The 71,699-nt window shown below is 38.4% G+C and overlaps 5 protein-coding genes across 7 annotated transcripts; 2 read left to right on the top strand and 3 right to left on the bottom strand.

Annotated features, from left to right (window-relative positions):
• Positions 1-2,974: 2,974 nt before the first annotated feature.
• Positions 2,975-7,087, top strand: LOC122986023 (interleukin-17C-like). Its single transcript, XM_044357093.1, has 3 exons — positions 2,975-3,530; positions 3,701-3,939; positions 5,845-7,087. The coding sequence occupies exons 1-3, from the start codon at positions 3,507-3,509 to the stop codon at positions 6,077-6,079; spliced, it is 498 nt and encodes a 165-aa protein (XP_044213028.1). The 5' UTR covers positions 2,975-3,506; the 3' UTR covers positions 6,080-7,087.
• A 7,291-nt stretch (positions 7,088-14,378) lies between these two features.
• LOC122988773 (beta-1,3-galactosyltransferase 1) lies at positions 14,379-16,635 on the bottom strand. Its single transcript, XM_044361384.1, has 2 exons — positions 15,995-16,635; positions 14,379-15,694 (listed from the first exon to the last, which is right to left on the bottom strand). Exons 1-2 carry the CDS (start codon positions 16,036-16,038, stop codon positions 14,422-14,424), a joined length of 1,317 nt encoding a protein of 438 aa, XP_044217319.1. The 5' UTR covers positions 16,039-16,635; the 3' UTR covers positions 14,379-14,421.
• An 11,862-nt stretch (positions 16,636-28,497) lies between these two features.
• LOC122986014 (uncharacterized protein KIAA0895-like) lies at positions 28,498-40,091 on the top strand. 2 transcript variants are annotated; one of them, XM_044357070.1, is made up of 7 exons: positions 28,498-28,701; positions 29,604-30,355; positions 30,446-30,589; positions 32,502-32,634; positions 34,855-35,160; positions 36,202-36,299; positions 37,765-40,091. In XM_044357070.1, the coding sequence occupies exons 2-7, from the start codon at positions 29,642-29,644 to the stop codon at positions 37,924-37,926; spliced, it is 1,557 nt and encodes a 518-aa protein (XP_044213005.1). In that variant the 5' UTR covers positions 28,498-28,701; positions 29,604-29,641; the 3' UTR covers positions 37,927-40,091. The 2 variants fall into 2 exon arrangements, with proteins under 2 accessions (XP_044213005.1, XP_044213016.1); XM_044357081.1 differs by lacking the exon at positions 28,498-28,701 and adding an exon at positions 28,907-29,089.
• Positions 40,092-42,583: 2,492 nt separating this feature from the next.
• LOC122985999 (casein kinase II subunit alpha'-like) lies at positions 42,584-57,733 on the bottom strand. 2 transcript variants are annotated; one of them, XM_044357055.1, is made up of 13 exons: positions 57,611-57,733; positions 55,495-55,874; positions 54,607-54,718; positions 52,459-52,560; positions 52,200-52,250; positions 51,961-52,020; positions 50,379-50,462; positions 49,069-49,179; positions 48,877-48,978; positions 47,771-47,871; positions 46,166-46,314; positions 45,253-45,340; positions 42,584-43,633 (listed from the first exon to the last, which is right to left on the bottom strand). In XM_044357055.1, the coding sequence occupies exons 2-12, from the start codon at positions 55,599-55,601 to the stop codon at positions 45,267-45,269; spliced, it is 1,053 nt and encodes a 350-aa protein (XP_044212990.1). In that variant the 5' UTR covers positions 55,602-55,874; positions 57,611-57,733; the 3' UTR covers positions 42,584-43,633; positions 45,253-45,266. The 2 variants fall into 2 exon arrangements, with proteins under 2 accessions (XP_044212990.1, XP_044212996.1); XM_044357061.1 differs by having other exon boundaries at positions 55,495-55,786; positions 57,611-57,693.
• Positions 57,734-64,491: 6,758 nt separating this feature from the next.
• Positions 64,492-69,495, bottom strand: LOC122985993 (zinc finger protein 319). Its single transcript, XM_044357040.1, has 2 exons — positions 69,125-69,495; positions 64,492-68,058 (listed from the first exon to the last, which is right to left on the bottom strand). The coding sequence occupies exon 2, from the start codon at positions 67,907-67,909 to the stop codon at positions 66,134-66,136; it is 1,776 nt and encodes a 591-aa protein (XP_044212975.1). The 5' UTR covers positions 67,910-68,058; positions 69,125-69,495; the 3' UTR covers positions 64,492-66,133.
• Between the last annotated feature and the right edge of the window lie 2,204 nt (positions 69,496-71,699).

Below are 71,699 nucleotides of genomic sequence, written 5' to 3'. Positions count from 1 at the left end.
GGGAAATTTTCTTTCTGGCAAGACCCAATTTATACATATAGTCACTGTGGTTCAGAGGCTACAGACTTTTTAAGTGCTCTGAAATAAGGGGTGGAGTGGAAGAGATTAAAGGCACCTTTAAACTGTGTACTCATTATTGTGCTGGAAACAGGCAAACATGCAAAAAGGTGATTGTTAAAATAAATTTTCAACAGACAGTTTTAAAAAATTCAAGGTGTCATGTTTGAGTTAACTTCTCCTTTTGATTTTATTGATGGTCACAAGGTTAATCGAACAGGAGGAAGTGAGAAAGCTAAATCTGTTAATGGCCAAGCCCATGTCTGTTACTAAAAACAGGCTGCACATGTTTATATCCACCAGGTTAAAAGGGGGAGGAGATCTATCCGATGTTGCATCATACCAGGAGTATGTCATCACACAGTGGCCACATAATGACATGGTTTCTCTTCTCTGCTGTTACCAAAGCAGCATGTGTATGTGTCATTATATGACAGTGCTACTGAATATTCTGTGTCAAGTGGGATGAGAAATGTTCAGGGGTTGCCTGTGGATGCCTCTCTGTGTATCATTGTATCATCCAATTTTTTATGACATAATTTGGTTATTTAGGGTGTAGCAGCAAACCTTGAGTCACATTACAAATGTCACTGATGGGACTTTTTTTGGCTTTAGAACATTGATTTAAGATATCTCTAGCAGTCCAACAGTCTAAAACTTACAGATGTTCAGTTTACTGCCAAAGATGACAAAAAAAAAAATACTTTCGCTTTAAAAATGACTTAATTGTTATTTCTTAGCTCTCTAGGGGGATTACACAGTAGGGGAGAATGGGGTAACATGAGCCACTTTTTACATTTGATGATTTTACTGAAAAATGAAAGTGTATTTGTTTCAAATAATAGTTACTATATATAGTAACTATTATAGTACCTCAGAGGTTGTTGTGTAACCATAGAAATTAAAACAAGTTATTTAATTATTAAGGTTTTAGAACAATGAGCCATTCACAAAGCACAAGGAGTCACTGAACGGTCTGATGAGTATGAAAATGATGTGAATCATACGCTATGACCTTCACCGTCACCAGATCTCAACCTAGCTGAACACTTATGAAGATTTTGGACTGACATGTTAGACAGCACTCTCCACCATTATCATCAAAACACCAGATGAGGAAATATCTTTTTGAAGAATGGTGTTCATCCCTCTAGAAGAGTTCAGAGACGTGTAGAATCAATGCCAAGGCACATTGAAGCTGTTCTGGTGGCCCATGGTGGTCCAACACCTTACTAAGACACTTTATGTTGGTTTTTCCTTTAATTTATCAGCAGTCTGTATGTACAGCAGGTTTGCGTGTGGCTTAAATCTAACGTTAGTCAACAATTAGGTATTAATTCATCAACATTGTAGCACTTGTAACAGGGATCAAACATGAACAGTGTCTCTAGTCTCTAGAGTGTCAGAAAATCATTTTGGGGGTAAATTGAACCATTGACTCAACTTGCCCCAACATCACTGGCACGTTTTACCCCAAAACCTCCATTTAGACAAAACTGTTTCACACAGTGGTTCAGATCCACAGTTTTGCTAAGTTTATGACCTGGTTTTGTAGCTTACACTGACTTAAATTAACATGTAATAATGTCCAAAACTGATCTTTTTAAATTAAGATTCAAGACTGATAACTTTAATAACATGATGAATTCACTTAGCATGACAAAAATCTTTTTTTTTGCTCTGTTTTGCTGACCACTCTCTCCATGTGACTGAGTCCAAGATGGATTGAGTAATCAACCTCAACTAAACATTTCTTGTAGTTGCAGATCAGACCTGCACAACGGTCAGGAGGAATTTTGGACCATTCATCTTTACAAAACTGTTTCAGTTCAGCAATATTCTTGGGATGTCTGGTGTGAATTGCTCTCTTGAGGTCATGCCACCGCATCTCAATCAGGTTGAGTCCAACATGGATTGAGTAATGTTGACTATTTCTTTCTGTTTGTGGTCACATGATTACTTTTGTTTGTGGTTACCTTGGTAAAGGTGGCTCATTTTACCCACTGGCTCTATTTACCCCGTTCTCCCCTATAGTGCAAGATACTCACATATCAGTGTTAGTTTATTTACTTTTAATTTTATTCATTTTTAATTCCTCACTTTGATTAGTCTGTTATGATAATCCTTTCAGTTGTGTTTTCAATGTTTCTATTTCTTGCGTCTTTCTTTGTTTTTTTCCTCATGTTTTGTGAAGCACCTTGTATTGCATATTTTTGTGACATAACAAACAAATAATTTAATTATCATTTCAAATAAACAGAATCACAGATATCTATAACTGTTCGATACAATGAATGCCAAACTTTAACCCACCCCTTATTTATGATTCATAAGCCGTATGTTAACATTTTGTAAGTAGATATAAGGTCTTTTTAAATGTTTACTGATATCATTTAACATCTTTAATTGTTCCTGTGAAACATCCGTAACAGGATTATGGTATTTAAACAGATAATGAATGAAAATATAATATAAAACTGTTGCAATAATATAAAATATGTATTCATAGGAGGTTATGTTGTTAAAAATACTGTAATAAACACTTAAAAATGTCCTTATAACCACATTTTAATGTAGCAAAGTGAATTATTTATTTCTTTTAATGTTTTGACTTGTCATAACAAGGTCTATTATATTATTATTGCAGTAGAAGCAGTTGTTCTGTTTTCCTCTTAACTTACAGAAATCAAAAATAGTACCAGCGGTGTAAAAAATGGTACCATAGACCAGCGGTTCTCAAAGTGGGGTTTGGGGACCCAGGGGTCCTTGAGGAGTTTCCAGCAAAAAGAGGAATCGTTTATTTTCACTATAATTCCATCCATAAGTAACACAATGACAGAATGTTTGACTACTCTGATCATCAGTTTCATACACTTTCTGTAATAAAACATTTTAAAGCAAAAATCTTATCAGATGGGGGTCCATTGTCTAATTTGTGTCAGTTTAGGGGTCCTTGACCTGAAAAAGTTTGAGAACTACTGCCATAGACAATGAAGACTGACTTATTAAAGTCCTGACAAAATCTAAAAAGTTAATAAATAGTGCACTACTCAGTGTATAAAGTACAAAATAATCACTTTAACATCAGTTCAATTAATATTCAAGGCAGTTTTACTGTGTAGATGTTTAGATTTAAACATACAGTCTACTATCATGAGGTGTTTTTAGTTAAATAAATGAGATATGAGATCAATTTTGGAGTTGTTATCATCCCTGTCAGACCTCAGCAATGCGCAAGTGAAACAAAACACCCACCAGGAGGCGGGATTAGATGGTGGTGGTGTTTTTCGCGCTCTGAAGCAGTGATTCGGTAGAAGGAAATACTCGTTTTAAGGATTTTCCCAAAACAAACGCCCGTGGCTGGGTGTGCAAGCCTTCATATAGATACAGTGTGTATATATAGGGTTCAATGGAGCAGTTGGTATCAGTCAAATCTGTTCGAGTGCAAGATGACGTGGGTCAGTCTGCAAATGGTAATTATGACTGTGCACCAGGCGGAGCACACTTTGTTTTACATACTTCACCTCACAGATTACAGCTTCCAGCTTTTACAGTTTCCTTCATGCGTGGATCTGGATGGAGCTTTGGACAGATTCTCCACAGTGGGACTTTTTAAAAATGTTTTGTTTTTATATGTTTATAGATCTCTCTCGGCTCGTTGCTGTTCCTCAACGACCAGATTTCTGCCAGCAGAGCGGACAAGGGCCCCAGACGCATCAGAGTAGAAAAGTTTGAAAATACTACCGGACTGTTTCTTGAATGGCACCAGAGAAAGCTGAGAGTCATTTCAACCCAGCAGCTGGACAGGGGGGAGTGCGTGAAGGCGGTCAACCAGATGCACGGCGATCCGAATAAGCGCTCCTTGTCCCCGTGGGAGTACAGGTGAGGCACAACATGTAGGTATGGAGGCCACAGAGGGACAAAAACAATCATTAACGTCACGACTCAGCAGGAATCTCTTATTATCACAACAGGTGGTAGGAGAAGTATTCAGATACTTTACTTAAGTAAAAGTACCAATACAAAAATGTAAAAATGCTCCATTACTAGTAAAAGTCCTGCATGAAAAATGTTATATATTGTTAAGTAGTTTTTTAAAAGAACACATCATCTTTTATGAGAAATTCATATATTTAGGATGTAAAATATTGATCTAGTATCTAGTAACTATAGTTGTACTCAGTTACTATTCCACAGCTTAAGCAAATAATGTACTGTATGATATTACTGGATTATTATTGCAGTTGCGTGAATGAGTATCAGTATTTTACTGTTGCAGCTCATAGAAAAGCTAATATTCACTGCTTTATATATTGCTAAGTAGTTTTTAAAATAAATATTCTATTCTACAAGAAAATCATGTTTTTATATAAGATCTTAATCTGCAAAGTAACTTGTAACTATAGCTGTCAAATGAATGTAGTGGTGTAAAAAGTACAATATTTGATCCTAAAATGTGGTGGAGCAGAAGCAAGATACAGAAGTTGTTATTAGTAGTATTATTGTTATTATTAGACAAAGTCTAAAACATGTTTAAATGATACACTACTGAGGAAAAAGTAAGTAAAGACCTAAGTAAAGTGCTAGAAGGACAGTACTTGAGTAAATGTACTCAGTTATTTTCCACCACTATCTTCCCTTAGGTAACAGTAGCAATATACAGAATGAGTATAAATATTCTTCATTATAAGTCAAATTACTGAAATTACTTCATTATAAGTTATTATTCAACATTTTACTTAAGTAAAAGTACATAGGTATTCACAACAAAACTATATATAAGTAAAATGATGCAGATTGGCTCATTTCACAGTGAATTTATACAGTATAGTACAGTGGTAGAAGTATTCAGATCCATTACTAATAGCCATAGTAGTCATATTACAATATGGTAAATGGACTGCATTTATATAGTGCTTACCTCAACGAACAAAGGGATTTTTACAACAACCGTGTAACAATATATAAACATATTTAAGTCCTGGAGTCAATTTTTACTTAAGTAAAAGTACAGAAGAATTAGCAACAAAATTAAGTGTAAGTAAGAATAAGTAAAGTACTCATTGTAATACTTTCCGATTAAGTTTTTGTTGATCGACTAGTCAATCAATCAACTAATTGTTGCAGCTCTACAATAAAGACCTATATTTCACATCCAGTATAGAGAGGAAGAATGATTACAGTGTTATGAGAGCTGTGTGTGAAGGTTACTAGACATCTGTAGCCTGCTCTTCATCTCTGGTGGAGGCTAGCAGCTCCAGGCTACACCAGCCACTTCTAGCGTAACACGCCCAAATCTCCAATACAACTGTCAGTGGTGGAGGTGCATTGTGGGTAATGTAGGCGCCAAGTTTTGACAAGGAAGAAAAATGTGTGGAATAAAAAAAGAGGACATCTGTGGTTCTGCTGCATCGATTTTAAAAACTGTTGAGTCCGACAACAGACTAGAAAAAATGTGGTCCTATCCTTTAAATGATACCTTTTTTTATATAACACTTTTCAAAACAAGTTACAAAGTGCTTTACATAAAATTAGAAAAAGACAATAAAAGCAAACGGTTAATAAAATATTATGATAAAATACAACAAAAGATAATAAAAATAAATGGAACTGATCCATCTTAAATCCTATTAGTTAGACCTTTAGTTATAATACTTACAAACTGAGAGAACAGAAAAGAAATGCTGGTGCAGCAGAAACTTAAGATGTCAAACTCATTGTGATTAGTTGCTGTATTGATCGCCTTGTGAGTTCTTAATGTCTGTTCTGTCGGATTGTCTCCTTCAGCACACACCGAGATGACAGCTGGCTCCCTAATGAGATTTCCGTTGCAAAGTGCCTTTGCAGGGGCTGCATCATCAACGAGGAGGAAAACCACAACTACAACTCTGTGCCTGTTTTTGCTCCATTGACAGTCCTGAAGAAGACTCGGCTTGATCCTGACTCAGACAAATATCGGCTCACATTTGAAGTTATCAAGATCCCTGTGGCCTGCACTTGTGTTGTGCCCCAAATTGATTGATCAAAGAAACTATTCTAATCATACATTGGCACCGATTTCTACTTTTTTCCTACTAATCTATTTCTATATGACCTATTATGGTATCATTAGTCAGTTAGCTGGCTAGTTAGTTAGTTATTAGTTTCATGTTTGTGGAAATTTTGGTCTTGAAGTGGGAACTTCTGTCAGCTGTTTAGGTGTTTTATGGTGGTTTCAAAGGTGCCACAGAGTTTCAACCAAAGTGAAAGCACAACTTTTAGATTCTGTTTAGGTGGTTTACTCCATTTGTGTAGACAGTGATGGTGGGTCCAAAGCTACGCTAGCAATTCTAAAGGCCTTTACACTCTGGGGGTGTTTTTTTGTGTGCGATTAATTCGCGTGTCAGTATGTTTTTTTCAGACTGTTTTTGTCATGAGTACTTTCACACAGTCAGCCTGGTGAAGGCAGTCAGACGGCTGCTTCTGTGGACAGAGATGCTGAATGCAGGTCGGTGATGATGTCAACATCATCCTGTGATGATGATCTTGTCCTTCTTCTACTCACTCAACAAAAGAAGAGGAGAGCGTTGTATATGTTCAATCCACACCGAGCTGCCGGTGTTAGTTAGTTTTGATGCAGATTATTCGCAGGCGATTATTTTGCATTTTCATGTTGCTTATTCATCACGCCCCTAGTGTGCAAAGGCCTTAAGGATGGTAATATCTGTTGGTCAGCTCACTTCTGTGGTCCAGACTGAAATATCTCAGTAACTAGAGACATTCATGGTCCCCAGAGAATACATCCTACTGACTGACTGACTGGGAAGGGTTCAGTGAGAGATTATATTGAACAGAAGCTAGTGGAACAGTGAACAGACAGGAAGTGGCGGCAGAACTTTGGTTCACCCTGAAACTATCACACATGAGCATTTCAGTGACGTACAGTATGTCAGGCATTCAGCCAAATGCTTCTGCACAAATACTGTAGAAAATTCTGTAAACACTCATCACAGTTTACAGCCTAAAGTCATGTTTCCAACAGCAACGGTCTGACCAACAGTGAAAAAACTACCAAAATATCCAATGGAAGCAAATGTTTTTTTTTTTACTTTCCATCCATTAGTTTTCAAATCAAGTAATCAGCTAATCATTTCAGCACTACCTAGAAAATTCAAGCTATGTAATTTTTTTCCTCACCTTGCCTGGAGTTGATACATCGCACAGTAACTAAGGTTGAAAGACCATCTGGTTTAACTCTGAAGCTCAAGTTGTAAAGAAAAGAGACGAGGAGATACATACACACAACAGCAACAAAATGCTCTTTACTACACAACACTAGTTACCTACATTTTTTAGTTTCGTTTTTAGTTTAGTTTTGCACTTTCTGATCAATGTCAAATGACATGACAAAAAAGCTAAGTATCATTACATGTTCATTTCATGCCGTAACGGCTAGCAGCTAGAAGTGAAAAATTAAAGGAAAAGATTGACATTTTGGGAAATATGCTTATTTGCTTTCTCCTGTGAATATGATGACTTCTTAAAACTAGGTCACCTGTGAAGTAGAAATGTGCAATTATTTTTTGATATTGGTGCCCCATGACTAGAGAAAACTGAGAAAAAGGCTGTAGTTTTCCCATATTGCTTTTAAGGGGGAATCCTACAACAAGCAGAATGCATTGCGTGAGTCTCATCCAGTGAGCTACCGGTTAGCAAAAACAAAGTGAGCAGCAATGTATATCTAAATCCTGAGCTCATTATGTTGAGCAAAACTAAAAACTGGAGTTATTAACTTGACAGGACAGAGGAAACTATCCAGAGGAAAGAGAATTAAAATTTAGACAGACAAGCAAGTTATTTTCTGGTTTTGGTTTAATATCTATTCCAACTGCCGGCTTGAAGAGAAAAACTAGTCAGGAGAACAGGAAAAACAGGAAAAAAACATTTTTTTAATTCACATGAAAAACAGAAAAACAAAATGATACATTTCTTTATCCTGTTATCAAACAAGTTGAACACAGCTTTGGATGGAGGATTCACAAACCGGGAGGCAGCAAGGCAATTCCCGTGCCTAGTCTGGCAGAAAATAGAGGACGTCAGTTGAGTAGGTGGTCTTTCAATGTGGCCACATGTGGCCCAGACCACCTCCGAATGTGGTCTGAGCAAGCGGATCGTCCTCAATGCGTCTTCGGTGCGTTCACATCTGTACTTAGAGCTGTCCACTTGTGATCGGATCACCTGAGACGCATGTTCATGCCAAGTATAAACAGGGCCTAACTCTCGCCAAGCAAACAAACAAGCGTATTTTCCAAAATGTCTAACTATTCCTTTAAAATAGGACAGTATTAGGTATTAGGCACATGCACACTATATACAAGTCTCACATAAGGTGCATCAACCTAAAAAACAATTAGATGAACACACTGTAAAGCATCAAAGTCCTCATTGAGTATTTGAAGTTTCTGAAGTAGATAATGTTTTTCATATAAAGCAAGCTTTATTGAGCTAAATGTGAGGATTCATTCAGTGTTGTTGTTGTTTTTTTAAATATATTTTTAATATAATTTTATATTTTTATTTATATAGTGTTTTTTAAATTGTGATCAAAAGTAATGTAGATTTGATCACTCATTTGGCTAATAGTGAATGTCGGTCTCTGCTGGATGTGTGTTAAAAAACCTCCGAATGTTAAAATGTGACCGTTAGATTTATTATTCAGTTGTTTTGCACTGTAGGATATTTTATGATCATTTTATTTTTGTAAATCTTTATCTTGAGAAATAAATTCAAGGGGGATAATGACACTAATATGAGACTATTATAATGGTGAGTAGATTTATAATGATTATGTAATGATTTGTCTTGTGTAAAATGTGAAATCACAAACAAGCCTCATTCACTCATTCACACTTGTCACACTGCTGGTCGTGTTTGAAACATTTGTTCAACTCTGTCCATGTTCTTTTCCTAGCTGCTTACTAAAAAATTAAAGTGTTTCTTTGAGTCATTTGTACTGTTAATGTCTTTTATACTGTATCTGTATTGCCTCTCCGAAATTACAAAGCAATTTGTTTGTTTGTTTGTTTGTTTGTTGTCGTTGCAACCTGAAATTCAAGTAATTTAACATTTTAGTCATATGCATATTTAAATATCTCCTCCAGATGTTTTAAGAATAAAATTACTCTGCTTTGAATAACAATTTGTCTTCTGTGGTTTTTCCCAAGAAAGTTAAATTATCTCGCTAAAATCCTTAAAATTACATCTACCCTTTCAATCTATAATCTTTAAAATTCATTAAAAAATTTTTTTAGAATTTGGAAGTATCCGATTATGCTAAACTAACAGACTTTATTTGGTCATTTAGTTTAACATTTGAGTAATTTGAGGTTTAATGTGTTTCAGATATTACCAAGCTAACATTAGCTTTGTCAGTTGGTTCATTCAGCTAGCTAGCGCAACACTCACATCTGGTAGTTAGTAGCTGCAAATATTCACTAACAACTCATCTCTACGCCAGAACAAGTTTGTGTTGTGCAACTGGTTTTGATTAGGTGAAAAATCTCCACTTAGTAAAACACATCATAACAAGGCTATGTTTGAACTTACATTTATCTGACTTTTGGTGTAAAATTACAGAAGATTGATGTTAGCATTCATAACTTATTTTACTGTGATGCTCTCACTGTTTCACTGTTTCTACTTTGTTATTGTTATGTTTGTCTACCTTAATCTTTGATTGAACTGTGTCAAAGAGGAATTTCTGTTACTATGTGACAAACAATAAAGTCTCTTGAATCTTGAATCTATAATGTATATCTGTGTGGACAGTGAGCCGAAATGGAGAGAAAAAGATGCGTTTTCTGATTTATCTGGCTGAGTGTGAACACACAAGGGATGCACCGATCCAAACTGCCGGATTGTGGGCAGGCAGGCGGTCCACAACCAAATATCGACCACTGTGTAGTAGTATGGTGGTGTTTTATTAATGAAACAAACAAAACACCGACACTCACAGATCTATCCTCTTATTATTTATTTTTTGGTCAGTTTTAAACATAGATTAATTTTATTACCATTTTATTACCATTATATTGAATGTATGCACATTATGAAGGTTATCTCTTTATTATGTTTTGTTGCATTCATGGGCATCTGTATTTATTAATCTGGATTGTTTTGTCCTCTATATATATGGTCTCCTGCTGTGTGTTTCTGGTCTTGGGCGTTCAGTTTTGTATATTCGTTGCCCTTCGGTTTGTGACACCAGTCATTGTTTTTGCTGATTACTGAGGTCACACCTCTTTCATTTGAAGAGGCTTCATCAAGGCGGTTCATTCACAGATGGATCCTATTATACAATTATATTTTCTCTTCGCTGATTGGTTTGAACCTCACCTATTTATATATATATATATATATATATATATAAATATATGTGTGTGTGTGTGTATATATAAATATATGTGTATATATATATATATATATATATATATATATATATATATATATATATATATATATATATATATATATATATATATATATATATATATATATATATATGTATATTGCCATTTCTTCTGTTTTTTATTATGCTGAAACGCCCCCACTTCTGTTCACAATAAATAATAAGAAGATAGATCCGTGAGTGTTTGTTTTTTCCTTGCCACAACCATGCAACCAATACTCTGTTCAAGACTTGGAGCTGTGCATGCTGCTACTTTTTATTATAGGTGTTTTATTAACGGGCACAAGGTGGGGCTATTGGTGCCATGCTTCAATATGCTGCACACATTCTCATGGAGAACTTGTGTACCATGTTTAATTTTATTATAGACAACAGAACTGTAGAATATCATGTTATAATGTTACTGTAGTGCCCCCTGTATGTATGAAATCTTACACACTGTATGTACAATATTCCCAAATTTGGTTGCAATCAAATTTTGCATTGAAGAGTTATGGCCCGTAAAGTCCATTTGCACTGAGGTAATATTATTCCATATTTGCTTATAATTACATTCTTTTATTTAGGACATCTAAATCACCAATGAAGATATTCCTTCTCCAATCGGAAGACAATGATGATGATGATGATGATGATGATGATGATGATGATGATGATGAGTTTTATCATCATGAGAATTTTTCAGAACATGTAAAGCACCTTTTGGAATAGCATCAAACACCATCGAATATTCTTTCAATGTAACAAATACTTCTAACTTTTTCAGAAATACTCTATAAGGCAATAATAACCCGTTTTCATTCAAAAGTTGCTGAATTAGAATGATATTGTTGTCAAACCACTTCTGGATAAACAGAGTTTTGTGTTTAAACTGAATATCTTTGTTGTTCCGTGTGTAATACCTGTGTTTATAGGCCAAGGTCCATGCTAATAGTGCCTGTTTGTGAAGATTAGCTTGTTTAATAGGTAATCTGTCTATAGAATAGTTGCATTTAAGAAGAAATATCCCACCAACATTACTATATAAGTATTTGGGAGAGGTATGTATATGTATGTAATGTTATAAGCCAATTTATTTTAAAGCTATTGTTAAGTGTTTCCTAATCTTCCAGGCCCCCGTTATCTTTGCTGTTGTACAAAATATCTCTTTTTAAGTAGTGAGGTTTATTCTTACAGATGAAGTTCAATAATTGTGAATTAAGCATTTTATACAATTCAGTTGACATATCTAAAGAGAGTGAAACATAAACAGAACCTGAAAGGCCTTCAGCCTTTCATAAAAGAATCTTCCCTGTAATGATAAGTCTCTAGATAACCTGAATCACTTAATTAATTACTGAGAAGGAATAAAGCTAGTTCTTCACTGACGGCCTTATAAAATTCACTGATAAGACCATAATTTCCACAGTTATCTTTAAGACCTTTGATATTCTCCTTGATTTCAGCAATAGTAATCAGGCAAAGCTTTAAAATGCTTATCACCTTTCTTGACATTATTGGAGACATTCTTTAGAAATTACTGGACTTTTTTTTTTTTTTTAGGACATGGGTGAATAGATGTATACAATGTTTGATAAAAACAGGTCACATACTGTGAAATATCATCAAGACTTTCATTTGTCATGTTATTAATAATGACTTTGCTAACTGATGCAGTGATGTGCACAGATTTTATATTTTAAAAACAGATAACTGGACAGGACATACTCTCGAACTTTAAGTCCTTATATGTAATGTAAACATCAACGTGGAAAATCCAACAAATCAATACACAAAGCTGTCACCAGTGTTTTAACAGATGTAGTTATGATCCATATCCAGATACTGAGGCTTTAATGAAAATATTTCAATTTAATATTTTGTATGTTATTACAAATTTTATGTCACTCCTATGATACCCTAAAGTTAACACAATATTGCATATTAATGAACAAACAAATCAAATTTGTCGGTAATATATTGCACACATGAATAACTAAGCATGACACCGTGAGGTCCTCATCAAGATGTTTTATTGTCACATTATTCAGTTGCAGTAAATAAAATGTCCACTTGGTGTCACTGTATAACAACTGGAAGAGAAACTGAGCTTTAGGCTGAAAAATCTCCCTGTATGAGACACATCAATCAGCATGTAGCTGCACACCCGTAAGTTTTTACTGTTATATCTGACACATTTCACCTGAATATCAGTTACTGACAGTTACGGTCAATTAAACTAAGAAAATCTCATTAATTAATTTGAAACACATAATAAATAGATTTTGTCATCAGTGGTTGTAGTGAGCACCACTGAAGGTGACTGCCTGTCTGCAAAATCACACATGATGACACAAGATATTACAACCTGTTTAACACTTTAAAATGATTAGAAACTTCATATCTTCATATCAAACTACAGCAATTATAAACAAACATCATTATAATAATATGATTATTATTAATATCTTATTATTTATTGCATATGATCAGCTTAGTGATCTGTGAATAGTTTGTAGAAATGTGGCAGCATTCAGCGGCTACAGTTAAAATAATCTCTCCAGTTACTTTAAAATGTCAAAGTGTTTAAATACTCAACACTGACACAGTTGCACCATAGAGACCGTTACTCTTTATGCAAGGCAGCAACTTCCTGTCCTTCTGGGAAGGGTTAATTATGGCGACGTGTCTCAAGGTTTTTAAAAGCTACTGAGATAAATAAGAGGCACAGTGTACTCATTGTGAGTCAAATTACAGTATGTGGCAGAAGAAGAAACATATTTGACCCATCTGTTTCAGAATAGCAGCTACACGCTTAACACTCACCCCTTCTACTTCACCACCTTTTGTTATACACAGTTATAACACTCCAATACTGCCAAACCCTTCTCTGTAATGCTTCATATATAAATGTACATTCACCAACCGTGTGAATGAGGGCAGAGAGGGTGGTACTGTAACTCAAGAACAGAGAATAGAGTTGGGTTTCTCTACCTTTTTATGACCTGATGTAACAATTTTTTCACAACCCCGACAAGAAAAAAGCATCATGTTATCCTCCAAAATTTGATCGAAACTGTTATTTTCAAATGGCAGATTGCAGAATATTTGTTAAAGATGAAATATGTGTCAAAATAGTATTTTAAATTAAATACTGTCGTGCTGCAGAGATGCTTACACTGGCTTACACATCATATTCTACAGACTTAAGAAAACATCTCTGTTTGGCACAGATCCCTGCAAAAAAAATCACCCCATAATCATTTTAATGTTTTTCAATTAAAATGAGAATAATAAGGTAAAAATTATCATTCTCTTTAGTACTGCAAATCATATCAAAATTGCAATATCAGTCAATATATTCACAATTTGATATTTTTTCAAAATTGTTCAGCACTAATATGAAACCATTTTAATTTCCTTTTTACCTTCTTCACATTTATTCAAGTACATTAGACTTCACAGAAGGTTGAGAAACGTTGGCGTTCAGTGTCAAACTGTGAGCTTTGCCTTTGAGGAAAGCTTAAAATATCCTCTCATATACAAAAACATTTACATTCTGATATAAGTCGATTAAAAAAATATGCTAATATGTACATATTATCAGTGTTATTTAAATATGTTGCTGATATCATCCAGCATCTACAGCATCTAACATGCTCAGTTTCACAGCTGCACTCTCACTCAGAATAATAAATTGCATTTGATGTCTGGAAGAGTGTTTAGTTTGGAGCCCAACGTGACAGAATACCTTCTGCCCTGAGCTCTGTTTAACACTTGTAAATCTGAGCAATAACAATCAGCAGGTTGTAAACAAAAAGAGGATGTATTAAGTATTTTTTCTTATTTAGGATACATTTGTAAAGGTGTATCAATATATTAAGTAAATCCTTCATTTTTAGCCGGAACATCCTTTTTTTTTTTTTTTTTTTTAAAGATCAGCAGTATGGCCCCGGTCTATTATAGTCTTCCCACATCCACAATCGATCAGTATTATCAGCTATCAAGCAGACTACTAACCCGGAAAAAGTACAGCGATTGTACTGCAAAGGAGAGACAATAAAATAACCCCAGTTTGGGGGGTTGGTGGGAGATAAGCCCAAGTATTGCATACATAACCCCAAATACACATCTTCAATGTAAAGAGCTTTCACATGCCTGGATGCTGCCACTAGCTTTTTAGGGAGGTCTAAAGACAAAATGTATCCCAAGCCCAAAGCATACCGTGGGTACTGCGGGTTAGGGTAAAGATCAAAAGGCAGAAACCACTTACTGCTGGGATCTCTCAGGACTGCAGCATTTCCCGCCACAAGTCCAGTCATGTAGTTTGTCTTTGGAGCGTTTGACAACATGTTGATGAGAAGAGGCAAATTCAGGAACGTGTCCGAATCAATTTTCATGGCATAGGAGGCGTCGGAGCAGTAGGAGTCCAGCCACTCCAGCATCATCATGGTCTTGATGGTCAGGTTCTTGTAGCAGTCCACAAAGTTGCTCTGGATCAGGTCTTGATGCTCTTTGCTCTCCTGCTGCACCTGCTCCTGGACCTGCTCGACTCCATCTCCACTGTGCATCCCCAGCAGGAAGAACAGCTTCACTACTTTACCCTGTACTTCACTTTGACTTCCCCATGTGCTTCGGATGATGTCACGATGCGCCTTGTTCTTGGGCGCCACAGGAACTATCAGAACCAGAAAAGGCTTCTGCTCCTCACATTTCTTTGACTCATTTATAATGAAGTGGTAGTCATAGGGGTATTCCACTACGTACGGCCCCGGAGATACATAAGGGATAGGTGTTGGCTTCACATTCTTCTTCTGCGTTATCTGAGTCACCGGTGAGGAGTTTTCAGTTTGGTGTGGTGTATTCGTGTCTGCCACGGTTCTTGATGTTATTTCAGTGATATTCTCAGTTTGAGGAAATGTAGACAAGTTTTCTACAGTTGTCAATCCAGCAGCGGTGGTCAGTTCAGGTGTAGATCCAGGAGTGCTGGGATCACTCACATTGGGAAAGACGTTATTGTGACTGTTAAATGGAATAAACCATTTTGTTGCATTATATTTCATCCACCATTTAGGGCTCCAGTCGTGTGCCATTTCCTTAATGTTTGTGTTGTAATAAAACACAACTACAGTCACCACCAGAATGAAGAAACAGCCATGACATCTTGACCAACGACACCATCTCTTGCTTTCTGCCAGTTTCATTTCCTTACTGAGAGGAGAGAGAAGTGAAAACATCCATTAACAGTGTTTTTGCTGTCAAAGAAAAAACAAGTCATGAAACTGCTTTTCACGAGCGCAGGCTGTGAACTGTGAACACAGGTGGATGGATTATTTCATAGCACATGAAATGCTGTCATGTTTTAGCTTTTTACCTTTCAAATTCATCTTTTTTGTCCAAATGTTAAGACAAGTTGAAGCATTAACACATCCTTGTTCTCCTTCTCTGCTTCCTTGTTAAATAGGCATGATCCATGAATACAGAAAATGAAATGAAAAAATGCATACACACCTTTGTCCTCCTTGTCCTCCCTTAGCAAAGCCACTTTCTAGCATGTTAACACTCTCCTGTCTATGGATGAGTGTTGCTGTCCTTCCCCATATGTAGTGGAAAAAAAAAATTACAGGATGTTGCTTCACTTAAAAAATTTATAACAGGACTTCAGTTACGGTTAACTGATTTTTATCTGTCAGTTCCGACAAAAAATTGGAGCAACAAAGAATATTAAAATAATGATTTTGAACGTAACTCCTGGACTCTTCTGTCTCTGTATCATGCTGTGTCACCACCGTTACTGCTTAGATCAACTAACCATGGCAGTGAAGTATTTTTTTACCTGCAGAGGGACCACACCTTAGTTTGCTCCTCCCCTGGCTTGCCGGTGTTTTCTTTCCTCCTCAAAGCCAATGAAAACCTGGAAATTCTCTGGAGGCTCTCCTCAGCTGAGCTGTTGCTTCTTTATCACATGAGTTTGTGTGTGCTTTAAAGAGAAGTATGAGTGGGGGGGCTGATAAGAGATGGCTTACAAACTCTATGGAATTTGGCAGCAGGTTAGTGATTAGGTGTTCACAGTTACAGCTGCTTTCAATTTCAGGATTGATGATGTGCATTTAATACCTTTTAAAGTTATACGCATAATTGTAAAAGGTAAAAAAGTAAAAGTATTAAAGAATTATGAGCAAAATACAGTATCAAAATTAAAAGGTGTTTACTATGCATCACGTTTTATGAGCTCATTATAAATTTCACGTCACATTTTAATCTGCAATGTTATGAGTAACTAGCTGTAAAATATATGCAGTGAATTACATAATAGATACTAACATGTTCACAGTAACAATACCAACATGCTGATGATGAGCAGATCTAATGTTTACCATGTTCACCATCATCGTTTAGTGTGTTAGCATGCTAACATTTGCTAACTAAGTAACTAACTAACACAAATTTATTCATAGGTGTGTAAGTAATGGACATATTACAATTTTGACCTGATGATGGCGCTAGATGAACATGACCATTCATCCTCAGGGGAGCATGAATATAAGTGCTAAATCCATCAAATAGTTGTTGAGATATTTCACTAAAACTCACAAATGTCAACCATATGGTGGCACTAGAGGAAAAGTCACCAAAGTCAGTGGGATTCATCTTCTGGGGAACATGAATGTCTGCACACAATTTAATGGCAATTAATCCCAAAGTTGTTGAGATATTTAAAGTGGTGGACCAGCTGAGATTCCCACCCACAGAACCACGTGGCTAGCATGGCTAAAAGTAGCATAAAATAGAAATACTTAAAGCACGAATACTTAAAAGTTGTTATAGGGCGCTCAGTACTTCAATGCCAATATATTTTTTTAACCTATATTTATTGTAAACTGGAAACCAGTACAACCGCAATCTGATTTGATGTTGATAAGGAAGTGGCACACACTGCTCTTTCACTTCTCCCACCCATATTTATCCTGCCAGGCAGTGCATTGAACCGCCATCCTTCTAAGAACGCTTTTCTAACCTGTAGGCCACCACTGCCCCGTAATTGACTAGTGGCACGTGACCAGTGTCCTCTAGATGCCCTGTAGTTCAATACCAACCTTGTCTCCCAGAAATTGCATTCATATACAACTAAACTGCAACAACAAAAACATTTTGCTAGAAACATAATCCTGGCTGAGTCATGTTTTCTCTCAACAAAATGAGAAAATGTTGTTAATTAACTTATTTGGCAAGTTGCAAAAATGTTGCTGGTAAACACATGACTGAAATGTTCACAGACAACATACCTAGGCCTTTTTTCCCACCAACATATTTGATCTTGCAGTACAATATCCACTTCAAAAAACTACAGCAATATTAAACTTTTTATGGTTGGTTAAGGTTAGAGAAAGATCATGGTCGTGGTTTAATACAGAACAAATTCTGCAAAGACTTGAAGCATAACATGTTCATTAACATTTAAGCCACATCATCGTCTTTCACTACCCTGAACCAAAGTGCTTTTGTTTTCTTTAGAGTGATATACAGTATAAATAAAACACCTCATTCATTCAAACAAATGTTACCTGTGAACATCATCCAGGCAGCAATTACATTTGTCAACACAACACAACAGTTTAGTTGTATATGAACATAATAACACATTTCTAGCAGACAAGGTTGTCATAACTCATAACAAAAATATCTTAACTCATGGCCGACCTTTTAGCTTACTCATTGCATCCTCAACTGCGTTTCACATACCTCTTCAGTAGATGGTGATGACTCAACTGTCATCATGTGATACCAGTTGCTTGTATGTGTGGAGATGATAACCTCGGTCTCTGTTCAAAGATGGTTTCTGGCGTTGGATGTGAATGTTCTCCTTGATCTTTCTCCATTCAGTCCATTTGTCCAAGGTCTTGATGACGTCTTTCATTGATGTAGTGTTCCTCATATCTCTTGCACTTGCAATCATACACAACTCTGAACTGTCCCAACTGAAAATAGCCAGAAGGCTTAATGGACCTTTAGTTGAGCTTTTTTGTCATATTTCCAAGAATGTGGGCAACAAAGGTGTATGCTGCCAGAAGGAAGACCATTGTAGGACATCTCAGACTCAGCTAAAACTTCAAAACTCACCAATTTGAAAGAACAACTGGGACTGACTGTTCTTATTCAGGAAGTACTGATTGTATCTGTTTATGTAAAATGTAGTAAAAGACAACAAACAGCAAAGTAGGAAGGGCAGGGAGCGAGTACAATGACAGAGATTAGAGTAGAGGAAGAGACTGTTTGATTTCATACAAGACTGTCGGATACATCTTACATACAATACTTCTTTCTATTGTTGTAAATGGCTCTTTATGTCTTATTTGTCCTTTCATATTGTTCCTTTATATTCAAACTTATTGTATATTGATTTTTTTTCTACCTCCCCCTCAATTCCCCATATCAGGCTACTTTAGTTACGTCAGCCTGATTTGGGGAACTGAGGGGGAAGTAGATTTGAGTATCATCTACATAACAGTGAAAATAGATGTATTTTGGATGAGTTTGGATATTTGAATGAGATTTGTACTTTATGGAGATTTTCCACCCCCATCTGCTTTTTACTCATAGTGTGCAAATATGTTTCAGCTCACCAGGTCTGGTCTGGCAACAGCTGTACTCAATGCCAGGTATACTTCATACCAGCTCTACTTTGATCTACATGTTGACTCTAACATGTTAGTCTGGTACAGAAACAGCACAGAACAGGACAGCGAGGCCCTGCAAAGAGTGGTTTGTTTGGCTGAACATACAATAGGTGTTACTCTACCCTAGGAGAATCATTAAGGACCCCAACCACCCGGTTCTGTCCCTGCTGCGATTGGGAAGAAGGTACACATTACAAGAGCAATGCTGTTTCTTTATCTCCATGTCTTCTACATGGATCTTCGACCGCTAAGGATGCTGACTTTTCACTTTGGACATGTTGCTGTAGTCTCAATCTTTTAGCACAATACCGCATACTGTATGTAGCCATCAAGTCCATATTTAAGACCAGTTTTAGAAAATTCTCCTTATAAAATAAGTCAGCTGGAAACGGTATTTCAACCAACTCATGAGCATGACCGTTAGCTAAACTAGCTAGCCAGCTACAGCTGATAAAATCTGCTAGCAAGAATTGACAGAGCTGAGCAAATCAACTGTCAACAGCCAAAAATGAGAAACTGAGGACTGAAAACATTTTTGTCTAGCTGTTTCTATAAAGACCCATTGTTTCAAAAATTACAAAACATATGAGTGGTAAATCTGTCACCGTTATTGTTGTAAACTGCATATGTGTGAGAAACACTAGCTTGACAGGCGTAGCAACAGCAACTAAAGGGGGCGGGGTTTAGCTAACGTAGCTAACAGTCAATTATTGTCCACTTTTTATAGTCACCTGGATATTTATTTCACTAAAATAGCTGCAACAGTTTTATGCTTCAAACTGTTGTTAAAATTCAGTAGAGAAGGCACAGCGTAGTAAGTTAAAGACTGTCACACTTAATTGGAATCAATTCATTTTAAGAACAATGACATTCATTTTTCAAGAGCCTGCCAGTGAAGTTACAGTTACAGATCAGTTCTCTTAGAAAATAATAAGAAACTACTGAAAAATATGATACAACGCGCTTGACTCATAATAATAAAGCAGGGCGCTGAATCCTTAAAGTAATGAAAATGAAATAGAAAGGCTAGGACAGCACACCTAGTTTACTTTTTTTAATTGCCACACGGACGTTTTGGGCAAGACGCCCTTCTTCAGCGTGTGTTCTCGCAAATTACACAATCAATACAGGTGGGATTAATTATAAATATCCGCAGCTGGCACAAAAGGTCCATCCCAGGAGAGGGAGCTACAAACGTATAACGTAGATACATGACACATTGTAGAAATATAATAATAAACAAAAATCAAAAACTAATACTGTTTAGTGCATAAGAAACAAGGAAATAAAATCACCTCATTCATGTAACAGATTCTTGACATAAAACAAATCATAGAGAATTATATTCAGTTCATAATAAACAAGAGAATGAAATCTCATTCATGGTGGGACACATGGATGATTTGTTTGATTAAAATAGCCGCACCGGTTTTGTGCTTCAACTAAACTGTTGTTAAAGGTATACTATGCAAGAATTGTCAGTTGGTGGTTGTAAACACACAGGATTTAAGGTTGGCCCATCCTCCCAGAGAGAGAGAGAGCAGTGGTCAAGCGAGATAGGGAGTGAATGAAGAGAGAGCGAGCAGTGCTGTTGAGAGTAAAGCTGTAAATCAAATTAATGTCTTTTTCATGTTAATCAAATGGACACATCAACCGCAAGGAAACAGGGGACATAAACTGGTCACTAGCTATAAATCACAACCTCACACCCTGGGTGCTGTTAATGACTGGGGCTGCACACCCACTGTCCAAAGGTGGACACCTAGAAATGTCCCAACCACAGCAAAATGATAAGAAAATGCAGATAAGTACACTGCTACATACATCTAGTGGGTCATAAGTGATCATTGAGAGGGATTACTTTTGTAATCCAGGAGGGCGTCCCGCCTTTCAGAGTCAAGATCAGTCTTTCTGCAAGAGTTTATTAAAGGTGGAGCACAACTTCAGAAGGATTACTATATGATTCCTTAATGTAAATACACTTAACGCACTTTAGATGCATTTGAGGGGACTTGGAATACAACATTTCTCATGGTTCTCTCTCAGGAACTTGTACGATTTTAGGGAAAAAGAACTGTAGTCGGGATTTTACAAATATTGAGGTCACAGATTTTATAGCCACCAAAATGTCTTTACATTTTCTTTACCCACAATATCTATGTTAATTTAACTTCACCCCATATGATTGTCTAAATGATTTTTCAAAGCCTTCACGATGCCAAGAACTATAATTCTGATGGTGAGATACAAAATCCACTCATTTTAATTTCTGTCTTTGGCCTAAAAAAATTCAGATTTGAGAATATTGACTAAAGATATGTGGATCAGCATTAAAACTCACCATGTTGAACTTCTGCTCAGGTTGTTACAATCACAATATTCCAACATGAACTGGACATGAGATGAGGAGATGAGATCAAAATGAGCCCTCAGATATCATAAGATTCATTCCCTCCTTACATGACTCATTCTGCCTGATACAGTATTCACTGCACTTAAAAAATTGCAGACATTACAGATATCTTGAAAAATCACAAAATGGAACCAACATTTATGACACAAATTTTGTTTAATATGTGAAAAATGTATTGTTTGTGGAAAAATCTTCCAAAAATATGGTAACGCTTTCTTTTACGGGTCTGTAATTTCCTGGAATGTTTCCAGGAAAGAACAATGTAGTTTGGTACAAGTTAGAGAAAATAGAGACCAAGTTCTATGACAATTATTCAACCTCTTAAAATCCACTGGGTTGCCGGCAACCCACTTAAGCCAGTTGTGAGCGGCTTAGCGTCACACAGTAAAAGTAATTGGCACAATTTGGCCACTTGGAGACGTCTTGGAGACGTTCGGGGACACCAGTGACACCACAAACTAAAAAGCTTCCCTAAGTTTAGGACTAGAGGTCTAGAATTTTGTACAGGTGTGGTTGACAAGATGTAGAAGGTAAGTGGTAATTTGCATAGTTCTGGCATAAAGCATGTCCTAGTTATTGTTATTCAAAATATGACCCATTATAGACGAGGACAAAAAACACTTTTTTGAGCCATATTTGAACTGATGTAGTTTTAGTTTACATGCTAAACAAGAACATTTCCAGAAACTAGAAGATGTTACCTTTCAAATGAAGCCTCATACATGCATTTTGGCCTCACAGTTCTTGTGTTGTAAGCTTTTCCATTTGGGTATGTCAGTGGAAAAAAGGGTGGATGTTTAGAGGGTTACGTAAGTTCTTTCTTTCAAACAACTGCTCAATTTAAATACAATAAATATTCACTCATAATTTATTCATTATTGGAAACATTCATTTTTGATGAACTGTGTAGTTACCTGTATGCAAGTTTTACATTTCTGCATGCTAAGCTGACTTACTGTACCTTAAATAAAAGACGTAGAACTTAATTGGAATCAGACTGGCTTTATTTATTTATATATTTATTTCCGCCACAAAAAAGAGGAATCTGGCTCAACTATTCCTGCAACGTAATGTGACGTAATCATGCAAGTTGCTGTGGTGGCCGGTCATATTGATGCAAGTGCATATTCCTGTTAGATTATAACATAATTGCTGTGATAGAAGATATTTTTTCTAAATGGCTGTGCAGTGTTTTGGCATCTGATAAACCTTCAAACTCATGGATTTGTTATTCAAACCAGCCTTCCTGGAACCTGTTTCATCCCTCACCTGTACCTGAAGCAACACCCCGCCACCAACGCACGGCTATTTTTTGATCGGGGCATTTCAACTGAAAACAGTTCAGCATTAAAAAATTACAAGGAACCACATGTGACAAGGGTGTGTTGTTTAAGGTACCAGTCAGGCGTGAAATATGATCCAGGATGTTTAATTTGACAAACAGATCCAGGAATGTGAGATATTATCGCCAGGACGCTGCAGAACAGGTTATAGAGTTATGAGAATGTATTTTACAACAACGAAATATCAATCGTTTTATCTGAAATAAAACAGTGGAATTCTAATCTTTATATGATAAAGTATGAATGTGTGCTTGTGTGTTTTTGGCCATTTCAGCACCTTATCAGATGATGCTTGAGCCAGGTTCAACTTTTTTGGGAGACTCTTGACGGACAACTACAGCTCAGTAGACTAGTTTTCAGAAGCCTTGCTAGCTTGTCTAGTTGTGCTGTGACATATTATAACACAACTGTCTCTAGAAAATGAGTAAAACTCTCTGCAGCAAAAACGCAGTAAAGTTTGTAAATGAACCTTCAGTATGATTTCTGATTTATGTATCATTGTTCTATTAACAGAAGTTTCACTTAAATCCTTTAATGTGTGGATCTGTCGCCCAGCAAAAGACACCAACTCTGATCAGAGAAAGATTGGATATTACAGAGGACACAGTTCAATGCCAAAGTAGAAAAAAACACAACAAACGTAATTGTAACCATAATAATTTCCTAATAAAGTGTAAAAACTCATCAAATCAACATCAGCAAACCCATAATAAGTGTGGTCTTTAATGCCAGCCTTACACCAAACTTTCACTGTCGCAGACGAATTTCCAATGTTGGAATAAAATCATGAGTTCTGCTAGAGTCGTGGCGCGCTCTCGTCATCTTGATCGTTTGGTGTAAGGTGGTCGTAAAGCTCAGTCTTAAGTCAGTCTTTTTCTTGTCTTGACGCACCGATAAAATCAAACATGTTTAATATTATCTGATGTTTTTAATCTTGGCTTATGTTCAAGAAGGAGAACATTGGTCAACAACCAATAGGTGCTCTCTCTCCAGCACTAAACAGGAAACAGCAAACTGGGTAGACAGTAAACATGGCGGGGACTCCGGGGAGGCGCAGTAACGTGAACAAGTCTCGGTTCTCATGGAAAAGGAGGAGAAACTGGTGGAGCTGTGTAGTGAGCCAGAGCGCCTCTGTGACGTGGATAGAAACTGCCTGCAGCTGTAGTTTTTCAGGACAAAACACCGCACACACAAAAGCTGCCTCTGCTTCTGCTCCATTGTTCAACAGTTGTTTTTTTTTCTTGTAAATTTCCACCAGGAGCATGATGGGAAATAATCTCAAGAGGAAAATAATTGTGGTCTTGCAAATAGTGACCCTGCAAGATCCCTAATCTTTTGCATCTGTGACTAAAAACTCATGACTCATGACACATTTTCATGAGATGCGAGAGGGTGTTAGACTTTAGTCTTTTCAAAGTCTTCTAGGAGTAAGATAACGTTACAAACACCCAGTCACACCTGTTCATCCTTGGAAGGGGCACCAACTGGGAGTTTCTTTTAACCACTACAGGCCTGTTCAATAAGGTGTGTGTGTGTTGTATTTGTTGGGACGATGTACAGTTTTAAACATAAATGTTAACATTTGATGCGCCGCAACAGAGTTAGCTTTAAAGCTAATTTTCATCTTCAGTACAGTACAACGCAAAAAACACACAGGACACATCATACAAAATACACACAATAAGACATCACATACACCCACAATGTCAACCAGAAATTAATAAACTTGTCAAATTAAAAGCAAGATTATTAGAGATTATATGAGAAGACCATCATATGAAATTTAGATTGAGTGGTTACAGAGCTGAGTAGTTTTTAGCAGGTTTTTTTTAATTTGAACATATTGATGGAACTGCAGCTCTTCATATCATCAGGTAGGACGTTCCACTGACTTCCTTTCACAAAGACAGCTGACTGTCCAAATGCAGTGTGATGAAATGGTCTGGTACAATCTCATATAGAGGATATTCTGGAGGATCTAATAGAATTTACTGAGCGAGTGTACACAAAGTCATGTAGTGGAGGAGGGGCACAAATTTGAGAATAATCTAAAATTCTCAAAGCTCAGTAAACTGTATTTCTCCAGTACCTTACAGTGATGGGAATGCATTGGCTTTTGAGTTTGTTTGTATAAGGACTCAAGGTTTTACAGCCTGCCCTCCCAACATGTGATGCAATAAGACAATAAGGTGAAAAGGAGACTGAGTGGAAAGGTGAAGTTTGCCACACCGTGCAGAACAGCAGTGTGGGAATCCCTCAGGCTGCCAAGCACTGGATCAAAAAATAGTCGCTCCAAACGTGAAACAATAAATACACCTGGCAGCCAAAATGATTCCAACACCTCCCCCCACCCACAACACCTTGGCTACAAAGTCAAATTCTTTGTGCCGACAGGTGGGTCGTGCAGGTAAAAACATGTTGATTTTTACCCTCATCAGCGCTGGCTTCATCCACAGGTGCACACAGTATCATGTTCGCACCAGGTGACGTGGACAGACCTCTAAAACAGTGCAGTCATGCTGCTTGTTGGATTACACTAGGGTTGGGTCTTAAATCATTGACTAACCGGGTTACACTGAGAAAACGAGTGACATTCTGCAACAACAGCTCTCAAGTTCTGTTTTTTTTTACACTCACCAGGCAATTAATCTTAAAAAAAAAAACGTTTTTATCCTTTATTTTCAATCTTATTGATTATTTTCTCTCATTGCTGTACTTTTACTTTGTTTGTCTTAACATTTAGTTTGTTGTCTTCATTCAGTTCAGTTTCTCCCTTAGTCTCTCTTATGGTTATTAAAGATCCAACCATGCGCAGCCAAGAGGAAGAAGATAAAAGTTAAAAGCTAAAAGGAAGCGTGGTCACATCTGAAAGCTGACATACTAGTTTATGTTGCTTTGATTTGATATTGTTATTAATAAGACAACAAGCTCCGGCGCACCTGTTTGCATGAGATGAGGTAGATAGCGCTCAAACAAATAAGTTAGTCATATTTGTTTTATGTGGTCAAGCGTGTGTGTGTGTTTGCAGGTCTGACTGTAACAGGTGCAAAACACTGTTTGCAGCCAGTAATAAAGAACACCTTTTATAAAGTTGAAGCCGCAAGAACTAACAGAGAGTTTGATGTACCGGATCACGATGATCACTCAAAGATTCAAGATTACTTCATCGTCTCTTTACTCGCACACATCGAAAGGAAGTTCTGTTTCTCCCAGACAGATTCCCCACAGATTTAAACAAACTTAACTAGTAAAAATATAAAATACCTAAAAATACATTAAGAAAGTTTCAGACACATAAGTAAAGGGATGATATAAATACACACAAGAACACAAAAATATAAAAGTTTTAAAATAGCAGCAAAGGTAAATGAGGAAGTGCAATGACTGCGGTTTTATTTAGTTTACGTCACGGTTCACAAGTTCACTTTTGTTTTTTTCTCTCTATGATTCTTCTCCTTTGTATAAACGACTTTTTATGTTCGGTTTTACTTACTTCAACACATCTCTCTATTAGTATTTTAATATTTTATTTTATTATTATTATTATTATTTTTCTATCTTTATCTTTGTTTTCCTTTTAATACCCTACCTTACATTTCTGACTTCACTCACTTCAACACATCTCTTCCTTTTTTCTTTCTTTTAGTATTTTATTCTCTTTTTTCATATTTCAATTTTATATTATTATTTTATTTGGCTATTCTGAATATTAAAATGTTTTATCCTACCTCTGGTGTTTGCAAATTAATGAGTGTTATACAGCATTTCCTCAGTTCCTGTTTTTGAGTCCTTTATTTATAGTCATAGTCAGTTACTGTTTGTCAGTTATTGTTTGTGCATGTATGAAGAGTGCTGTACAAAAAAGTCTGATTGATTGACTGATCAACATTTACATTATTACAGAAAAAACCTTTTAAATAGTATAATGTACATTAAATTATCGAAGAGACGTTAAGCAGCCTTTACCTCGTGTCTCAATGCACATAAATACATCGAGCTCCAACACTTAAAAAGCTTAAAAATGAAGAGCAAAATACAAAGATACTGATTTTTCACAGAAAGGAGCAATAGTTCATGTAGTATTAATAAACATACTTTTAAAAATGCAGTGATAAACAGTCGTACCAGTTGTTATCTTCTAACTGGTTTTTCTTTTGCTTTTCACTATTGGAGCCACTGAAAGGAGAAGGTAGTGACGCAGTTAACTTCTCAAATTCTGTACAAATTCTTTGTACATTGTTAAAGGCACAAGTACACACAGACACAAGTATTATGAGCTTGATGTAGTTAAAGTATTGCAGTAAAAGTAGTGGTTTGGTCCCTCTGACTGATATATTATTATATATGACATCATTATATTATTGATAGTGAAGCATCAGTGTTAGAGCAGCATGTTACTGTTGTAGCTGCTGGAGGTGGAGCTAGTTTACACTACTTTATATACAGTTAGCTAGTTTAGTCCAGTGGTTCCCAACCTAGGGGTCGGGCCCCTCCGAAGGATCATGAGATAAATCTGAGGGGTCGTGAGATGATTAATGGGAGAGGAAAGAAGAAAAGATCTTGTTAAAAAAATTTCTTCTTAATGACCATTAAACAATAGAGACCGGAGCTGAAGTATCAAAATTTAACAGAATTTATTTTCTTGTACAAGAAGGAGCGTTTCACAATGCAACACACAGAATGAGGTTACAAAGAAAAAGGCTCTCAGAGGGGCCTACAACAGGGTTTTATACACCCTAAGTGGCCGTTCCAGTTCTTTTCTTAATCTATCAAATACAGACTTATAGATAACATCATGTCTGTTTTCAGTTCTCCTTTCCAGGAGCCGTCCTGCCCAACTGACCCCCAGATGACATGTCTCACCCTCTCTCCAACAAATTTTAATGTCTACATCTTCCTCTTTATAAATATAATGCTGAACTTCCTTTAACCTTAGCTTATATGTCTGCTGATGTTACAGAGTTGCAGTACGAGACAGGAACATTTCATCGTGATCTAGATAAAATAGTAACACTCATACACGGTGTAATCATAATTTTTATAACAGTTCTGATACACAAATCTGTTTTCAGTTTTTGGACTTTTTCTCTAATCTTTGATTTTTGCTGAAATATTGGATCATTTGAACATTTATTGAAATGAAAGCATGTGAGAAGTTTAGAGGGAAAAATCACTATTTGGTGGAGCTGTTAACAACTCATAGACATGTGAAATGTGACCCCGACTACACACTGCTTTTTGTAAGACGTCAAAAACCAAAAAGGTTGGAAACCACTGGTTTCATCTTTAACAATGTGTTGTATTTTAAAAGCTTGTTATATTATCCATTGTGTCAAATCTTCATCTGAAAAGTAACTAAAGCTGTCAAATGAATGTAGTGGAGTAGAAAGTACAATGTTTCCCTCTGAAATGTAGTGGAGTGGAAGTAGAAAGTAGCATCAAATGGAAATACTCAATTAAAATAAAAGTACATCAAAATTGTACTTGAGTAAATGTACTTAGTTACTTTCCACCACCGCTCTTCTGGTTGTACGTAATTACGCAGCGTAGCGTCACGCACGGCGTACCCGGCGTACCGCGTCATAACTTCCAACACAACCGCCGCTTCCTGGCCGGCCCAGGCAGGAGCCTCAGGCCGCGCTCCACACTGAACCGTTATCCGCATATTATCATCATCCACCGGTGAGGAAAAGCAGCTCCGCCGCTCAGTCTGTGTGGAGCTGCCGCCGTCATGAGTCAATGAAAAGGCTGAAACCTAAAACATCCTCCCGGGACACGCTGCCGGTGAGTCGGACTGTCAGTTGTTGTCGGTTTGGGGGAGTTAAAGGGGCTGATGGTGAACAGATGTCTTCTTTTAGAGAGGAAATCACTGTGAACTGTGTCAGTTGTTTTGTTCTAGTGTCTCCATGGTGAATTTAAAATAGAACTAGTGTTTGGTTATTTTAAAACTTTACGTTATGAGTAAATGTTAGCTTGACAGTTGGTGGGAGATCACTTGTTTGAGGAGCTTTGTTCATGTGGAGCCTGTTTAAACTCATCATGGACAGTACAGCCTTCCTGTTGTCTGTGTTTCCACCACAATCACAGTCTGACACTAACTCTGGCACGTTGCTGAGCTGCTGCCCATCATTTTCTCAGCTCTAATCTGATGAAAGCAGCGGCAACAGCAGCAGTGAGTGATATCAACTCCATTTTCCTCCTCTTTCACACTCACACACAGCACCAGCAGTTTACTTTAACCTCTTCCACTCCCTCTTCGCAATTAAAATGTCTGAACCACAGTGACTATATATGTATAAATTAGGTCTTGCCGGAAAGGAAACCTCCCAAAGTTTCTTGTGAAAGTGTTAGAAACACTCCAGGTGATACAAAAACAGAGCAGCTGGTCTTTGAAGTCAGTGAAAATTTTGAGATTTTGTCCGCCTAAAAAAAAAAAAAAAAAAAAAAAAAAAAGTGTTTTCAGTCTAAACAACTGTCTGCGGTCTGTTTTTGAAGAAGATAGCACACAGTGTGACAAGTCTACAGTGTTATACACATAAAAAGGTTCAGGCAGATTTACAAAAAGGACATTTAGAGGCTCTATATTTTTGTAAATGAGAGGTTTTCCTCATGACAACAAAAACCACAAGAAAGGGAGAAATGTCCTGGTGGAGTTAATGAGGTTCATCTTTGTGTTCTGTCGACAGCGTCGGGGCTGGAACGAGGTGCAGTCTGAGGCGTGGTGATGGTGTTGGACTCAGGGGAAGTCTTCATGGATCAGGTTGAGGGTAAGAGCGTCGGGAGCAGCAGGGACCTGTTGGAGCCAGGCAACCGAGCCCCCAAAACCACCGCCGCGAAGCCCAGATCGCCGGCCAAAAGGAGCAATGTCGCCAAGAAGGAGAAGGTGTCCCACAACGGACTACCGGCCCAGACAAACAGCGAAAAGGTAGTAGAGAGGAGGTCGTCATCGTCATTAAAAGGCGGTGCCACGCCCAGGCCGCCGCTCCGCCGCCCTCTCAGCCTGGAGATGACGCCCCAGCGCCTGCGGGGGTCTCAGGAGCAGATGGCGGACAGGCGGATTGTGCAGCCTCCTTGGCGCAGCGGTTCGGCCGCCCCCTCGCCCCCGGCTCGCAGTCTGACCAGCCCCAGCCTGGGAGCGGGCGGCTGGATGCGCCGCAGTGAGAGCACCTGCTCTGTCAACTACTTGCGGGCCGGAAGGGGCCAGATGCGCCCGGCCACCTCCCTGCCACACATCGCCAAGGGGACGGGGAGCACGACGCTGCCTACTTCCTCCAGGCCCTGTCTGCTGGTGGCCCTCAGGCCTCTTAACCTGGAGCAGGAGAAGCAGACTTTCTTCCAGTCCGACTACAAGTACGAGCCGCAGTTTGAATACGCTCAGCCTGAGCCGAGGAGCGTGCTGGAGAAGTACAGAGAGGGCTCAGGCCTCTTCCTGGAACAGGTACGTCAGGATCAAACACCCAAGAATCAACCTGTGAGTTCACATGATGATGATGATGATGATGATGATGATGTTTTTATCTGACTGCAGGCAGTCGGGATCATGGAGTGCGTCCTGAAGAAGTTTGTCTCCTATGAGAACTTCGAGGAAGTGACGGGTGGCAACGTGCTCCCTAAAAGTCAGGTCTGGGCTGCTGTGCGCAAATATCTGCAGAAAGAAGGCTGCGTGGGAGAGGTGAGTGCTGACTGATAATATACAGTCCAGACAGTCAAACATGCTTTGAAATAAAGTAATGGATTATACATTAAAGGGCCAAGTCTTTAATTTGAGTAGGTTTACATCAATATAGAAAGAACTGTGTGGGAGATTTAGCCTTTTATCCTTTTTCATCATACACAAAAGACACCAGGAAGAAAAACCCAACCCCCCCTCCCCTCCAACCAAGTGAAAAAAAACAGTAAAAACTTTTACAGGAAATGATTCATACATTTGATGATTTTGTACAAAACTATGTAAACGTCACTGTTATTTAACTGAAAGTCTGTTCTTCTTGTCCAGAAAAGAGCCTCAGATTGTGGTAAATTTTTCAGAGTTACGTAACGTTTTCACTCCAGTTGTATAAAAGAAATCATTTCATTTAATCGTTGCCTGAAAAAATGGAGAAAGACAACGAGATATATCGCTCTTTTAACACACGGTGCCCGAATTTCAAGGGTTGAAAAGATACAAAGCGTCCGCAGATGTTTGTGGGTCGAAAACTTCATCGACTGCAAAGGATTTTCCACTAAATGTTAAACATGATGACTTGACTTCATGTGTGTCTGTCCAAGTTACTTTTGAACCTCTAAACTTTGGGCGTTATGTGTTAAAAGGTCTCACAGTTCTTTCTATACCGACATAAACATAATGTTCAAATTCAAGCTGAGACTGAAGCACAAAACATGTGTAACTGTCCTAATACTTACTGTCTGGACTGTATTTTAGTTCTTAATGGAAAACACATATTTAGGAAGTTAAAATAGCACTTAACTGTCAAATAATTCTAACAAAACTTCAGTCAAAACTTTCATAGTTCTCCTGAAAGCGAAGCCTACACAGATATTTCACCAGAACAGTAAAATATTTGCAGTATTTCTGCGACATGTGAGCACAGGTTTGTTAGTTTTAGTTAATGTACGAGCAGGAGTGGTTGGTATGTTGATGTTTGCTCCGTGTTCACCTGATACGATGGACCAGCAGAGAACAAACAAGGCTCCCCTCCCCCCCTAACAAAGAAACGGGAGTGGTCTATTGTTTATTGTAGAATTTGAGAGGTAGGTAGTATGTGTGTTAACCCTGGACTCACCCCGCCCTGCAGGTGTGTGTATGTGTGTGTGTGTGATAGGCCCCACTAGCGTTCCTGCAGTGCAGTTTGAGCTCACATTACACAAATCAGCACATAACCAGAGCTGAAACCAGTACTAATCAAACTAGCCGAGGTGTCTGAGCCTTTTTTTCTGCCTCTTTCCTGGTTGATGATCATGGAGGTTTCAGTTGAAATTGGAGATAAAAGTTTTGACTGAATTTGAGGTGCAAATTCAGGTGGTTTATCTCGAAGTTACAGTCAAATCAAGCACACCCGCAGAGCAGCACTTCCCCTCAGGAAACCAAAACAACAGCTACATTTGTCTCATGTTTTACCTGCATGTTGCTGTTTAAAAATGTCAGCTTGCATCCTGTTATTAGTTCAGTTACAAATTCAAAACGCACCGCAGAGCCGTGTGCAATCTGGTATCAGACATATTCACATACAGATCGAGCCTAATACCAGCAATAAAGCCCCAATAAAACGTCTGCAGCATGGAGACATTGGTGCTTTCCTGAGGAAGGAGTTGTTTGATCTGTTTGTTTGCAATGTGTTTACGACTTCTAATGGAAAGAATCCAATGAGTTTGACACTGTTTAAACTACTAGTAGCGAGGATGATGACGATGATTATGTCTTTTTATGTTTGCACTGGTGTTTTTTTTATCTGATGCATTGTTACAGCTAATCCATCTGTACAGAGATGAATTCCACCAGACTACCAGCCGTGTGGAACTTGATGATGATGATTAATGTTGCCGTGTGTGTGTGTGTGTGTGTGTGTGTGTGTGTGTGTCTTCAGGTTGTGGTGCGTCTGTCTGACGAGCTGCTGTCTCAGGCGGTGATGGTGGTGGAGAGCTGTCGTCCCACTCTGACCATCAACCTGGCCGGAGCTCGACAGCACTGGCTGGAGGGGATGCTGAGACATGAAATAGGTACGTTGTGCTGGGAAAAGAGGAGGATCAGATATTCAAATAATTACGGTAATAACGGACGGGTTCACAATGTCTGTCTTAAAACAACAGTCGGGAGCCTAAATGAACATTGAAGGTCAAGGTTTTCCTCACTGTCATCATTCCTCCTGTTCATACTGACCATTAGAAGATGAAGGATGAAGATGAAGGTATCCTCTAATGATCAGTATGAACATGAGGAACAATTACAGCAAGAAGAATCTTGTTCAATGTTCATTTGGGCTCCTGACTGTTGTTTTAAGAAAAACTTACAAATTGTGAACCTTTACTTTAATGTAAATTAGTTACAGCTGATGTAAACTGCTGCTGAGAAGCTGCTAGTTGATCATTATTTGCTAATTAAAAAAATTTTAAAAACTGAGAAGAGACAAAAATCTTCAATAAGAGATCGAGGTATTTAATCAACCTGAAACTGTCTTCAAACTGAGCTGGCTGCTAGAAATCAACCCTGATTTAATACACTTGAATCAATGTTTATTTAAAATAAAAACACCGTCTGATACTCGTCAAGGTATTCAGGGCTGCAACTAATGATTATTTTCTTGCTTAATCAATTAAAAATGAATGAAAAGAAAACAGTGAAAGATGCATTTCACTAAGTGATGTCTTTTTGTTTCACTCTACAGTTATAGGATTTTTTGCTTGTGTTTTCTAACATTTGAACCATCAGAACCAATGAATTTTTGTTTTTGTTTTTTGCGAGAAAAAACAACCTCAGCGATTAATTGCTGATCAAAACAGACACTTTTTCTGTCTTTCAACGAGTCGACGTGATGAAGTGGTTGAACTTTAGGATCTTTCTAGCTGCTTTTTCCTGAACTCGCTTTGACGTGTTCTACTCGAGTTAATGATTCCTACGTAAAGACGTTGGATTACTCTTCAGTCAGCGGAGACAGAGATAGCAGAGTGCGAATGTTTCCACAGGATTAGATAATCAGTCGATTAGTAGATTGCCAGAAAATGAATCAGTAACTTTTTTTTACATGATAGTAAACTGAATCTCTTTAGATTTACTGGACTGAACTGGACTCGACTGTGAGCCAGACCTCATCCACCAGAGTCAGTGTTGGACCTCGCTGATGTTCTTGTGGCTGAATGGGAGCAAATCCCTGCAGCCAGGTTCCAACATCTGGAGGAAAGTCTGAAACCAGAGCAGTGGAGGGTGTAAGAGCAGCAGATTAACGCCCAACAGTCACATATGGGTGTAATGTTTGGGTGCCCGAATACAAATACGTTATTCGGCAAAGCACAAATAGTGCTTGTTTTTTTTTTTTTGTTTTTTTTTTAACATTTGTTTCCATACAAATATTTTTAAAATTATTTGTTTTTGGAAAGAAAAAAACAAAACATGTCAAATACCAGCGAGCAGGTCAGTTATAGTCGCTATGTCAGTGTCTCTCCTCAGGTCTCAATGAGGGGAGTCACATCCACCTGCTACATGACGCATATTTCTTAATTTGGACATCACTTTAATTTTAATCTTTTAATTTTCTAAAATTATAAGCGTAATAAAAACAAAAACAGGATTTTTAAGCCTCTTTCCACTTTTATTGTAATACAAATGCAAATAATTTTGCTGCCTCAACAAATACAGATACAAATACAAATACTGGGCTCTCTGCACATCTCTAATGCCCACATAGTGTATTTGGCGTGAGAGTGAGGGGAGACGCAGGTTGAAAGCAAATAATAATTCATATTAATTTTAACAAAGAGCATAATCATTAAATAAAAGATAAATATAGTGAGATGTGGTAGTGAAGGTGTGTGTGTGTGTTTATTAGGAGGTGATGTTGAACAGCATTAATAAAACAAAGATGCACAAGTGAGAAAAGCTCCAGTCGAACTGAGGAAGGTTGGGATTTATGGCGGCGGGGGGAGCGCTGCACCGTCTCTAGCTACCTGCTATATTATAGAAATAGAAGATGTAGAGCTGGAGCCAGAGGACTGTCACACTCAAGGATTGAACTATCCAACAGTTGATGAGATATTTCACTCTGGACCCACCGAACACAGCCACCATTCTCTGTTCAGATCATCTGGGTCGGTCCAGTCATCTACGATAACGTCTATAAATAGACCCAAACATGCAGAACACAAGACGTTTTACAGCAGATTTCCACTTGCGAATAAAACTGGATTTATTTGAGTGAATAAGCGATGTTTGTTCCTCTCTTTCAGGTACGCATTATCTGCGAGGAGTGAACAACAATCAGCAGCCGTGGGCCACTACAGAAGGCAGGAAGCAGTTCGGCCTCAAACCGGCCAATCCCACGGAGGAGGGCCTGGCCAGCCTGCACAGCGTGTTGCTACGGAAACAGCCCTACCTGTGGCGCGCGGCTCTGCTGTACTACACGGTGTACCACGCCACCAGCATGAGCTTCAGCCAGCTCTTCAGTCACATCGCACGCTTCGTCCAGGACCCGGACGTCCGCTGGGAGTACTGTCTGCGAGCCAAGAGGGGACAGACGGACACCTCGCAGCCTGGTGAAATCACACACACGCACACACACACACACACACAGCTATGTTTCTATCACTTCAGAGGACATTACATTGACCTACATTCATTTCCTGGAGACTACCTTAATATAACCTTAAAATTACCCTAAAATTAATGATTTACGTTAAGGGGTCTTGCTTTTTGTCCCCACAACATGAGGAACTCATAAGCACTACTTGCCTAACTCTAACCCTATCTTACAAGGTGCTGCACAAAGCAGAAGATAAGTAAGAAAAACAGAATAAGATAAGTAAGATAAGAAAAACAAAAACTTTAACAAGACTTAATGTCAATCTAATAAACAATACAAGCATAAAACTACAAAGAAGTCAGATACAACAATAAAAACAGTGAAAGCAACACTGAGAACAATCACACGTTATGAGATAAAGTGCTTACGAAACACTTGACAAACTGTGCTTTTTATTAGTAGGGGAAGGCGGTTCCAGAGGGGTGGAGGCCCAGTGTAGGTATTGTGTAAGAGCGACTCAGGGTTGTTAACTGTGAATCGCAGTAATCAATGTAGAGACCATCGCAGCATGCAAGGTTTAACATGCAGAGAGAGAGGAATGTGCATCACTGTGTAATAAATGAAATATCTCAGTTATCATCTCCTCTGTACAAAATCAGTTTTATAAACCAGGAAACTCTGTGAAAGAAACCATTGTAACCCACTGAGGAGATTGATTTTCTCATTTATCAGATCGGTCTATAAAACAAACTTTCCCTTCACGTTAAAGACCCTTTTTAGAACCACAGTAATAGTTGGACCAGGTAATAAATGAATAGGCTTTATATAGATGACACAATGTGAGCAAATAGGAATTCAAAGAGAGAAGCAACTTAACGTCCTGTCATTCAACGTCATGTCTGAATAAAGCCATAAACGTAAAAATGGCCTTCAGTATATCTGAATAACAAAAAGCCATCACTGTACCAGCTTGATGAAGACGGCATTGTTACATATACCATGTCTGACAAGGGTTTTATCTTAATGCCTCCTGTATGCTGTGTTTGTGTTCCAGGCTGCTTCAGTAAAGACCAGGTCTACCTGGACGGGATCCTTCGGATTCTTCGGCATCGAAGGAACATTGACTTCAAGATGTTGACCTCCTTAGGCAAGGTCAGTGTCAATATCTTCAAATAAGAGCCGCTATTACCAATAGAAATCCTATTTGTATACATGACAAATAAGCCGCTGAGTAAGCAAACATCTTATTCTATAACGCACTTAAAAAAACCAGAATTACAAGGTGCTTCACAGCTGCACATAATATACAGTTAGTTAGTTATTAAATGCAACAAGAATTTATAGTCAAACAGACATAAAACTAAATAAAAAGGACAACAGAAAAGTAATAAGTCATAAAAAGTTAAAAAAAAAAAAAAAAAAGTAAAATCATGTGAATGTCAGACCTGCTGGTTTAGAAATGTTATAGTCAACATCCAGATTAAAAAGGGAAGCAGATGCAGAAGGTTTCTAGCCTGAACCCAGTGAGATAACATGCAGTTTCTGCCCCCTGTTGGGCTTTTTAAGTCATAAAAACCATTATGCCATTATAACAGCTCTGCAGCTTACTGGTGGAAGGACAGAACCTCCTGATCTGTTTATTCTGAATGTAAAAGGTTTTTATGAAACAATAAAGCACGAAGCGGTGAGAATCAAAAGCAGAATCGATAAACAGTAGAATCAAACGCTACCGTCACCTCTCCATGAGGGAGAGCGTCACTGTTCTGAACATTAGTGATGTCAGACAAATATTGACAACATGAAAAAAGTTATTAATGGTTTTGTGTATTAATTATTTTCATTTTTGATTAATCTGCCGATTCAATTTTTTATTTAATTGATTAACCAAATTGATTAACCCATTATAATTTTCCAGTTTTCAAATTTCCAAAAGCCAAAGATATTTAGTTTACTATGATGAATGACAAAGAAAAAGATCTTCACATCTGAGAAGCTGAAACCAGCAAATTTCAAGTATTTTTGCTTAAAATTGCCGATTAATTTCCTGTCGATCCACGAATTGATTAATCGTTGCAGCTCTAGTTTTGTCCCTGTTGTTGTTGTTATTCATTGTTCCTTGTCTTACTTCAACTGGGGGATAATCAGGCTCTCAGTTTTGTAACTACGGTTCCCATAATGCGTTGAGGGATGTAAACAGGAAGTATAACGTTGCCATGGATTCTGTGAGGGAGCTGTGGGCTACAACTTGAGCTCCATTTCTTTAGCTTTATATTTGTTAACATTTTGGCAAACTAGCTCTATTAAAAAAAAAAAAAAAGCCGAATTAGCTATTAGCATTTCCTCATTGCAGTATACTCATGGATGTACAGACAGATATCACTGAATTACTTTTAGGGCTGCAATCTATAGATTATTTTCTTGATTAATCAATCAGTTGTTTGGTCCATAAAATGTTGATCACCTAAAGCCCCAGGTGATGTCCTCAAATGTCTCGTTTTGTCCCGACCAACAGTCCACAACTCAAAGACTAAAGAAACCAGAAAATATTCATCATAATCTGATGGGAGGTGTTTTCCTCTTCGTCTCCACTGATAAACATTTATCTCTACCCCTGCAGGTGTCTTTCGAAGATGTAGAGAGGCTTCGGCACCTGGCTGTGCTCAACAGGACCAGAATCCCACACTTCATGCGAGACCAGGAGCGGTACCTGCAACACCTGGATCACATCGTCGCCGTAAACGAACTGGACGATTCATCGCTGCAAGAACTGCTGCCCTGATCTCCCTGCACCACCTGAAGCCGGAGGAAGAACCGGAGGCCGTTGAGGACGTTGGTACACAGACTGTATCTTGTGGTGCCCTGAATATCACTTAAAATATCAGTATTATCGATGCTTTATTTGAGCGATTTTTTTTGTAAAACTTGAATGATAACGAACAAAAAGGGACGTACACACTAACACCTCTATCTACATTTTCACTTTTGTCCAATGCATGTCTATGTGGCTTTTTCACAGAGCCAAGTACAGTTCAAGTGCTCCCCAGCCCCCCCCCACCCCCCCTCCCCAACCTGCCTTTACTCCCACTATGAAGTTACCTCAATACTCTACGATGTAACCAACATTATATATGTAAACTCATACATAATCACTGCATCCAACGCCTGTACAGGACACTGCTAACATGTCGCGTACAGATTTAAACATTCATAATCACACGCTTTATTTATGCAATTATTTAAGTTTTTTACTTTGAGAAAACAAACTGAATGTCTCTGGTATTAGCTTTATACCTTTACTCCTTTTTGTAGACGCCATTGTTTTATGCCTTAGATTGTTTGCATTTTAAAAGGACACCAAGGACACGTCATCTCAAACTCCCTGGGGAAGTGATAACTGAGGCCATGAATCTTTTAAAATATCAAGTGCCGGTGAACTCAGTCAAGTATTAAAAGATCCTCAGGGAGGAGATTTAAATATCAGTGTTATTAAGAAGATAATCAGCTGTCTTAACGGTGTCCTTGGTGGTCTTTGGATATCAGTAAGCTACTGTGATGTGATGTGACCCGTCCCCGAGCTCCCCCCCTCCCCTCTCTGCACAGCAACCAAACTTTCTTTTGCGACGTTAAAGGAGTAGTTTGACATTTTAGGAAGCACGTTTATTAGCTTTCTTGCAGATTTAGATGAGAGGATTGATAACCACTGTCATATCTGTTTGTTCAATATGTAGCTGGAGCCAGCAGAGAGACTAGAAAGAAGGAAATCAACAACAAAACAAGTGACTTAAACCCCTCTCACGAACAACAATTGATCAATCATAGCTTAGCAACCATAACGAAGCACAACAGGCCTCTCAAGCTTTAGATTTCTCCAGATAATGAGGCTTTCATAATAGAGATACTCTGACTTTCATAAGTTAAAGGTGGGCCTACAAGCATGAAAACTATTTTGGAAGCAGATCCTGGTCCAGTATCCAATTTATGAGTTTCTAACTAGGTGATTGAACCAACTGACAAAGCTAACGTTAGCTCGCTAATATCTGAGCCGTATAGATTGAAGAATAAAACGGGTAAAATGGAATTGGTCAACTTATCTGACCTGACACTTGACATTTCACAGAAAAAACACACTAAACCTCAAACTACAAACCTTTATGCAACTAAGGTTAGACTAAATTACCAAACATCTGTTAGCTTTGCATAGTTGGATATTTAAATGTAAACGGCATGAATACTACTGATTCTAAAACAAATAGTCAGTCAGTCATCGCTGAAAGACTCTTGTAGCGTTAAGTAAAAACATACCTTTTCAAGTATGTAAGCTAAGTAGCCAAACAGTGTCATGTTAGAATGAAATAACATTTTTCCATATCGTATATAGCATACAAGAACTAGCTAGCTTCACACTGCAGGACAAGAACAATGCTGTTTCTTTAATTATGTGTTGTGTACTTGGATTATCAACTGTGGCGGCTGCTGACTTGTCTGGGACATGTTAGCTTCAGTCTTTTAGCACAATATCATATTAATATCCATCAAGTGCATATTTAAGATCCTTTTTACAGGATTTTGGTTTTAAATCTGGAAACATTTAAAAGTCAACTGAAGACTAACTCATGAAGCTAATGTTGGCTGGATTAGCTAGCTACCTATGACTGTTAAAATCTGTCAGCAACAGATAATTTCAGCAAATTTAGCTAGAAATTGTTGGTAATCAAAGACCCATCATTAAAAAATGTACTAAGAATTTCAGCGGTAAACCTGCTACTGTTATCATTATCAGCTACATGTGTGCTGAAGCTTGACACACATAGCAACAGTTTATTTTATTTATATATTTAACATATTTATTTAACAGGGACAGCACACATTCATAAACATTGCTGCCAAGAAGTTATTTTTCATCTGTAGTCCGTGGACAGATGTTACAAAGTCCCCCCCCCCCCCCCCCCCCCCAAAAAAAGACGATTTAAAATGACAAAGTCATTGAGATCATTTATAAGCATACAGAGCAATAATAAAAAAGAGAGGAGAATATTAATGTTTAATAAGAAGTTGCCATTTTTCCATCTCAGAACAGCCAAGCTAGCTGTTTCCCCTTATTTCTAGTCTTTATGCTAAGCTAAGCTAACTGGCTGCTGTATATCAGAATAGTTTACAAGGGCTTTTTTTGCCCTCATGAAATATGTTTCAGGGGTGTTTTGGATCATTTTCAGGGCAATTTTTTCAAATGATGGTAAATATCTTAGTTCTATGTCATATGACCAATATTCAATTTATAATGCAAGAACATTTAATGGGTAAAAATACTCACACTGAGTTATAATCCCAGTTACAGATTATAACTGTGAGTATATTTACCCATTTATAGCATAAATATTTCCGAGTCGCACTTTGAACACAAGGCAAAATCCAGACATGCTTTGCTAAACATATTCTTAAACTGTTTATATTACGAGGGGCATTTTAAAGCCCCTGTCATCTCAATTCCAAGAGCAATTTTACATTTTTTAGGGGCATTTTGCTGTAATTTCCAACCCTGCTGTATATATTTAACACACAGATATGTGAGGTATCAATCTTCTCATCAAACTCTCTGCAAGAAAGTGAATACGATTGTTTTCCAAAATGTCAAACTATTCCTTTAACATGTAGATAAAGTGCCAAAGTGGCGTCATTAATCCACTGTTGGGCTATTTGATTAGCAGCCAAACTCGGCCAGTCACTGTAGCTCCTCGTCCAGGCGTGTCGGTCACTGGCTGGGGAGGAAGTGGGGGTGTTGTGGGCGTGCCTTCGATGGGTGTTAGAGCTCATCTGCTGTAGCTAGCCGTGTGTTTGTAGGCTGCTTTTTACTGTTTGACACTTCAGATGTCAGTCAGGGCATTCATTTTGGGCCAAGCCGTCTGTGAACAGAGTTGGCGCTGACAGACAGGAAAACCAGGTCACAGCAAAGAGGATGTGGGCGAAGCATCACAGCCGGCCCAGTTTTTAACTTAAAGAAACACTTGACCAAAATGTGAACTCTATTTCTGTGATGCATTTTAAATACTCACATTTGAAACGATTAACATGTAATTGAAAAATGTTTACAATTTTAGCCATTTGGTAAGCAGATGTTTTAAATTTGAGCAGGTTTGTCGTCTGCTGACCTCATTGGCTTTCAACCTGACCGGTGACAAACGTCCGCCCGGATTCGCCTAAACGAATGCACCTATTTGTAACGCACGAATGTTGCACAAGTGTTTTATGTTCTGGAAAACATCTTGAATTTCCAGTTTATTTATTAAAAAGTACACACACTTGATGACGTCTGTGATCTGTTTTCATGACGCACCAAAACAAGCTGATGTGGAACATTTTTACTTTATTGTACCTTCTTTTAAATGTCAGTTACAGTAAATCTGGATCCTCTCGCTCTCGGTTGTGGTGTGGGGTGGAGACTGATGTTAAAACCAACGTTAGTTTAGCAGAAAACTGTCATGATGACAACTGACCAAAGTTGAGACACAATATAAATTATTTTTGTACATCAGTTTTTATGTAAAATATTATTTTTCACGCTCAGCCTTTTTAACTGTCTTAAAAGAACTATTTATAGTTAAATAGTCTTGACTACATGTATCTTGTAGGAAAATTAGGTTCTTGCACACTGCTCTCAAATTTAAGAAATTTACAGTATTAAACTCCCATTTCAGTCACTGCAAACCTTCAGAGTATTTGAGTGAATCTTGAAATATCTGTCGGATAAACTGACATGAAATTTTATACAGACGTTCACAAATTGCCCTCAGGATGAACTGTAATCACTTTTATTCTGACTTTCACTCTAATGCCATCATCAGGTCACCAAACACCTGCAATTGTGCATTGTACTTTGTGTTTATTAGCAATTAGCAAATCTTAGCATGCTAACACGCTAAACTAGGGTGGTTAACATCATAATTCATACTACACGTTTATTATAAACAGGTTTTGAGTGACTAGTGTTTTCATACTGGGAAAGTGACAAAATTAAAGTTAACTCCAAACAGCTGGTATGCAGGTTAAAGAGCTCTTGATTTTTTGAGTGTGTTGTCAGACACTGGCGGTTTTCTAAAGTCGCAGTTTGATTGCCTATTTGCAGGTGTTGCATCATTTCCTGCTAGTATAAAACAATGTATGTTGATTTCTTGTATACTAACTAAAAAACAGTATACTGTGAGGATTAATACATGTAGTATACACTGTATACAATTACTATGTAGTTAGAAATTGGACACAGCGAAGATAATAGCTAAACGTCAGAATGTTAGCATGCTAACGTTAGCATTTAGTTCAGTAGACTCTTGGTTTTGTCTAGTTTTTGATAGATTGAGCTCCTCTATGAAACACTAGATGTAAAGTATTTTTGCTAACTGATTAGAAATATTTATAGAAATCATTCAAAGGGGCCGTATCAGTGCTCATTTCCAGGTTTTATTGGAAGATCTTTGCATGATTTACAGTTAAAACTCATCTATCTTGTACTGGGTCTTTATGAAGTCCCTTGGATTTCACTATTTTTTTCTTGTTCTTTACTCTAAATGTAAACTTCTGAAGTACACGTTCAAGCCGGAGTCCAATCCCAAATATGCAAGCGGACAACGTGAACAACCTTAGCAACAAAGGCTACGGAGCAGGCGGCCATTACTGGGCATTCGAGATGAGCCGACGTCAGCTCTTCCGTAAAGTAGAAAAAACTGTTGCAAACAGCGCGTTGAGAGCAGGCTGAGCTCTGGCTTTTGACTTGCAGGGAGCATTTCTACGCATGTTCACCTCGAATTTTGAAACTTTGACCATGTGTAGCTAACACAGATATCTGACATAACAGTATATAAATAACGGAAAACCAGAAAAATCCGAATATGTCCCCTTTAAGGCCAAATTAAGAACAGAACCGCAGCAGTCTGGACTGTAAGAGACTGATAACAAAATTTAAGAGTTTCACTTCTTCTGTTGTGAGGAAATAACACTTCAACACACACTTTTTTTTTTAAATAAAAATGGTTTATTCTCTTTCAATATAGCTTTTGTTCTATCCATAGCAGAAAAGAGCCTCCATGTCACTCAGTGCTAATACCTGGAACTGGATCTCAGGTCACCACAGCGTCGTAATGACGGACAAACGTCTGTACAGCACAACACCGGCTTGATACTGATCCAACAACAGTCACTTTGCTCATTTTAAAAACAGGTTGAGGGAAATGTTGGGGAGGAGGGGCAGGAGGAAGAAGAGGAGGAGGAGGAGGAGGAGGAGGAGGAGGAGGAAGGGCTCAGATCTGATTTCAGATCCGATTCATCTGTGACTCGGATCGAGCAGCGTAGATTCCCTGGGCTTTGTTGGGAGAAGTTTAATCCGTGCGTGTTTGTGTATGCTGCAAAATTGACATCTTGCTCCAGTATGGCTGTTGATGTGGAGGCAGAGGTTTCTGCCACGAAAAGGTCACAAGTTGAGGTAACAAAGATTCTTCCTGAACGAGAGAAGAGAGAAAAAAAACACAGAACAGTTAGAGTCAAACACAAACTTTAAGATTGTAAAACTGTCAGTATCAGGAGTTTTCTGCAGCCGGAACATGAAAACCCTCGTTTTTAATGTTTCTAGATTTCTAATGAATGAGACTGAAGCTCCGTTCGGACTGGATTTATTTCTCGAGGGGAGGTGGTCGGTCATTTTAATCCAGTCTGGAGCGCGTATGTGGGTCATTTTTCAACCCTGCCCTACTTATAATTACAGCTGCAGTTAACTGCTCCTCTTTAATTTAAATCCCATCTTCTTGTATTTTTAAAGTGGATCTCTGAACTTTTTCCTTCCACTTTGAGGAAAAAAAAAAAAAAAAAAAAAAAAAAGCTCTCAGTGCTGTATGAAATTTGACTTGTGTGAAAAATGTTTTTGCTAATCTGATAGATGACACCAACATATCGACCTGTTTGGGAACCGATATGACGACAGAAAAAAACAAAACCCGTCAGGAGAGCAAGGAGCTGTTGTAACGTGAGCTCCTTTTTAGTTTTGGCACATAAATGCTGTTAGCAGCTCCTGTTAGCAGTGTAACATGGATGTACAGACAACTATCACTGGATTACTCTGATACGGAAGAAAACTTAAACATGATGATTCTCAGAGATGCTCTGAAGCTTTTTTTTCTCTGATTTCTAAGTGGATTGTGGTGACGGACATCAGAGATATTGATATACTCAGGAAGTGTGAGTCACACTGGATAACTGGCTGTGTTATGAGTCCGAGAAGGATTTTTGACACAGTATCTTTGCCTCACCTTCAACTCTCCTGCAGCCCTCTGAGGAGGCTTTTGGCTTTGTGCTGCTGAATGTTCATGTTTATTACAGACCAGATCCTGTCTGGAGCTGTGAGTTAAATTACCGAGGAGCACAGTAGAATATTTCATCGCCCACCTCCCCCTGTGATGTTAAACCCGTCCGAACAGATTCACAATTTTTCCAAGTGTGTCCTCCCTGTAATCATTCCTGCTGTTCATACTGGATATTAAAAGATCCCCTTCAAATGTCTTTTTAGCATCAAATTCCCTCTTTGTGTTTCCTCGGACAGTGTTTCCCTGTTGAGCTGTGGTGGAAGTATAGTAACAAAAAGAGGGACTTTGGCACTAAAAAGACTGTAACGTTGAAAGATATCTACTTGATTTTACTCATTTGGACGCTGAAGCTTCATATTAGCTTCAGATAAACTTTGAGATATATTTTTGTCCTCCATCCCTTCCATAGTAAGGTCATTATGAAGGGATCTTCTAAAGGTCAGTATGAACAGGACGAATGATTACAGCATGACAAACATGTTTCACTGTTGATTTAAGCTCCTGACTGTTGTTTTAGGACAGACTTAGGAGAGATTCACATTCCTGAAGATGTTTATTAGCACAGAGTGAACCAAACTTAGGAAAACTAATGGATATAATTAAAAAATGTACATGAGAACAAATACAAAGAGCTGTTAAAATGTGCAGAACCGACTTTTATCTGAACGTCGGTGCGGCGGCATTGACGCACTTAACGGCTAAAAGGAAATGAAAAGTCCTTATGTTTGTTAGTGTGAACTGAGATGTTGTAACGGGTTTACCTGCTCTCTGGTTATCATGTCGCATTCGAGCTGCTTATTGCCTTTGTGCCGTCTGTATTGGCGTTCGCGTGTTCCTTCACCACAGGATCTGAGAGACAAAAGACTCACCGTCACTTCATCCACATCGACACACACAAGTCACTTTATCTGCAACAACGGCACACGACCAGGTACAGCGCGTCTTATCCTGCTGACGCAAGCTAACTGGTGATGAAACTATTTTAAAGGATAATTTTAATATTAAGGGGACATAAATAATTCACTAACACACATTAAAACAATCAAAAAATACTAATATAAATGAAATAAAATACAATGTTACAAAGAGTTAAAGACACATATATAACAGGCAACTATTTTAAACTATTTTAAATGCTAAAATTCTCCGGTTCCAGCTTCATAAATGTGAATATTTTCTGGTTTCTTCTGATTAAATTAAATATATTTGGGTTGTTGGGAGATCAAGACATTTAAGGTTACAACTTTGGTTTTGTGAGTCGACATTTTTCACCATTTTCTGACATTTTACAGCCCAAATGACTCTTAGATTATAGATAAATGTATTTTTATTGTCTAAACATGAGTTAACTGACAAGTTTCTTGTACTGTTCAGAAGTCTGACGTCTTCTGGAATAAAACTTCCTTCTGTTTGTTTTACATACAAATGATAAAACACACATTTAAAGTTATAATACAGGACATGTGGTGAAGCCTTAGTATGTTTTTTTTCTTCCAGTTTTATATTTATGCAGCTTTATCTATAAAAAAATACTTAAAAAAATACAAAAATACAGATATGATTTCAAAATAATCATCAAACAATCATCAATCATCTCATTTCTAAGTGTGTCTTGTTGTTAAAAGCATATTTAAGCAGTTCCTCTTCATGGCCGTCGGTGCTGTCGTGACTTACAGAAGTACGGGTGCTGCATGGCCTCCGCCGCCGTCAGCCTCTGCTGGTGGTCGTAACGCAGCAGCTTGTCCAGCAGGTCCAGAGCCTCGGGACTCACCAGGTGCTGGTTCTCCGTCTGGATGAACTGCTCCCAACGCTTCCGTGTTTGTCTGAACACACAAACCAGCATTTTAACGTGAACTCAGCGCTCACGTTGGTCTGATGTAAACGACGAGAACGCAGCCAGACTGATGATCTGCGTTTATGTTGAATAACCGTCGTTTAGCTCCTGATTCATACAGTTAACATAGAAAATACTTTCTGCTTAAACATGTAAGTTAAAGAAAGAATTTATTAAAACAATCATTTAGTTTGGTACAAAGAATCCTCAGTTAAACCTGTTAGTTTTGATGTCAAACTACATTTTTTCGACGCCTCATCTTGAAGAATATAAAGTGTTTTTCATTCATCAGTGTTGAATTCTGTCACAGCAAAGAGCAGCTATATGAAATTAATTTGAATAAAACTGTCTAAAATAACTAAAATGATGGTTTAAAGCTGCACTAATCAAAGATCAAATTACTGTGAAATGTGATCAAAGATCAAATTACTGTGAAACATGAAAAGTGTCACTTGTAGTCGGTATTATCCGACTTGTTGCTTTGCTGCTGCTGTTGCTGTTGTTGTTGCTGTGACAACACATGCTTGACCAATCAGAGGTGACGGTGCTGTGAACCCAAACCTTCCCGCCTCGTGAGTACCTGGAAGTCGATTTAGCTCCGCCTCCTGAGAGCTGCTAAAATAAAGCTCCAGGAAGAGTTGAAACAAAAGAAAAACCCGAGACAGTCTGCGAACACGTTCACCATCAGCTTTATAATGTGATAATATGTCAGTGTTGTGTTTCCTATACATTGATTTATTTGTGGCGGCAATATCAACACTGACCATCAAATATTGATTTTATTTTTATTTTCTATATTTAAAATGGATAAAATCTTATTTCAGCCCTCCTGACCTGCTTTCACAAACACAAACACCAATGTTTAGTCATCATGAAGAAACAGAACTGATCCATTCAATGAACTAAGATAAGATGTTAATTAAGATAAGTTAGTTTATTTACCTTCTTAACACAATGCTGCTAATCTCAGAGACTTATGATAAGTTATTAGCAGGAACAGCTGCTGTACTTTGATTCTTGTATATAAAAGATAATCAATGAGAAGGTTAAACAGTTTTAAGGTTCTTCCCCCTGCTGATCTACTGATCAAAGACTGAGAATCTGACCAAGTGTTAAATGTTTTTGGTACGAGATGCTTCAGACACATAGTAGTGATGTTCCAATCTCAAACTGAACAAACACGCAGCATCTTTCTGTCTTTTTAGTCGACTGACTTTTTGTCACTTTCACTTGAAATGTGAAGTCAGTCGAGATCATTAGTCGAGGTTGCGACACGCTGCTGCTGCTGCTGCTTCTTTATGGCTGGACGCGAGACAGCAGACGCTACTGTCCTGCCTGAATCAACGGCGGCTTATCAGTCAGAGACTTGAAGTGCTCCTGAGTATCAGCTGTTATCAGTAGACTGATAACGTTAATCGTGTTTGCGTTGCTGTGCTGATACTCACTGCCCCAGCAGGTCTTTGAAACGAGTGTCCAGTTCTATGTGATATTTGTGCAGGTAGCCGAAGAGCTCGTCGGTGCCCAGGACCTTAGCGATGCGGACCAGCTGGGAAACAAGACGAAAGAACATTTAACACAAACCGTAGATTCATTTTATCACTAAAACAAAGACTAACATGTCTGTGGTTTCTGCCGTGTTCTCTAAATATAATCTAAGACCTTTTTATTACCGCGTAGCCTGCAGTTAGATATCAGAGCTTTCCTGCTAATAAATAATAATAAATAATAAATAATTTAACAGCGTTTGGACTCAGATGAGTCACAGAATATTGATGGTTGGATTAACCGATCATAAAATGATTAATTAATGTCCTTCAGCGCCTCCTGCAGGTTTGATGCTTTTAGGACTGAAGCATTCAGTCGATCAATAAATGAATCTGCAGCTGTTCTGTTGATCGATAAATAGTTTTAGTCTAGCTTCTCTGTTTTATATCAACTGCAACTAGTGATTCTTTTCATGATTGATTCATCTGTCAGTTGCTTTCTCCAGTAAGTAATTCATCATTAAGTTTATAAAATAGTTAAAAATGTCTTCAAATATCTTTTCTTGTTCATCCCAAAACAAGATATTCAGTTTATTATCACGTCTGACAAAGAAAAAGAATTAAATGATCACACGAGAAGCTGAAACCAGCAAATTTCTGTCATTTTTTTAAAATGATTAAAATGATTATTCGATTATCTGAATAGTTGACAATCATCATCTGTCGATTGATTCATCGACTAATTGTTGCGGCTCTAGTTTATATATTTATTAATTTCTTGTATCTTATATTATATCTTTGGGTTTTGGGTCATCGTTCGGACAAAACAAGACGTTTATTATCAGACATTTATTATAAGACTGAACTACTGATCCAGGAAGTGATCGGTAGATTAATCAATGAGTTAAACTACTGACTGAAACTGACTCAACGTCTCCCAAAAAACTGGTTCTAACTAAAGACTTTTTAATACTTTCTAAATGCTTTTTATGACTTTTCAACACCCTGATTGCTACGTTTTATCTTCCATGACAGGAACATGAGATCTTTATCGGACACAACGTTACCTGGTCGTAGTTGTCCTGGCCATGAAAAAACGGTTCCTTCAGAAAGATCATGCTGGCCAACATACAGCCTAGACTCCACATGTCCAAACTATAGTCATACATCTGGAGGGAAAAAAGAGGATAAAAAAAATCACACAGCGATGGATGAAGACAAGAGACGTCAGAGACGTGTGAAGTGTAACAAGCAGATACCTGATAGTCCACTAGCAGCTCCGGGCCTTTGAAATAGCGAGAGGCCACCCTGACGTTGTATTCCTGAGCGGGATGGTAAAATTCTGCCAAACCCCAATCTATAAGACGCAGCTGTGGAGAGAATAAAAAAAAAAAAAAAATACTCATCAAACTGGTTTTAGGTGACAGAGTGAAATGCTGCTATTCTTTTTATTCACCTTTTCTGAAGGAAAGATGGTGTCTCATCTATATTAGGAGAGTTTGAAGAAGGAGTGTCAGGTCTGCTTCAGGTGTTTCAAACCAAGTCATCATCCAGTTTTACCCTTAATGGTTTTTTTCTCAACAAAGCAGCTATGACAAGTTTTTTTTTGCTGCTACTGGAAGCGAGGTTGATGAACCGTAACGGTAAAGTTTGTGGGCCGTAAAACCAAAACAATGAGCTGAAAGACATCATACAGTCATTTGAGCCATTTTATATAATAATGCAGCTTTAAAATCAAACAGATGCCCTCAGTCGAACCTAACGATCGATATTGGGGCTGATTTGATAAAAAGAAAGCCAATCAGATGGCGATCCCTGCCTGCTGGTGTTGCAGCGCTGCTCTTCTTTACAACAACGCTCGTATGTGGGAGTGAAAATTAGAGCGAGAGATTGTGAAAAAGTTATTTGGACACACCGGTGTGACGTCCCGGTCGGCAAAATGCACAATTCAATTAAACTCTAAACTGTGTCTTTCACATGAGTAAAGAAAACATTCAGCTCACAAACTAACGTCGATTAACTGGACAACATGAAAAACTGGAGTGTTTCTGTGGTTCCCACAACTCCGACAGAGTGAGACGTCTTCTCTCCAGCTGATCACGTCACAGGAGTCGCATCGTCCACTTAAACTTTCATTCATATTATATCAATAACTTCAAATGACCAGTTTAATAGTTTTGAACCAGGACCTTTGGATTTTGGATCAAACAGTTCATGATAAATGTTTGTCAAAGTCAGAACTTGTTATTTTAATGTGTCAGAAACATATTTAATTAAAAACGTTGCTTATCTTCTGCTGCTGCTGTGTAAAATATAAAGTTCTGGATCTGACTCAGTGGACCCGACATGTCGATGACAGTCTGTACTCATTTATTTCTACTGTGGATTAGTGAACGACCATAAAATACAACATGATGTGATGCAGCTCAGAAATGTTGTTGTTTTACATCCTGGTGGACTCTTACAGGTGTGTTATCAGCACTTGTTGGGTGCTGTTCTCTAAATAATTAAAGGTAGAAACAAACAGTGATTTTGCTGGTAGTTTGTTAGTGAACAGGGTCGGCGGTACCTTTCTCAGCTGATGGTCGATCATCACGTTGTGGGGCTTCACGTCCCTGTGCATGATCCCCATACTGTGACAGTAGTCCAGAGCCTGAAAGAACAAACACACACGTATTCAATCAATAACATCAGCTGCTCTGTATATTCTGCATATCATCATCAGGACTCGTCTGATGTATCAACATGAAGGCAACAAATAATAAACCATAATAAATAATCCATCATGATGAACATGAAGCCTCATCAGTTGGTTCAGGTTCATCTTATTTTCATTCATTCACAGTTCAGGTTTATAAAACATTTGAGTCCATAAATCTCATTTACATAAATACATATTAATATAGAAATAACTAGACAAAAAAATCTACTTCATCCATTTGAACCCCTACATTTTACCATTTGCATTTTTATAGATGTGTTATTATTCTTTCCGTTATGTAAATTTCATAAATAATTTTGAACCGATCTTGTAGTGATGGAGCATCTGTTTGCAGCTACTCTTTCCCTCCAGTAATCAATTATTCTCATCAGGTATTTATCTGTATGACGGTACCTATAAACACTGTCAGAGCATCAAATGGAAAAAATGATTTGGAAAAACTGTTTCCAAGCATTCATGAGTTTCCCGCCAGTAGGAGGTTCATCTTGTTTTCATTATTAATTTAACGCTCAACTAGTTTTCTGATTTGATTGATCCACAGCCTGAAGTCACATCTTCTTATTATTTTATCTGACTAACAGTCAAAACACAAATTATTAAATTTACAATAATATAAAAACAGGAAAAAGCAACAAATCCTCATATTTGAGAAGCTGTTAAATTTAAGATTGTTTTAATACCAAATAAAATTCAATTTAATAACCATTTTATGAAGTATAACTGAAAAGCAGTAACAATATGGCCTAAAATTATTTATTATTATTTATTATTATTATATCACCTGTTTTCAGTACTTCCCAGCAGTCTAACAGTAATTCCTCATTAAATTAATGTGTCTGGACTCTTATAAGCAACATAACATGGATTGATGTATTAACCAGTTATCATTATTAATTAGCTTCATTGTAGCTAAAAACTTTCCTGCTACTGTAGCTGCAGAACTGACAAACAATCCACCGTCCAAACAATCCCACTAATAGTTTATAGATATATCAGGTTTTGACATATTAGATACAAAAACATTTTATAACTTGGATCACTGTCTGCTGCAGGAAAGAGGATTTTTCTACATTTTTTAAACTTTTTAATACCTTTTTATGGCCTTTTATTGGCATAAATTTAACTTTTCTGAACCTGCAAATACCCCAAAGTTGTTGTTGATTAATTTTCTGTCCATTGTTTTGTCCTTAAATTGCTTCAAACCTTAAATTTCCTGTCTGTTTTTCTGAATATGTGAGCACGACTCTGCTTCCTGTTAATCACAGGAAATAACTCCTCCAAACACAGATTTTATAATCACGTCAACATCAGGCGTCTCTTAGTCATGGCAGCGATAACTTTCACATGTTTTCATTATAAAAGTGGGTGAATAACAACATTAAAATAAATAAATACATGAAGTCACAGGAGGGTGATTTGATGTTTTTACCTTGAGAAGCTCATACATATAGTAACGGATATCGTAGTCTGTCAGTTTCTGGTAAAGCTCCTGCAGAACAGACGGAAAACGGATGAAATGTTTTTTTAAAAATCATTACATGTCATCAGCATACATGTAAAACAGTGACTGGAGGATTATGCATCGTATTAATAATGGATATCAGTGCCTCTGCATGGATGGTAACTGCTGCTAGTTTTGCGTGTATGATCTCGGCCAAACTTAAGTACCTTAAAATCTGTGTTATTGATGCACTCAAAGACAAGCGCTGGTGTTCTGGACTGCAAAGAGAGGACAACACAAGGCTTAAACTGAGGAGAACAGCAGGTAGGTGGAGATCATTATCACTGCACGCACACACACACACACACCTGTACACACACACACACACACACGCACGCACGCACACACACAGAGTTACAAGCATGACTGGATTACAGCTGCTGGCATGCCGACGTGCAGCAAAGTGACGGCAGGAGTCTGACTCACCACCGGGTCTTTGACGGTGTCCACCAGACGGATGATGTTGGTTCCTCCGCGCAAGTTTTCAAGAATCTTAATTTCACGTTTGATCTTCTTCTTCTTGACGGGCTGCGGAAGAAAACAGGTGGTTCAGATCCATGTTGAATAAAACTGATACACGGTAGAAAAGGACCAAACTTTTCATATCTAAGCACGAAAAAAGTTTTTGTTTTTAGTTGTTTCCTCAGACAGTGTTTCCCTGTTGAGCTGCAGGTGGAAGTATAGTAACAAAAAGAGGACTTTGGCACTAAAAAGACTGTAACGTTGAAAGATATCTACTTGATTTGACTCGTTTGGATGCTGAAGCTTCATAATAGCTTCAGATAAACTTTGAGATACATTTTTATCCTCCATCACTTCCATAGTAAGGTCATTATGAAGGGATCTTCTAATGGTCAGTATGAACAGGAGGAATGATTACAGCAAGAAAAACATGTTTAATGTTTATTTGGGCTCCTGACTGTTGGTTTAAAACAGACTGTGAACTCGTCTTTTTAATTTTCAAGCCACTGACATTTTTCTCATGTTTCATTTTTAACCCAAATAGTCTTACAAGCAGTTTTTATTTTCACATAGTGAGCTGCAAATTAATCACTTTTATTAAGATTTTATTATTTTTTTCATTAAACTATTGTCAGTTAAATTAGAAAAAGCACTACAGCCTCCAAAATAACTGTAATGTTGAACCAACACGTCTCTGCAAAAACCAGTAAACCCCCCATTATGACCTTCATGAAGGTCATAATGGGGGGTTTACTGGTTTATTGATGGGCGGTTCGATTAGGCTGCACTGGTTTTAGCTAGCAGGAGCTAATAAACTGGTAAATGTGTGTAAAATGTTATTCTGTCAAACAATAACACTTCATCCTCGATACAGTGACGACCTGCTTAAAAACACGGATTTAAAAATGCTTTGAACATCACTTGTAATAACACACTTAAGTGTGTTTCAATAAGTCACATCTCATGATTTCAGCAGATTATTTCCATAAATGTCAAATTAGAGCTGCAACTAACAACTATTTTCATTATCCATTAATATTCCCGTTATTCTCTGGACTAAACATCAGAAAATGACCATCGCAGAAACAAATCACCTGTTTTGTGTATCAAACACTCCAAAAAACCCCAAAATGTTAAATTTGGCATCAAATAAGAGAGAAAAGCAGCCAGTGCACATGTTCGAACAGCTGGAATCAGTGAATTATTGCTTGAAAAATTAATTTCTTAATTAATCGATATCATCCGATCTGTGTCGTATAAATTCAGCTGCGTCACACTTTAAACGGACTCTGATATGAAGTCAGTGACTCTCTGATGTGTAAACTTCTCATCATTTGCAATAAAAGGTGAAACTCTGTGTGCCGTCATGTTGAGAAGAACGATGTTGTTTTTAACAATATTCACACAAATTCTGTTGATTTGGAGAAAAACTGAAAGCAAGAAATTCTGTTTCATACACAAAGACTTGAGTTAAACCATTAGAGATGTTTTTTTTTTACTAACATGTAACCAGCAGGTGTTGCCGACGTGTGATGTGCAGAAACATCATTAAATTAAATATACCGGAAAAAAAAGCCTCGTCTCTCTGGTTATCACCTGAGACGTTTAGCTATTTTTAAATGTACAGCTTCCTGTTGCATCGTCTTAAGGAATCTATATGACTGAGCGTTTATGTGGTGTGAAAAGCTACTTCCTGCTTACAGACGCTCTGCTGTTTTTGCTCATTTCTCAGCGTTCTTTCCTCTCTTTCTTTTTCTGGCCAAAAAGGTCCTAAAATATGAACAACTGACTCATCAGAATCATTATTTATAGCTGTAACTTTGACCAGGTGATCTGTGTTCAGTAACCTACATGTGTTTCTGTAGAGAGTCTATTAAATGCACAGACTGACGTTAATTCTTACAGTAGATTGGTATATTTTCACAAGAGGAATCTTCCCATCACTGAAGATAATCACGCTGCAAAAACCTTTCAAATAATGTTCAGATGAACCAACTTCAGATGGACATAAACTACAATCACCAGCAACAGTTACATCTGGAGAACGAGTACGTCCTGCAAATAAATCTGTAAGATAAGACGGAAGCGAAAGAAGGTAAGTGTGCGACTCACCTTGAGGATTTTCACCACCACTTTCTCGTTGTTGGTCACATTTATGGCCTCAAATACTTCGCTGTACTTCCCTCTACCCAGTTTACGCACCAACTGATAGTTGTCTTGATTGCTGGAGAGAAAAAAAAAGGAGAGTGGAAACATTTAGCGACTGCAGATCAAGAGGAAATCAACCTTAAAAACACATCGACCGCAACCACACATGTGTTAATAGTTTGGCCCGTAGGAGGAGGTTCATGTGTGGGAATGTTGGCTTTGTGTTTAACAGGACTGCAATTTTCCAAGTGTGTCTTATAACAACAGTCAGGTGTTCATATGAACGCTTCAGATTCACTTTATAATGTATGTGATTGTGTCCAAACAGTCATTTAGTGTAAAAATGCTTTTAAAAGTTAGAAGTATAGTGACAGAAAGAGGGAGTTTGACACTAAAAAGACTGGAACGTTGAAAGATATCTTCTTGATTTGACTCATTTGGACGCTGAAGCTTCATATTAGCTTCAGATAAACTTTGAAATACATTTTTTGCACAGAGGGAGGACTGTGGATTTTGTCCTCCATCACTTCCATTGTCAGTATGAACAAGAGGAATGATTATAGCCAATAATCTATTAATTATTCAGTCACTAAATTGTCAGAAGGTAGTAAAAAATAGACATCACAAGCTCCCAGAGCCCAAGCTGATGCTACAAATTGCTGAAATATTATATTTAAACTGATATAAAACAGAGAAGAAAATCAATTCCTCACTTTTTGAAGATGGAATCACTTAATCTTCTGTCGATTGACTAATAGATAAGTTGTTTTAGCGTTAATAAATGGCTCATAAACCTACATAACATGCACTCTTCTCATGTTGGCAGTAATGTAACGTAACATCCAGCTGTACCTCCAGTTTGGCACATGTGCATCATAGTCCCAGTATTCTCTGTTCTTCTGTGTGTTGACATCGGTGTACACCCGAGCCTTGCTGCTGGCCGGCGTGGATCCGGGCATCGCTAGCTTTGAGGCTCCGTGTCGAGGACCTTCGCCTTGCGCTGAATACTTCTTGGCCCGATACTGGAAGGCGGCGCAGCGACTCTCCAGGATATGCGGCTCTAAGACCTCCGCGCCGTGCTGTTTACCATTGGCTTTGGCTGCTTGTGCTTTCTGATGAAAGGAGTCGGGCCGGTCTGACGCAGCTGTTGTGCAGACAGAGAGAGCGACGATGACGGAGTGTGTGAAGCCCCTGAGGAGGATGTTAGGCAGGAAGGGATGAAGACCCGCCAGCTGCAGGAAGACGGAGGAGAGGAGGGAGAGAGAGAGAGAGGAAGAGGCCGAGGCTCAGGAGAGAAATGCAAATAAAGGATGCAACAATACGGAAGATGGCTTCCAGACTACAACAGACAAGGTCCAGCTGTCAAACCTGGACTACATCATCAAGGAGGCTCAGTTTCATGTCTGTGAGACTTTTATTCTATTTGTGAGAACAGAGTTTGCTTTTTCTCCATCTAGACCACATTAGACCAGCTCTCACTCAGAAAACACTAGACTTACACTAGATTATTACACATGTAAAGGCTGGAACTAACAATTATTTTCATTATCAATTAATCTGTCAATATTTCCTGAAGCCCAAAATGATGATCTCAAATGTTTTGTTTTGTCCAGACAGACAACAATCAACAACCCAAAGACATTTAGTATTAAAGGAAACTAAAAAAAACAGAAAATATTCACATTTGAGAAGCTGGAATCTGAGAATACAATTTTTTTTCCCTAAAGAAATACTCAAAACGATTGATCCATTATCAAATAGCTGGAGATTCATTTCCTGTCAATCGACTACTCCGTTAATCAATTTATTGTTGCAGCTCCAATCCAGACTACAAGCGCTGGAACTGTCACAGCAGGACTAGATTATTATAGAAACTGGACTCTAAACAAATGATTATTTTCATTCAATTTTCTGCTTAATTTTTTTCATTAATCAATTTGTCAATAAAATGTCTAAAAGTGAGATTAAAAACATCAAAATATTAGTTTACTAACATTAACAACAAAGAAAAGCTTCAAATCCTCACATTTGAGAAGGTGCCACCAGCAATTTTGGGGCATTTTTTCTAGAAAAATGATTAAAATAATTATTAAATTATCAAAATAGTTGCAGATAATTGACTAATCGTTGCAGCTCTATGCAAAACCCACAATAGCCTACACTTAAATTTGTTAAATCTGGATTAGATTACCAAGGAGACCCAGAAGACAATTTAAAATTAGAGCTGCAACAATTAATCGATAAAGAATTAATTGATAACTATTTTGATCATCGAATGACCGTTTTGTAATTTTGTTATTTATTTATTTATTTATTTTTTTAGTAAAAATACCAAACATTTACTGGTTGTAGCTTCTCAAATGTGTCACGGTGTCATATTTGTGACAGAAAAAGTCGATTTCACTGCTTTTCTTCCATCCAAACCACATCTGGATGTAAAACCAGTGTCACATCTGGACACAGAGACTGTAAACACGCTGTGAACTCTAATATCTCTTTACACACACAACAAAACAGCAGTTTGACAGGTGTCGCGTCAAATTTCGTTTCCCTGTCAGAATTAGTTCCTTGATATTTTTAATCGAATCGAATGAATATCGTCACGACACGGGCTCCCCGGGGCCCTTTTCACCCACAAAATCTAATGTTTTTAATCTAAAATGAAGACAAAGCGTGTTAAAATTATTTTTTTTGCCAGTTTTCGCGACGCTATCTTCAAATTCAAATCAATTTCTGCATCATTTACGATCATTTCTCATAACCAGCTAGCTTGTTACGGTGACCTAGCTTACTTAGCAAAACATAAAATCGTAATATTTGCACCCGGAATGCAGCAAGACAGATAAACATATATATTGTAAATTAGCATGATTTTGTACATTAAACATGTGTCGATAAAACACCGTCTATTACACTCGACATTAGTGAAATGTGAAGTCAATAACGGGGTTAAACTTAGCCGGCTAACCTCGTCGAAGAAACGTAGAGGCGTCCGAACTCCGCCCGTTAGCAGCAGCTTCTCTCCGCACGGCGACGTGTTCCCTCCCCCTCTCAAGTTATCGATAATGTGAGTAATATTCACAGCATCAGCGATTTAATTATTCTGTCATTTAAGGTGGTGGAACATCTAGCAGCGATTCGTTAGCAGGACTAGGAGGGTCTTCCTTTTTGCGGTAAACATCACCCGGAAGTGAACCAAGAAGCTCGGTGACCTGAAAATCCATAACTGACTAATAACCGACTATAACGTAAAATAAACAGTGATGGAAAGTAACTGAGTACATTTACTTAAGTATAATTTTACAGTTCTTGTACTTTACTTGATTATTTCTATGTGATGCTACTTTATACTTCCACTCCACTACATTTCAGAGGGAAATATTGTACTTTCTACTCCACTACATTTATTTGACAGCTTTAGTTACTTTTCAGATGAAAATAATTTGACACAATGGATAATATAACAAGCTTTTAAAATACAACACATTGTTAAAGATGAAACCAGTGGTTTCCAACCTTTTTTGGCTTTTTACATCTTATAAAAAGCAGTGTGTAGTCGGGGTCACTCATGTCTATGAGTTGTTAACAGCTCCACCAAATAGTGATTTTTCCCTCTAAACTTCTCACATGCTTTCATTTCAATAAATGTTCAAATGATCCAATATTTCAGCAAAAATCAAAGATTAGAGAAAAAGTCCAAAAACTGAAAACAGATTTGTGTATCAGAACTGTTATAAAAATTATGATTACACCGTGTGTGAGTGTTACTATTTTATCTAGATCACGATGAAATGTTCCTGTCTTGTACTGCAACTCTGTAACATCAGCAGACTTATAAGCTAAGGTTAAAGGAAGTTCAGCATTATATTTATAAAGAGGAAGATGTAGAAATTAAAATTTGTTGGAGAAAGGGTGAGACATGTCATCTGAGGGTCAGTTGGGCAGGACGGCTCCTGGAAAGCAGAACTGAAAACAGCCATGACTTTATCTATAAGACTGTATTTGATAGATTAAGAAAAGAACTGTAACGGCCACTTAAGGTGTATAAAACCCTGTTGTAGGCTCTTCTGGGAGCCTTTTTCTTTGTAACCTCATTCTGTGTGTTGCTGTAATTCTGTTAAATTTTGATACTTCAACTCCGGTCCTTATTGTTTAATGGTCATTAAGAAGAAAATTTTTTAACAAGATCTTTTCTTCTTTCCTCTCCCATTAATCATCTCACGACCCCTCAGATTTATCTAATGACCCTTTGGAGGGGCCCGACCCCTAGGTTGGGAACCACTGGACTAAACTAGCTAACTGTATATAAAGTAGTGTAAACTAGCTCCACCTCCAGCAGCTACAACAGTAACATGCTGCTCTAACACTGATGCTTCACTATTAATAATCTAATGATGTCATATATAATAATATATCAGTCAGAGGGACCAAACCACTACTTTTACTGCAATACTTTAACTACATCAAGCTCATAATACTTATGTACTTTTACTGCAATACTTTAACTACATCAAGCTCATAATACTTATGTACTTTTACTGTAGTAGGATTTTCATGCAGGACTATTAAAGGATCTGAGTACTTCTTCCACCACTAAAAATAAATAGACTAAAATATTTGTACAAACAAAAACTAAGCAAACATTTATCAGTTTGTAGTTTCAATGTTTATTTGTGTCATAAACAATCCGTGCACAATCTACTTATCCAAATATTCACAAAATGAAACATAAGAGAGAAAGAGAAGAAAACCAAAATACAGATTCAATCCAAAAGTGGGACTTGGACATGCAAAGACAAAAAATATTAATGAAATAAAATAAAAATAATTATAAATAGCATATAACACACTAAATGTGTTATGCAGAATATTGACAGTAAAATTAATATAACTGACTTCCACAGTGGTCCTGACCCGCCTAAAATCATAACATGAAAACTGTAGCATCTCTGCTACATTACAGACTAAAGTATAGGCTATATTATTTATTATACACACTACGTATACTCTCTCATCGCTCTTCTTTCCATCTCTTTAAATGCAAATTTTTACATCTACAGAATCTCTAACAGCTTTTGAGCATCTCTTGTCATCTGGTAAACTTGGACTAAAGAGTTAAAGGATGATGTTGATGATTTTAACTAAGACAGATGATGAAGTCTATAATTCTTGGATTTAGAACAGAGCCAAATAACTTCCCGAGGTCACTACTTACACAGATACCTCTGAAGCTGCTGGGATGTTGGGATGCTGGGTGTGATGGCCTTTAGGATGCATTTCCTGTTGGTATATTTTAACATCTCATTTAAGATGCCATCAGGCCCACATGTTTATATGGGCTGCAGGACCCTCAGTTTGTCTTCCAGTGTGGTGTATTTTCATTAAAAGTCATTGGTGTGCTTAAAGACAATATTAAGCTATGCAGATTGATTTTATAAGTTTATAAGCAATAAGGGCTAGTGTGATACAATTTGTATTGGTGTAGTTATAATCTCATGAACCATATTTAATCACACTGTACGTATAGAGGCACGGTAGAAGAATCATAATCATACACTGGAGAAATTTGAGTGTGTTTGTATTACATGTCACTTTGCCTGGGTCTGCTGAAGTCTTCACCTTTCAAAAATACTCTCTGGAGGAGATCAAGAAATAAGGGTGTAAAATGACTAGAATAACTTATAAAAAAAAATAAAAGGCCAGAAGACAACTTGGCAATAATGGTGTAAAATGATTCCCAATACTTATATAAAAATTGGATATAATCAGGTAGAATTGAATATGCCAGTACATATCCTCAAACACCTCAAAACCTGTTTTGACCAACAACGAGTGACAGAGATAAAAGTAACATAATAATTGGTCAAAAATTAGGGAGGGTGGATGATAAGGTGTGACCTAAGCCGACCCAAGGGCATAAAAACAATGAACCCCAAAGAAAAAACCTTCGGAGCGATTTGGTTCGTTGTAAAAGTGCTGATTGCTCCCCTTTTTTGCCGGCATTAAAGAACACTTTGCTGCTTGGACCTCTGACTCCCTTTTTATTTTCAAGAGAGAGTTTTTTTGCTCTGGTACCTTTTTCTGCAACAATTTGATACAACACCAGCTCTAATGCTGTGATAGAATAATCCAGTGGGGTCTAATCATTCTTAATAGCTCTTTCAAGATCTTTCTGTTTGTCATGATCCAGCTTAAGCTTCAACCTCAAGTTCCCAGCTTCCCCAGGACTGCGTTCCCTTTCCCCAGCCTTCAACATAAATCCTTTGTTCCTATCATATCATTGTCTCCTCGCTGCTGAGTGTCTGAACTTGGGTTCACCTGTTCAGTCCCAGTTTTTGAGCCTGATTCTTTGGAGGTTTTCTATAGAGATTTAAAAACGATTTCTCCATTTTGAACGGACTGTTCGTTCTAACGTTTCTTGGTAAATAAGTTCCAGTTTTCCCAGACTTTATTTGACCCCAGAGCCTCTTCAATGAATCATAATTAGTTTTGTAGATATTGTTCTTTGTCTGCTCTGTTGTGTTTTTATATTGTTTTAGAGTCTCACAGTAACTAAGGCGGAGCTCCTGGATTCCTGTGTTTTTGGTTGGAGACTTAATGTCTTCCTAATGGTTTCGCAGTCTGAATCAAACCTCTTTGGGTTGTTTTGTTTTGCATTTTTAAGTTTAATAATGAGGCCAAAATGATCAAATATGTAGTTAATGTTTACCAGACACAGCTCCACACCCTCTGAGTTCTAAGGGTGGATCTGGACCAGAGAGGAGTCTAGAAGAGACCGGATTTCTTCATTGACCATTACGTCCTGGTTCTGCTCCAGGCTGTTTTGTGCTCATCTGTATCACTTCTTTGTTTTGTCCAGCTTACAGGGCTGAGAACATATGTTATCTGCGTCTGCTCTTTTCAGATACAAAGTGATCTGATAGAGGTGTTTGTTCTTTCGCCGTGATGGCTCTCAAAGATGTTTGGTCTAAATCTGTTAGAGTATAATCAACGGTGCTGCTGCCAAGGTTTGAACAATACTTATGACGTCCAGAGGAGTCTCCTCGCAGCCTTTCATTGACGATGTACAGACACGGCGCTCTGCAAAGCTGCAAGACTTGTTTTCCACCCTTGTTTGTGTTTTTGTCATGATTATTCCTGTTGGGAAGGATGTGGACATTAAAGTTCGCTCCAGTGATCAGCACAGATTCCTGAGCCTGGAAATGACTGATCTCTTCTTCTATGGTGGAGAAAAGTTGTTTTTTTTTTTTAAATATTTTTAACCAGATATTTCCCTTTTTTCATTATTTCTATTGAGTCTGCTTGTTCTGACTTAGACATCAACATTCCCTGTGAGTCTCTACCTCGGTGGCTCCATTTGGTTTTGTTAATACGACCATAAACTCTCTATAATTAGGGGGACAACCAGTAGGGGCGTCTCCTTTGCACCAAGTCTCCTGCAAAATAACATCAGCATCATTAACCTTACTTAGGAAGTAAAGGTTTTGACTTTTTAAACCAAATAAATAAGGGTTTAAACCCTGAATGTTCCAAACAGATATGCTAAATGATCTCATTGTAACTGTAAGTAATTTTAAAAAGAAAGAAATACAATGTGATGATTATGTAGACTAGAAATTTCAAGTTTTTTACTTGTGCGTGCATGCAGTGCTTTAGTTTAGTTTGTGAACCTTTTGTTAAAGAAGCACTACCCGCTCATTACCACTGACCGTGACTGTGGCCCGTAAGATGAGAGCATAATGTACTCAGCATGTCCTGGATGCCTCTCAGTTCACTGTGGGCAGGGTTTGCTTCTCCTCTGACCACCTCAGAATAAGACGGTCTGCCTGGCTGGATCTGTTCCTGCTGCTGCTGTGGAGGTGATGGTGGTAATGGTGGTGGTGGTGTGAAAGGTCTGGGAGGTCGTGTGGTTCTAGGTCTGGGGTTGGTTTGTGCAGACTGGGTTTGGCTGATGCTCTCCTGAGGTCTATGCTGTGGTGGTGGTGGTGGTTGGGTCTGGGCTGGTAGGCTCTCCTCAGGTCCTGGGAGGTGCCTCCCTGTTGTTGGGGGTGCTGGAGGTTCCTGTGTTGCTCCTCCTGTTGAGTGTTTCATCTTTCTGTGGAACTTCAGTTTACTTGAAGAGGTGATCATGATCATCACGATCTCTCTCCTCTCCCCCCCCCCTCCCTTCCTCTTTCTCTCTCAACCCAACCGGTCGAGGCAGATGGCCGCCCACCCGGAGCCCGGTTCTGCTCGAGGTTTCTTCCCGTTAAAGGGGAGTTTTTCCTTTTCACTGTTGCCAACTGCTTACTCATAGGGGAATGCTGGGTGTCTGTAAATTAAAGAGTTCGGTCTGGACCTGCTCTATGTGAATAGTGCCCTGAGATAACATTTAATTATTTGGATAATAAATTAATTATACGTGTCAGTTTTCATTCAAAAGCTGCCAAATATTCTCTCATTCCAGCTTCTCCAGTCAGACATTCTGCTTTTCTCCAAATCATCTTATTATAAACTGGACATCTTTTGGTTCTGGACTGTTGAAAACGCCGTATTGGACTCTTTTAACCCTTCTGTCATATGGACTAAATAATCATCAGATTGATCGACCGGGAAAATAATCGTTAATTGCAGCCCTAATTGTTTACTCATCAAATGATTGGGATTAATCTTATATTGTGAAAAATATAGTTGAACTTCCTTCTTGTAGGTTTAGGAACATAAGATTTTTAGCAAATGTTTTGTGTTAAAATATCAAGGCACGTAATTATAATTTAATCGTGAGAGAATAAGTGCACAACAGGTTGACGTGAACAGAGAAATGTTTACTGTTTTCTTCCATTTATTGGAAATGATCTTCTATAGATCTGTATTAGTTAAGTAGAACTTAAGCTCTAATTAGAGTCCAATCAGGTTTGACAATGATGAACAGGTCCTCGGTCTTCACAGGGAGACACTGAGCCGTCAGCTGAGAATAAAGAAAAGGGAAACTATCTTAACTCTGAGGGATGAACACATCTTTAACAAAGAACCTGGTTCTTGTGGCAGTAATGACTGTGAGTAAAACTGTGGCTTACAGTCAGACCCACCATGAAAACCACAATGTACGAATCAACCGGACAAGTAAATACAGTTTACTGTCCGCTACAAGCACTCAGAATGAATAACTAGACCATTTCCAATATTCACAGACTTTTATCTTTCAAATGTTTATGGCATTTACATGAATTCACTATAAAAGTTCTTCATCAATCAAAGCAGCATCAGTTTCATCAACACAGATAACAGAGTGGTGTTGGCTGTAGAGCTGAAGCAACTCATCAATCAATAACAGAAAATCAACTATTTTGATAATTATGTGTTTTCCATGTTTCTTGTTAAAATGTGCTTCCTTTCTTTGTCGTATGAGATTAAACTGAACTAGAGCTGCAAGTAATGATTATTTTTTAATCATCAATTAATCTGACAATTAGTTTCTTGATTATTCGTTTTGTCTTAAAACATCAGAAAACAGTGAAAACTGTGCTTCAGAATGTCCTAGAGCACAAGGTGGCGTCACTAATATCTTGTTTTGTCCAATAAATAGTCCAACACGCTAAAAATATTCAGTTTATTATCATGTAATGATCAAGAAAAACAGTAAATTCTCACATTTATGAACCTGGAACCATCAAACATTTGGCATTTTTCCTTAATCGACCAACAAAATAACTGGATTAATTTTCTATAAATAAACTGATTGAATAATTGTTGCAGCTCTAAACTGAGCGTCAGTTTGAAGACGTCACCATGTGCTTCAGGAAACCATGAGAAGCATTTTATAGCTCGGACAATTAATCAAGAAAATAACGACTGATGAAAATGTACACCTTCGTTTCCATAAGGGTGGTTTATTTTACTTGTCTGTATACAGTATGAACAGGAGTCTATATTGACATCCGTGTGTGTGTGTGTGTGTGTGTGTGTAAATCCAATGCTCGATTACACTTGTTCTCCTCGTCCTCCCGTCGGAGGCTTCGAAGCAGACTCGCCAGGACTTCAACCGTGGCACAACCACACGGTCTCCGTCCGTCCCACCCCGGTCAGTTGCCCGCTGTAATTGTAATTCCCTTTGTCCGTGAATTTTTACATTTCCAAAAAACCTTCTCTCTCTTTTTTTTTTTAAATATACTGCAAAGATTGTACAGAATATAGAAATCCACACAGTAAACTAAAGTACACACATTTTTCCCTGGCATGAACCAACATAAATTGCAACTTTGAGGCTATTGGAAGAAATCTGCTGAAACGTCTTAAGTCTGGACCAGGAGGAGGCTAGAATCCTGTGAGGATATTACAAGGCCAATTCTTCAAAAAAAAAATACAAAATAAAATGACTTATTTTAGATCTATCACACAGTAACTAATGCTGCTAGTTTGTGGCGAGTGAGCGATATAATGTTTTGAAATTTTTGCCGGGTTAAACTTTGTGATAAATTCGACTTGAAATGAAACTAAAAGTGCTTGCAAAATACAGCAAGCTCATTCATAGTGAATACAAAAGCAGGTAACATAAGCACTATACAGTTTTTCAATGTTTACATAAGCGTATACACACAATCTATAATAACAGAGTAGACTATGCCATTAATCAGTAGTCATAAATATTACATTGTGCATGTTCTATTGCACATGTCAAGTGTTTGTATGACATGATAGGTACGGGTTAGTTACCTAGATGTCATTTGTTTTAATACAAAGATGCAACAACACAGATTTCATAGGACACAGGCTATACATTTTTTCACAAATCCACTTGTTTTTCTTTTTCTTTAGGATGTTTTTTTTTTCCTAAATAAACCAAACCTATAATACAATAGTGATATTAAAGTGTGATAAATATTCATGCACAAACAGATGATACTACCTAAGATCTAGTATGTGAAAAGATACTGCTGCACGAGCCAGCCGCTGTGTGTGAACGGATGGGAGGTGGGGGGGGGGGGGGTTTTACCGGCTATACTGGACATGAAATTAACAAAAAAAAAAAAAAAACACAAAAAAATGAGTGATCGGTAAAAAAAGGCACATGGATTTCAGAGGAGCTTACACATGAGCACACGTATCTGACGACTGTCTGGAGGTTCTCGCCGACTTTCTCGACGACGGAATCGACGGTTACAAAAAAAAACGGACGATCACATGCAACCACAGAGGAAGGTCCCACGCTCACACAAAAAATCAAGATCTTGCCACATTTTACATCACAAGCCTTTTTTTCCATTCAGTTCTGTTCAAGTTTTTATAGTTCCAAACTAAGTAAAGGGATCCTAATCCCTCCTAATCGATTTAGGGGTGTTTTGACTTTTACTCAAAGAAGGATGAGGATGATTTAAGTCTTAACTTACTAAAATTATTAAACAGAATTAGCAGGTGCATGTTAGAAACCTAGAAATGGGAGAGCGGAGGCTGGCACACGTTGCTTTCAGGGCGAATGTCATATCTGCTGCCAAGGACGGCAGAGCAGCGCTGTTCACGGGATGCAGGGAGCTTCAGGGAAACTCTCCCCTTCAGCGGTGTGCTGGACCGTGTGCTCCTGCAGAGCTGTGAGGTCAACGAAACGCTCTCCGCACCACACGCACTTAAACTGTGTCTCCCGCGAGTGGACGCTCTGATGCTTGGCCAAGTGCTCGCGCTGCTTGAAGCTCTTGTCGCAGCTGGCGCACTTGAAAGGTTTCTCCCCGGTGTGAACGCGGCGGTGGCGCTGCAGCTCGGACGAGTACCTGAAGCGCTTTTCGCAATCGGGACATTTCAGGGGCTTCTCGCGCGTCGGGTCGCAGCGGTGCTGGACGAACTCGGAGGACGACACGAAGCGCTTGTCACACAGCGAGCATTTCAGCGGCTTCTCCGTGCAGTGCGAGTTTTGGTGGCGTTGAAGCGTTGAATTCTTTTTGTAACCTTTGCCGCACACGTCGCACTTGTAGGGCTTTTCTACTTCGCCGCCACATTTGTGCCGCAGCAGTTCTCCCGATTGGCTGAAAGACTTCTGGCAGGACGCACATTTAAACAGACTTTCCATACCGTGGACCTGCTGATGGTAAAGCAGGTGGGATGGCTGAAGAAATCCTTTATCACACAGGTTACACTTAAAAGGGCGATCAGCTGGGTTTTTATGAGTGCGCCGGTGACGTACGAGGGCGTACTGCTGTTTGAAGCTCATCTGGCACTCCTCGCACTGGAAAGGTCGCTCCTCCGAGTGGGTGCGCTCGTGCTGCCGCAGGTCAGACGGGCGCTTGAAGCTCTTTCCACAAGAGCCGCAGCGGAAGGGCCGTTCCCCTTCTGGCTGGCATTGATGGTGCAGGAGCTCGGATGACTCCTTAAAGTGCATCTCACACAAATTGCACTTGAAAAGGTGCTCGCCCGAATGAGCGTACATGTGCCGCACAAGGTGAGAGCGGTGCTTAAAGCTCTTCTCGCACACGGCACACTTGTACGGCCGCTCGGAACTGTGCGTACGCTGGTGGTGCGCCAGATGTGAAGACTGGCTGAAGCTTTTATCACATGTGTCACATTTGTATGGCTTTTCACCAGTGTGTACTCTTTCGTGGCGGGTCAGCTCTGACAAATGCCGGAAGGATTTATGGCACACTGAGCACTTGTACGGCCTGTCTGGTGCGGAGGCCTCAAAAGCAGGAGGAGACGAGGCACTGATCGCCGCGCCGCCACCGGACGTCTCACCGGTGGAGGGCTGCTGGGGGTTGGCGGCCGACGAGGTCGGGGTGACGTTTCCGGAACCTGGTCGGTAGGTTTTCTCACAGATGGAGCACTTCATCGGGTTGTTGCCGTTGCCGTGCGAGTTGTGATGCTGGGCCAAAGACGTGAGCAAGGAGAAGCCCATCTTACACACGCCACACACAAACGGCTTCTGCTCCACCTGCACGCACTGATGCTCCAGAAGGTCCGTCGCCTGGCTGAAGATCTTCATACACTGCGTGCACTGGAAGGATCGGTCTTGGTTCACCATGCACTGGTGCTCATGAGGGTTGGCCAGGTGAGATATGTCATGGCCACAGGCTCCGCACTTGTGCCCTCTCTCGCCCCCTACCTGCAAGGAGGGCTGCTGGGCTTGCACGGCGTGCTGCTGGCCATGCTGTGCTTGCTGCAGGGTATCCGGTTGCAGGACGACTCCATACACAGTACAGCCCAGAGGGTTGTCGGCTCCCTGGGGGAGTGTGTGCACTACAGAAGGTGGAGCCACTGCATGCTGCTGCTGCTGCTGCCACGCCTCCGTCATCCTTCCACTTCGCATGTAGGGATTCAGTGCCAGGAGATGTGGGGTGTTTCAGTGCCAGACTGAGAAGGTGGATGTGGTTTAAAGAAATGCTAACCAGAACACTGAGAGCAGCTGAGTGCTTTTTTTCTGTGTTTACACACGTCCTCAGTGATAGCTGCAAACACCTGGAGGAAAACACAAAACAAAAACAACACATGGTTTAGTGAACACCAAATAAATAAGTCGTTGCATTATTACATTGTACCTATATTTCAGGATGTGAAAGTGCAGAGCTGCTGTTTCCAACATGATCCAGTATAAATGTCAGCATAAGTAAAAGCAACACAAGATTACAAGACTTGTGTTTACTGGCTTCATCTCAGCCGGGGAAGATAACTTACTGTATCTACTGTCAGAATAATGTGTGTGTTTTCATGTAATGACTGTTAGATTAAAAGTCTTGTTTGCTGGGAGGATAAAACCGAAACAAACCACCAGCTAAGCTTAGCCGGCCTAAAACGTATTTCTCGATTGTTCTTGTCAAATCTTAAAGTACTGTGTAAATATTGTTATCTGAAAAGCACATAATATGGTGACAAGTACACACCCGAAGCATTTTCCTTAAAGGGGCAACCCGCATAAATAACTGTTAGCTAGAGCTTCATTAAAAACCAGAGAATCGGGCTCGGTCTATTTCCTGAAATGCAAATCGGAGCACCTCACGTTAGCTGGCTCAATTTATCAGTTTGTCTTTAAAACATTAACGTGACGCTGACACAGTTTGCTTGCCGTCTCCAGAAATAATAATAATGATAATTTATACGAGGTATTAAATGAATATTTTCTGTTCCAGGATGTAGTTAGCTACCCGACGTTAGCTCGTCAGCTGCGGCAGCTAACGGCTAACCGTTACTAAACAACCGGACTTCCTTCACAATTATCAGCAGCTTTCTCACATCAGAAACATAAATATATATATTAATAAACTGCCGGCTTCCCCTCACGATAACCTGCACAAATCAACTAACTAAATCACAACAAGGTCAAAGAAACCGAAACGACGATGCTTCGGTTGCCGCTTTATGAAAGGCCACATTAACGTTTACCAGTCTAACGTTTACCGAAAACGGACCCCAGATCAGACTAGGCCTCCGCGGAGCTGCGGGCGAAAAAATCAGCCTCCTGCAGCTGAGACTCTCACATCTGCAAAAACACTCCATTCACCAAAAAACCCAACTGACGATAACTCACCCGGGCTGCTTATCGATACTTTCCACTGCCGTCTTCAGCCTGGAGTCGACAATCTTCGGTGTATTTGAGACTCGGAGGACCGGCGGTGGAGGGGATGCGGTTGAAGCCGGACGCCATCCTCCTGCAGACGGACGGACACCGGAAGCCGCCACGCAGCGAGCCGCCGCCGCCGCCGCCGCCGCCGTGCTGTCTCCGCTACAGCCGCTCCGACCGAGGAGCAACCGAAGAGCCCGAAAACAAGCCGAGGTGGAGAAAAACGGCTCCCGGAGTTTGTTGGAAGAACATTCAAACAAACACAAAGACGAAAACGAGCTAGTAAAATATTAGCAAATGATATTCCTTCAGTATAACAGTAGGGGGCAGCGTTTCACCCGTTCAATGGATGTAAACACTCTTACCTGCAGTCGCATTAATTATAATTAATTAATAATTCATTCATTAATTATAAGCCACATTATATTATAACTAACAATCATAAAATGACAAAAAATGTAAGTTATCCAGTGGTGGAAAGTAACTAAGTACATTTACTCAAGTATAATTTTTAGGTATTTGTACTTTGAGTATTTCCATGTGATGCTACTTTATACTTCCACTCCACTACATTTCAGAGGGAAATATTGTACTTTCTATTCCACTACATTTATTTGACAGCTTTAGTTCCTTTTCAGATGAAAATAATTTGACACAATGGATAATATAACAAGCTTTTAAAATACAACACATTGTTAAAGTCTAAGGTTTTGACGTCTTACAAAAAGCAGTGTGTAGTCGGGGTCACATTTATGAGTTGTTAACAGCTCCACTAAATAGTGATTTTTTTCCTCTAAACTTCTCACATGCTTTCATTTCAATAAATGTTCAAATGATCCAATATTTCACCAAAAATCAAAGATTAGAGAAAAAAGTCCAGAAACTGAAAACAGATTTGTGTATCAGAACTTTGTTTTTTCTTCTTTCCTCTCCCATTAATCATCTCACAACCCCTCAGATTTATCTGATGACCCTCTGGAGAGGCCCAACACCCTCAATGTCCATATAAACACTGAAAGAGGCTGTAATCATTCTTCTTGTTCATACTGGCTGTTAAAAGATCCTTCAAATATGCTTTCAATGTAAGTGATGGAGGCCAAAATCCACAGTGTATCCACACAGTCATTTTGTGCAAAAATGCATTTAAAGGTTTATTTGAGGCTTATGTTTTTTTTTGCTAGTACCATGCCCATCGATGAAGCTGTTTGAATGTGTGATGGGAGAGTTAAAGAGTTTAATTGTTTAATAAGATTTTCTGGTTATATCTAAAGGTTAAAAGTTAGTCTGCCTTTTGATGTGGAATACATCTCTGTAGGATGGATTCAACTTCACAAAAGTGTTAGAAAGTCAGGTTATATCTGGCTGTTGGATCATGTCTTACCCAGCACTGTTTACAATGTCTCTGTAATCAAAGGTCAGTGGTTTGGTTGATGTGACTGTGCTGCCTTCACTTACCTTTATTGTTCAGTGTCCTGTTTTTGTTTTATTTTTGTGTAGACACTGTACAAATACAGCTGTTGAAACAAAGACGTTTATTTCCTGTGAACAATAAATGGATGATAGACCATTTCCAGCAGTTTGCACCAAGAGGGTCCAATAATTTTCCAACTCCTTCCCACTCAGGATAAAAAGGTAACAGAACAGTTACTTCATAGTCAAACACAAAATCACCATAAACAACAGGCTCATCTTTAGCAGCACATTAGTCAACACTGAGTTGGATCTTACTCTTCTTCTACTGCTAATGTCAAAATAATACGTTAGTTACAAAAGTCTTTAAGACTGGAGATAAAGTTATATTAACCCATAATACTTAAATACTGTTACCCTCTTATTCTGAGTGAAAATGAGTTATAATAACCTTAAATGATTAAGGTTAATTTAACCATTAAGATTTAATCACTACCAATAATATTAATATACTGTTCTCCAGAAGATTAGGTGTCCAGATACTTGGTATTATTTATTATACTTACCCAATGTTTCCAAATTGCTGAAATTAAAGTGTTAAATTTTGATGAAGCAGAAGTGCTGGAGAGATGAAAACATGCCAAGAAACATTAATTAACACTAAACAAAAGAATGATGGACTTATCTTACATTCTCATATATTTTTGACTTATAGCTACCACTGTGGAGGGCAAATCCTCTGTATATTTTTTCCTGGGACTTTTGGGGGTTTGAGTATCTTCTACAGTTGAAAACCTGCACATTTTTTTGTTTTATACTGATTCCAGTGTTTTAAAACCTGCATTTTCCCACCAGAGTTTTATTTCTGGCAGTGCTGAGAAGGCTTTGAAACAGCATTCAGACATTCATGTTGGGAAGTTAAAAAAAAAAAAGAAAAAGGTAAAGCTTTATTTCACAATGTTGTTGATTCCCAGTCATTTCCCAGGATGTTTCTTGGGAGAAAAAATATGTCATCTGGTAATAATTATGGGCAACACTGAGATAAAGTTTTGAGTTATTTTTATAAGCTGATTTTGTTTTTGTTGAAACAAATGCTCCATTTAAATAAAACTTACAGGAAATGTAATTGAGA

The sequence above is a fragment of the Thunnus albacares genome, chromosome 1 (genome assembly GCF_914725855.1).
Source record: "Thunnus albacares chromosome 1, fThuAlb1.1, whole genome shotgun sequence".
NCBI lineage: Eukaryota > Metazoa > Chordata > Actinopteri > Scombriformes > Scombridae > Thunnus > Thunnus albacares.
This window is presented reverse-complemented; position numbering and strand designations above follow the sequence as displayed.

Bases quoted from the DNA above. Each gene is read 5' to 3' on its own strand.
- LOC122986023 (XM_044357093.1), top strand. From the start codon at position 3,507: ATGACGTGGGTCAGTCTGCAAATG. The intron at 3,531-3,700 runs GTAATTATGACT...ATATGTTTATAG, and splicing joins CGTGGGTCAGTCTGCAAATG to ATCTCTCTCGGCTCGTTGCT. The intron at 3,940-5,844 runs GTGAGGCACAAC...TGTCTCCTTCAG, and splicing joins TTGTCCCCGTGGGAGTACAG to CACACACCGAGATGACAGCT.
- LOC122988773 (XM_044361384.1), bottom strand. From the start codon at position 16,038: ATGCTAGAAAGTGGCTTTGCTAAGGGAGGACAAGGAGGACAAAG. The intron at 15,695-15,994 runs GTGTGTATGCAT...CTCTCCTCTCAG, and splicing joins GGAGGACAAGGAGGACAAAG to TAAGGAAATGAAACTGGCAG.
- LOC122986014 (XM_044357070.1), top strand. From the start codon at position 29,642: ATGGTGTTGGACTCAGGGGAAGTCTTCATGGATCAGGTTGAGGGTAAG. The intron at 30,356-30,445 runs GTACGTCAGGAT...ATCTGACTGCAG, and splicing joins CAGGCCTCTTCCTGGAACAG to GCAGTCGGGATCATGGAGTG. The intron at 30,590-32,501 runs GTGAGTGCTGAC...GTGTGTCTTCAG, and splicing joins AAGAAGGCTGCGTGGGAGAG to GTTGTGGTGCGTCTGTCTGA.
- LOC122985993 (XM_044357040.1), bottom strand. From the start codon at position 67,909: ATGCGAAGTGGAAGGATGACGGAGGCGTGGCAGCAGCAGCAGCAGCAT.
- LOC122985999 (XM_044357055.1), bottom strand. From the start codon at position 55,601: ATGCCCGGATCCACGCCGGCCAGCAGCAAGGCTCGGGTGTACACCGAT. The intron at 49,180-50,378 runs GTACCGCCGACC...TTCTCTCCACAG, and splicing joins TCGACCATCAGCTGAGAAAG to CTGCGTCTTATAGATTGGGG. The intron at 47,872-48,876 runs GTAACGTTGTGT...CTTGTTTCCCAG, and splicing joins GCCAGGACAACTACGACCAG to CTGGTCCGCATCGCTAAGGT.